This window comes from Helianthus annuus, chromosome 11, assembly GCF_002127325.2.
Source record: "Helianthus annuus cultivar XRQ/B chromosome 11, HanXRQr2.0-SUNRISE, whole genome shotgun sequence".
NCBI lineage: Eukaryota > Viridiplantae > Streptophyta > Magnoliopsida > Asterales > Asteraceae > Helianthus > Helianthus annuus.
The window spans coordinates 52,474,695-52,546,783 of record NC_035443.2 but is presented as its reverse complement, the minus strand read 5'-3'; the positions used below and the strand labels follow the sequence as shown (position 1 = coordinate 52,546,783).

The 72,089-nt window shown below is 38.3% G+C and overlaps 2 protein-coding genes and 3 long non-coding RNA genes across 5 annotated transcripts; 4 read left to right on the top strand and 1 right to left on the bottom strand.

Moving 5' to 3' along the window:
* Positions 1-44,199: 44,199 nt before the first annotated feature.
* Positions 44,200-50,161, top strand: LOC110921356 (BRASSINOSTEROID INSENSITIVE 1-associated receptor kinase 1). Its single transcript, XM_022165670.2, has 11 exons — positions 44,200-44,718; positions 45,077-45,209; positions 45,299-45,370; positions 46,036-46,179; positions 46,298-46,369; positions 46,458-46,529; positions 46,627-46,706; positions 47,394-47,525; positions 47,605-47,946; positions 49,054-49,448; positions 49,538-50,161. The coding sequence occupies exons 1-11, from the start codon at positions 44,625-44,627 to the stop codon at positions 49,853-49,855; spliced, it is 1,854 nt and encodes a 617-aa protein (XP_022021362.1). The 5' UTR covers positions 44,200-44,624; the 3' UTR covers positions 49,856-50,161.
* Positions 50,162-50,908: 747 nt separating this feature from the next.
* LOC110921326 (protein RAE1) lies at positions 50,909-54,678 on the bottom strand. Its single transcript, XM_022165624.2, has 11 exons — positions 54,474-54,678; positions 54,207-54,293; positions 53,631-53,708; positions 53,332-53,525; positions 52,233-52,374; positions 52,043-52,123; positions 51,820-51,948; positions 51,667-51,744; positions 51,442-51,513; positions 51,273-51,353; positions 50,909-51,186 (listed from the first exon to the last, which is right to left on the bottom strand). The coding sequence occupies exons 1-11, from the start codon at positions 54,522-54,524 to the stop codon at positions 51,136-51,138; spliced, it is 1,044 nt and encodes a 347-aa protein (XP_022021316.1). The 5' UTR covers positions 54,525-54,678; the 3' UTR covers positions 50,909-51,135.
* Positions 54,679-56,268: 1,590 nt separating this feature from the next.
* LOC118483737 lies at positions 56,269-56,927 on the top strand. The gene is made up of 3 exons (XR_004871295.1): positions 56,269-56,284; positions 56,569-56,655; positions 56,792-56,927. It is a non-coding gene; the product is annotated as an uncharacterized LOC118483737 (long non-coding RNA).
* Positions 56,928-58,063: 1,136 nt separating this feature from the next.
* On the top strand, positions 58,064-59,372 carry LOC118483735. The gene is made up of 4 exons (XR_004871293.1): positions 58,064-58,411; positions 58,701-58,780; positions 58,890-58,988; positions 59,081-59,372. It is a non-coding gene; the product is annotated as an uncharacterized LOC118483735 (long non-coding RNA).
* Positions 59,373-59,387: 15 nt separating this feature from the next.
* LOC118483736 lies at positions 59,388-60,906 on the top strand. The gene is made up of 3 exons (XR_004871294.1): positions 59,388-59,695; positions 60,450-60,651; positions 60,750-60,906. It is a non-coding gene; the product is annotated as an uncharacterized LOC118483736 (long non-coding RNA).
* Positions 60,907-72,089: the final 11,183 nt, after the last annotated feature.

Sequence of the window (72,089 nt, the reverse complement as noted above, 5' to 3'; positions counted from 1 at the left end):
AGACATCTGTGGTACATCCTTTTCAGCGGCCAAAAGACACGCAAAAGAATCAAAAATGGATAATGGAGAAAGGCCTATTAGAACCTCAAGTGTCTCAGAAGGGAAGATGATAACATTTGATGAGGATGATCGCATTAACATTCAGGATCCTCACCATGATAGTTTAGTTATCACTCTCTTTATCTCTAACCATTTTGTCCGCAGGATCCTTATTGATGGAGGGAGCTCAGTGAACATTATCCAGCTTGATGTCCTGAAGAAGATGGGAATCCCAGAATCAGACATCACACCGAGATCCTCCGTGCTTGTAGGATTCAATGGGGAAACAAAGAAAACTCTGGGGGACATCAAACTCCCAATCTACGTGGAAGGATTACATAATTACCAAAAATTTTGTGTTATTGACTGTTTGTCTTGTTGCAACGTTATCCTTGGCAGGCCTTGGATACATGACATGAAAGCAGTTCCATCTACCTACCATCAATGTGTGAAGCTCCCTAGCCCATGGGGGATAATCAAGATCGACAGTGATCAGCAGGAGGCTAAGGATTGTTATACCTCATCCATGAAGCCAACCTCGAAGCCAAGGGAGCAATAGCAATTACAGTATCCTCCGAGGAATGTCTTGGAGGCAAGGGAACAAGATGTGGACGAAATCCTCTTGGATCCTAGTGATCCTGAATCAAAAATCTATATCGGATCAGGGATCCTTGGCCAGATGAAAGAAGACTTAATATCCTTCCTCAAAAGAAGAAAATCCACCTTTGCTTGGAAACATGAAGACATGACAGGTATATCTAAGGATATTATTACTCACAAACTTGGCATTGACAGGTCTATCAAACCAATCCATCAAAAAAGGAGGAAGTTTGCACCAGAAAGGAATGCCATTATCCAAGAAGAAGTAGAGAGACTACTTCGAGCAGGTATGATCAGAGAGGTAAAGTATCCAAAATGGTTAGCCAATGTGGTTGTTGTCCAAAAGAAAAACGGAAAGTGGAGGGTATGTGTCGATTTCACTGATTTGAATAAGGCATGTCCCAAGGATCCTTTCCCATTACCCCACATTGACTCCATGGTGGATGCAACAGCGGGGCATGAACTGTTAACCTTTATGGATGCATCATCTGGATTCCAACAAATTCAGATGGAACCATCTGACCAAGAGGATACAGCCTTTATGACCCCAACCGGTTTATATTGTTATATTGCCATGCCTTTTGGACTAAGAAATGCAGGTGCAACATATCAAAGGCTGGTAAATATGATGTTCAAAGATCAAATCGGAAAAACTATGGAGGTGTACATAGATGATATGGTGGTCAAGTCAAAGAAAGCTGAGGATCACCTAAGGGACTTGGAAGAAGCATTCGATATCCTTGATAATTACAACATGAAACTTAATCCTTCAAAATGCCATTTTGGTGTTAAGGCAGGAAAGTTCTTAGGATACATGGTAACCCAGAGGGGCATTGAAGCAAGCCCGGAACAAATCAAAGCATTAATAAATATCAAATCTCCTGCCAATGCCAAGGATGTTCAAAGACTGACAGGCAGGATAGCAGCTTTGAACAGGTTCATATCGAAATCCTCAGAAAAATGCAAAGAATTCTACGATATCCTAAGGAAGAATAAGAAGTTTGAATGGACTGAGAAACATGAGAACGCTTTACAAGCCCTTAAAGAATATATGTCCTCAGCACCAGCATTAGCAAAACCGGAAAAAGGAGATGTGTTATCCTTATACCTGGCGGTATCCTCAACCGCTGTAAGTGCAGTCCTTGTCAAGGATCATGAAGGTACACAATATCCTATCTACTATGTAAGTAAAAGTTTGCTTGATGCAGAATCCAGGTACTCACACCTCGAAAAACTTATTCTTACATTAATCATGGCATCCACTAAGTTAAGGCATTATTTTGAAACCCATACTATTGTTGTTAAAACTAATTTCCCAATTAAGAATGTCCTCAGGAAACCGGAGATGTCAGGGAGGATGGCTAAGTGGGCAGTGAAGCTTAGTGCCCATGATATAAGATATGAACCAAGAACAGCCATTAAATCTCAAGCACTAGCTGACTTTGTGGCTGATTTCAGTAGTGATCTACAAAAAGAAGCGGAATTGGAGGTCCAGCAGCTGGATGAGACCAAGGATCCTTGGATACTACACACTGACGGATCCTCAAATATCAAAGGCACAGGGCTAGGGATCCTACTAAAATCGCCACAGGGGGACATAATACCCCACTCCATAGCCTGTGAGTTCCAAGCAACTAACAATGAGGCTGAGTATGAAGCCTTAATTGCTGGCTTACAGATTGCTAAGGATATGGGGGTAAAATATCTCGAAGTATATGTAGACTCATTATTGATCACCAATCACTTTAATGGATCCTATGCTGTTAAAGGTGAAAAACTAACCAAATATTTAGAGATAGTCAAAGAATTGGCACTCTCTTTTGTTTCTTTTAGCTTAACACAGGTACCAAGGGAGGATAACACGGAAGCTGATGCATTGGCCAACCTAGGATCATCCTTAAAAATTCCAGAAGACATAAGTATCCCTATCATCCATATCCTGGCTCCTGCTATTGAAAATCAAGTGGCCATGGAAATAGAAGAGGATATTGCAGTAATCCCTAGTGAAGAAGCTCAATCTTATTCAGGATCATGGATCCCACCAATCATGAAATACTTGCAAAACGGAGAGATTCCAATGGGAGAAAATCCTAGAGCTTTCAGGATCAAGGTATCTCAATTTACAATCTTGAATAATGTGCTATATAAACGATCCCTTGCAGGACCATATTTAAGATGTATTGAGGATCCTGAAATTGAAGAAGTGTTGAGGGACTTCCATGAAGGAGATTGTGGAAACCACCCTGGGGGCAGGGCATTATTCTCAAGGATCCTTAGAACAGGATACTACTGGCCAACCATGAAAAGGGATGCTGTAGAGTATGCTAAGAAGTGTGATCCTTGCCAAAGACATATCAATATCCTCCATCAGCCAGCTGAATTTTTACACCCAATACCATCCTCTTGGCCATTCATGAGATGGGGAATGGATATAGTTGGCAAGCTTCCTAAAGCACCTGGTGGAAAAGTATTTATGCTTGCCATGACTGACTATTTTTCCAAGTGGATAGAAGCTGAAGCTTTTGCTCAAGTCAGAGAAAAAGAAGTTATATCCTTTATCAAAAGAAACATTATAACCAGATTTGGCATTCCCTCTGAAATTGTATGTGATAATGGTTCTCAATTCATTGGAAGCAGAACCACTAACTTTTGTGACAGTTGGGGAATCAAGATGATAACATCAACACCTGTTCACCCACAAGCCAATGGTCAAGCAGAATCATCCAACAAGATCATCATCAACAATCTGAAGAAGAAGCTAGGATCCAAGAAGGGAAAATGGGCAGAGGAGTTACCTTATGTGCTATGGGCTGATAGGACAACTCCCAAGAATGCCACAGGTCAAACACCTTTCTCTTTAGTATTTGGGGCAGAAGCAGTGATCCCAACAGAGATGGTGATCCCAACTGCTAGAACAATTGCTCGTGATCCTGAAGAAAATGCTGCAATCCTAGCTCAGGATTTGGATACTATTGAGGAAATCAGGGATCTAGCTAGAATAAGGATGGCAAGCTACCAACAAAGAATGGCTGGTACCTACAACAAAAATGTCAGGATAAGGAAGTTCCAAGTCGGAGATATGGTGTTGAGAAAAGCATTTCAAAATACTATCAATCCTGCTGACGGGAAGCTAGCACCAAAATGGGAAGGTCCCTACTTGATTGAAGCTGAAGCAGGAAAGGGGGCATACAGGTTGCTAACCATGGAAGGAAACTTGTTACCAAGAGCCTGGAATGCTGTTCACTTAAAGAAATATTTCATGTGAACATGATCCTTCATGCATGTGATCCTTACATTGAAGTATCCTTGAAGGATCCCGGAGATATCAGTGATCCTTACTCTGGTAATATGCTTATCCTAAAACTATTGCATTTTCTTACTTTTTACCTAAGGATAAGGATCATGTATCCTTCATCCTCTACTCACAAACCATTTGAGTTATGATAGTTCAGGTATCTTCAGCAAATCGTCAAAGATCTCCAAAAGCACCACAGATCCTTGGGTCCAACCCCAGTTATCCTTGGGATTATCCCCAGTTTCCGCCAGCAGCGCACGATGACCCTGGTATAGTTCACGTCTTTGGGACCAGTACCCACTTTCGGGGCTGACAACCTCATCGTACTGGCTATATTTAGGATCCTACGTATAATGGTAGACGTACCATACATCCGTTCCTAAGGTTTCTAACGTTTTCACGTTAGCTAAGGTTTTGACATTTTCATGTCACTAAGTTTGGATAGTCGCCAGAAAGGGCCATACTCCAGTTTACATACGATCCTTTGGGCTTGTCCCCAGTTATCCTTTGGGCTTGTCCCCAGTTATCCTTTGGGCTTGTCCCCAGTTATCCTATGGGCTTGTCCCCAGTGATCCTCTGGGATCATTCTCAGTTATCCTTTGGGCATAGCCCCAGTTACTAATTTACTTCTTACATTGTCTTAGTCCCAAGTTGTGCTTCGTTTTTCAGGTTTGTCAAAGGTAAAACACATAAGGATCCTTAATCCTTATTATCCATCAAAATCTTATCCACGATTGTCTCGATTGAAGGTTAGGATCCTGACTTGGATCCTCAGGTATGATCCTTGGCTATTTTAATTATATTCATTATCCTAACCGACCCTTATACTTTGACAACCAAATCTATGATCCTTGAACTAAAATACTTTGAATATTTTCAATATCAGGATATTTGATCTAGGATCATATCCTAAATTTATTAAATATATTTTCAACTCTTGCCACTTTAACAAATATACTACAAAAACAACTAAGAAACAAGAAGATAAGGATAACAACACGAGATAAGCCAGAAAAGTTAAGTTATATTATTAAATAAAAGGATCATTAACCCTTTCGAAAAGTTGTCAAAATTGCCAACCCACATTTCTACCAGCAAAACGTGGCCCGTCCACATGGGTTGGCAAAGGGTGTCCATTGTCTATGCGGTCTTAGCATTATGCAGGAAATTAAAAAGCGGCAGGATCACAAAGGTTTCATCCCCCAAACAGAGGATCCCTCCACCTTTTGCAATCCTACCCATTGTTCAAAGGATCTAGGATCCTTAACCCTAAAAACTATTGTTCGAAGATTACAAACCATAATTGTCTCAAACCATCAACAACCACAAAAACCACTACCAAACCTAAAAAAATTGGGCTCCGGCCTAGTCAACAATATCCATCATCGCCCAATCATGCAGCCTACACCTTTGCTGCTCCATCACCACCTGCTTCTCCGCCCTGATCCTGGTCAGCATCACCACCCTTCAGCATGGGGATGTCCTCAGCCTCATCCTCGTCCTCCAGATCCGCCAGCCTTGCCTTCCAACCTTCAACATCCCACGAGCTCTTGTCAAAGGTGGGATCCTGAGCTTCCTCGGCCATTTGAAGTTGTATCTTGTACATAGTAATTGCCGCGGAAACCTTGGCGTCTTGGGTGATCTCCTGCTTCTCATTATCCATCTCAATCAGCCTTTGAGCAGCCTCGTCTTTGGTAGCCTGGAGCTCCTTCTCAAGATCTGCCATCTTGAGATCCTTTAACACACCCATTTGCTGGAGGTCGGCAATCTGGCTCTCTTGATCCTCAACATGGCCAAGATAGGTCTCGATCTCGGCAAGTTTCTGCAAAAAGGGAAATAAGGTAAGTTCAGAATCAGATGATCCTCAAAGAAACAGGATACACCAACAGGATATTTGGGACGGATAACCAACAGGGGCAGTGATCCTTACCTCATTCACGTAGTCAAGGAATTGCTGACGGAGGAGGGGAAATCCTTGTAGATCTTCAGTAGCCTTCCTCTTCTTCCCTTTGCCTCGGATAGGTGCTTTAGGAGCTGATACTGAAGGACTGGCAACAGGAGCCTTCTTCTTTGAAGACGTGACATTGGCAAGATCACTTATCCCAAATTTGGAGGCGGATTTAGCAGACCTGGCAGACTTTCCAGCACCTACATAATCAAAAAAACAAGATAAGTTCCTTTACTAATTGAACAACTTTACATATAACTCATTTCCTATAAGGATACTTACTTGACATTGTGGCAGATGCAGAGGATATCTCTTGAGAATCTTGGATAGTGATTTGGAAGCTTCTAACTTCAGGATCAAGCTTTTTAAAAGCTAACACTCTCTCTTTTGCAGCGGGGGTTAATTTCAGATGAGCAATGGAAATAGCTGCATAAAAGACAAAGGAAAAAAGACATCAGTGATCCTCATCATATGAGACAGGACTGATAGTGATCCTTCGAGGATCCTCTACCCTACCATGAGTGGCCCATTCCTTGGGCAGATCCTTCCCATCCGGGATGGAATCCCTCTTAACAAAGAAAAACCGACGTTTCCAGTTTGTATCATTCTTGGTAACTTTGAAGATTGGGTGATCCTCCCCAGCTTTCCGTTTCAACAAATACCGGTGAGAACCGAAGGTGGTGAGATCGTAAAACTCAGCTAACTCCGCCATCCCCAGATCAATCCCTTCCTGCTCGATGATCCTCTCGAAGGTATAAAGAACCCTCCAGATCATCGGCATAGCTTGGATGTAAGAGATGCCGGTTAAGGAAAAGAAAGACTGGGTAAAGTCTGGAAAAGGATACGAGTACCCTATAGCAAACGGGGTAGCAGGAAAAGCCACCCAGACATCCGAGACAAAGTCGCTTAAAGCAGTAGGATCAAAGGATTTAAAAACGGCATTCGCCGGAAAGCAATGACGAATTTTGTCTACGTGAGCATCACTAAAGCAACACCTCTCCGTAGGAGAATCCTTGATAATCCCCTGGCTTTTTAAGGGACTATCCTTCCTGGAATCCTTGTGCGGAGAATTCCGGAGCAACATGTTTGGAACAGAAACAAAGTAGAAACGGAAAACAGAGCAAAGAGAGTAGAGAGAAGAAAAAGAGAAGAGGAGAGTACCTGATCGATCTTCGGTGTAGAATATAAAGGGAGTGTATCTCGAATTTAAATACATACTGATCCTCACCCTATCTCCTATTTATAATCATGATCTGCAGGGATTGTCACATCTCTGACGTAATGATCACAACGGCTAGTCCGAGCATAACGGCTAGTTTCTTGGAGTCGCCCGTTAGAGATAAAATCGAAACAAAATATAACTCGTCTATTTACAATTAACTCCTTATATTTTGGGGGCAATTGTTAGGGCTGGACTTTTATTATACGTGATCCTTATAAGTGATCCTAACCAGTGATCCTTGTTCCTTTGGCAGACAGTGATCCTCAGGAGGACTTCAGGATCAGGATCATGGGACATTATAGTGATCCTTATATTAACGGCTACTTCCGCTCAATACAATATTGTTTTGCAGGAACATCTAGCAGGATATGCTCTAGACATCATGATCCAGGGACGCGTCTTCACAAATATGGCAAGAGCTTAATCGAAGAAAGACGTTGCACAGGATATGGAAACTAGGCTTGATTTATGGGCGGCTATTTAGGCTAGATTGTATCTCATTTCTAAAGGGGTAATGAGCTGAATAATAGTTTAGCTACCTAAAATAGGTCACCTACACATGTATAAATACCACTCTTCCTCATTCGGAAGGACACACGACATACAACGCAACTCTCACACACTTAGACACCAAAAGCAATAGTGATCCTTGTACTCAGCTCATTATCATCCAAAGTTGTAATCATATTTTTGTTATATTGAAGTTGGTGATCGGTAGTTGCCATCACCCGAGGTTTTTTATGCCGGAGATCATTCATTGATCAAGGGCTTTTTCCTCGTATAAATCATTGTGTCTTTGCATCTTTATCACAGAAGTGATCCTTTACTTTCATAATTAACCAAGCATCATACCCCGTTTTCATAAAGTTTGGTTACATTATCCTTGTGTGATTTTTGACCAAAACATTGTCTACGTGCAGGAAATTAAAATTGTTTAACAGACAAGAAAAGTAAATTGTTCAAAGGACCACAAACTATCAAACTTAAAAAAGTGGGCTCCGGCCTAAGCATCAACATCCGTCATTGCCCACTTGAATGCCCTCACACAGCGGCATCTTCTCCAACCTTCTCTGACTTCTCCGCACCAGCATCCTGAGCAGCATCCTCACCAGCATCCGTCCCAGCATCCGCTCCAGCATCCTTCTTGTCTCCAGCCTTATCTACCACCTCCGCTGACTTAGAGGACTCACCAGCTTCTGCAGGAAGTGGCACAGCCTTGCCTCCAAGCTCCTTCAACTTCGCCACCCAAGAGTCAACCGGCTAAGCTGGGCACACAAGGCCTATCTCCTTGGCCTCGTAGGCCATCTTGATGCGAGCTTGTAGCAAGGAGACGATGGCAGAGGCTTTGATCCCTTCCCGGAAAGAAACCATGGCCTGTTCGTGATCCATTTCGGTGGTGGCAAGCTTGAGCTCAGCTTCTTGGGTGACCTTCTTCAGCATGCTCTCGTAGTGTCGGGACTTTGCTTCAGCAATGGCACCTTGGTCAGCAACGGTGCTTTCGAGCTGCTTGATCCTGGCTTCATGGAGTGCAGCAGTACCACAGGCGTCATTGTAAAGCTGGAGCAGATGTTGGAGGCCCTGTCAGTTGAAATTCAAATATAAGTTAATATTCGCTAACCAGAATATCCTATCAGGATATTCTATCAGGATATTATGCAGGATGTAGTGCCAGGATATTACCTTGTTGAGGAAGGATGTCATTGGCTCTAAGGAGTCAGAAAAGCTGAGTTCATCAAAGGAGAACCCTTCGGAGCCTGGGGCACTAACTTCAGAGCCCTTCCTCTTTTTTGCTGTGGAAGCACGGGTCCTTGGGTTAGCCTTAGGAGCCGGGAGTGGCTCGGAGCTGGTGGCAGCAGGTGTTTCTTTCTTGACCATGACTGGAGTAGGATAACTGTCTCGTCAAGGTCGAGGAGGATTGGAACTTTGCTGGAATCTGCACACAGGGAGTAAAATTCTTTCCTAAATATTTCAAATAAAAGCATGTATGCAGGATATTGTACAGGATCCTTACCAGACATGTTTACACTGGAAAGAGGGCTTGGAGATGGTGGAGATGGGTTAAAACTTCTTTCAGCTTCGGGAAGGAGTCTGATAGCGTCAATCCTCTTCTGTGATTCAGCAAGGGGAGGTGCAAGCTTCCTAAAATCAGTTGTGTACAAGAAAACAACAAGGTCAGTTCAAGATATGCGGCAGGATATAAGACAGGATCATCCTAAAACCCTAGGTCCTACCCTTTTTCAACCATTTCACCGGATAATCCGCTCCACCAGGGATTGAATCTCTTTTTACAAAAAAGAATTTGGATTTCCATTCCTCTTCATTCCTGGTGGCTCGGAGGATTAATGGGTCACTGGAAGTAGAGTAAAACAAAAATCGACAAGAGCCATGACATCTAAGCCGGTATGCTAAAGGAAGGTCGTGAACAGAAAGATCAGGGATATGGTTATTCTTGATTTGATCAAGAACAGACAGGACCCGCTAAAGCATTGGCATTGTTTGACTAAAAGAAATCTTGGTGAGGTTAAAAAACTCGGTGATAAACTCAGAGAAAGGAAATTGTAACCCTAAGGTAAAGGGAAAAGCATTGTAGCATAGCCATTCATCAGAAACCATATCTGATCGGATTTCCCGATCAAATGGCCGGAACACCGTCCCTTTTGGGAAGATGCCGGAGGTTTTAAGCGCTGACAAGTGTGCACCATCGAAGGTGCATATTTCTTTCTCCGGATCTTGGAGAATATTCTGGTGGATAAACATGGGAGCAGAATCGCCGGAGCTGGATCTTGTCTGCCTTGCCATATTGTCACTGAAATATTGAGTAGAATGAGGGAGGAAGATGGAGTTGAGAGAGAAAATATTTACCTTTTTTCTCTTCAGTGATGGTTAAAAGAAGATGAGCATGAGAAGATATAGGAAGCAATGAGTAAATGTAGACTGAACGGTTACAAGCAGTCACATCATGGGTCTTATCTCTTAATTGCCTCGTTATCCGGAAAAAATATAACCGTTAGTGCCAGGATACTAAACGGTAACATTTTTTGGGGACAATTGTTATGGGTGAAATTCTGAGCCCATATCCTGAGAAATATCTTGAATTATATCTTGCTTATATGATATCTGTTCACATCCGGGATGCTGATTCAGGATATTGGTAACATCCTGAATGGTATCCTCAGGATCACTAACGGATTATGTACAGGTACGTGGGTTAGAAGCTAGCAACGTTCATGAAGACCTTTTCTACTGAAGACTCGGTCCAAGTCGTTCACACGAAGCCGTTGAAGCCGCATTACTCGGTCTACAATGTTCACTATGGAATATTCGGAGCATCCCATGTTTATAGGAATTCTAGTTTGTATTTCGTTACTATAAATAGATGGGTATACCAGATCGAATAGGACATCACATCAACACTCACTACACTTTCACACTTGCTCTCTCGCAACTTTTACTTTCACACAAAGCATTGTAACACTTAGCGATCTGATCAATATCAGGCACTGTATCCTGAAGTTTGAAGCAATAAGAAGAACTACACAGCTGCGATTGTCAGCTCCCGAGGTTTTATGCCGGCAATCTAGATTGATCAAGGGCTTTCCTCGTACATCTCGTGTCAACCCCTTTATTTTTTGCTCATTGTTTGATCGTAGATACAGCTCAATATCCTGAGCCGTATCCTGAACACTGTTTTTCTAAACAACTTAACCAACATATTTTCAACACATTTTTTAGCACACTACCTCACTTAACTAATTTGATCACTTAATTGCTTCGGTAATTTTTGACCAAAACACATACGTTATCTATTTCAAATCACAATCGACACACAACGCAAACACTTTTATACGCTAACGCTCTACATATTATACGTGTTATTCGATGAATGCTTGTATATTATGTTTGCACAGTGATTATTGCCAGACACCTTAGCAACGATAGTACTATAGTTTGGACTTAGCACCTGTCGTGGACAAGGGTTGTTAAGGGTATTACTTCACGTGTCGCAGTGGCGATATGTGTTGCGCATTCTACAACTCGCAGTCATGTCTATGCATATTTCATTGTCGGTAGCTTACATGCTTCACTTTTCAACATGTTACATGCTGGTTATGTGTAAACCGCTTTTCGCTACTATTGTACAATTAAACTTGTATGCTCACCTTTACACTATGTGTATTGACTTTTATTTTAACGTATGTGACAGGTGTTTAGGATGCTTATGCTATGCTTGCTGTTATGGAATCATGTTAGGAGGTCTAGAAATGTCACATTTAATTCTGAGTTGTCGAAACAATTAAATTGTCTTTGAGATACTATGTCTGTATTAACTATTTCATTGAGTATGTTATGGTATGGGACATAACTTTAAATATTTGGTAATATTAGCTGTTATGGATTTCTCCTGGACAATCTGTTTCGCTCAGTGTCGCGCCCCGATGTTTCCGCCATCGGTTGGGGTGTGACAAGCTAAGCACCTTTCAGATTAGAGTTATGGAATACATTATGGATCATACTCAGCTCTATTGGTAGCTTAGATCTATATGCTACTGAATCGACACATCTTGTTATCTCGAATAGTCAATATATCTAGGGCCCAGTTGCCCTTATTATGTCTTTCCAAAGTAAGACTTTTAATAATATACTATTTTTCCAAATTTTAAATTTGAGAGGCTTCCGCCTTTTATCAGTACAACTTCTCTGCTTATCATGGGCAGCCTTGAGTCTATCTCAACTTTATAATATTATTTTTCGGTTGATTCAAGGACAACCTATGGTACAGAAAGTTAGTTTTTACCAACTTTAGCCCAACAGACGGGTGTTCTACACTTTCTTGTGTATTATGCATGCAAGCATGTTTTCCAGAGTTTGGATGGTACGCTCATTCTACCCATCAGTCTTGGCAGTAAGTCGTACTAAAATTTAAGAGTGTACTTTGCTGGAAATTTTCCAGAAATAAGAGTATATTTAGTATCTCAATCTGATACTAAACAAAGGTACTCCATAAGGAGACTCGATGTTATCTTTATATAGCTTAACTTGTCGGAATTATAAGTTTTCCTTGGTTAGCCGATTGAAAATTTGGGTTCATTTCGTTTGAGGCATTACCATCAAAAAATAGGATGGTTCCACAAATGGGGGTGATAAGTGTTTGAATTCATGTCGAACTGTTTTCCCTCCTCGTACACTTGATTTACCTCGTCAGTGGTTTGAACCATATTTACTTGACAATTCTTGGCCCGATGACCAATGTCACCACAATCTTCATAAAAGGCGAATTGCACCGCCCCCACGTCCTTCTTCTTCATTCAGGCCAATTCCCGTTCCAATTTAGCAATCCGATCCTTAGAATATGAGTCAAGATCGGGAATAGATCTTGATATTGGGTGCTTTTTGGCTCGATCGGCCGACTCAACGGCTTTTGAATTTTTGCTCATTCCCAACAAAAAATCCCAGTCGTCGTCTTCATGGTTGTTTGATGCGTGTCAGTGGATATATGTTTTTAGATATATATTTAAGCCCTTTTTACACTTTTAGCCAAGTTTTAAATTTATAAAACACGATATTCACTAACACTAAACACACATATGGGCAAGTGCACCCATCGTGGACGTAGTATAGTGTTGGTAAGATACCGAGGTCGTCCAAGGACACAAGAGCTTTTAATACCGGTTTATCCTCAACGTCTAATCAAATCAAAAAGTTAGAAAAATGTTTTAAACTAATAAAAACTAACTAAATGCTGAAAATAAAAATAAAATAAAAAACAGATAGACAAGATGAATCACTTGGATCCGACACGTGTATTAGTATAACCTTTGATTATTTTCGCACTTTTGCACTTGTTTAAGAGATTATCTTAGTTATTGTAGTAGGCCCCTCTTTTGAAGGCGACGTTACCCTCAACCCAGTAGTTTGAGTCAGCAAGGATACAATCCTAAAGGGTCGGATTATTGAAAGATAATGAATTAAGTTATTAATGCAAATTATGGTAGGCCCCGCTTTTGGCGGTGACGTTACCCTCGGCTAAGTAGTCTGAGTCAGCAGGGATACAGTCCTAAATAGCCGGGTTATAGTATTAATAGTAGTTAACTTATGAGGGGGTCAAAGAGTTTGGATCCCCGCCATCCAATACCTATGGGCATTGAAGGAGATCCTACTAAATTTGACCCAGGTCCCAAGCAGGACCTCTAAACGCTGAACAAGGGCAAGACCCTTACCAAACCGTTCCCTTAACCCCCGACCAGGTAGCCAACATACCTCCATATAGACCGTGGAGATATGAATGGTGAAAATCTTTTATTTTATATAGACAGTAAAATAATGCCAAGACACCACGGACAAACGATAAGGAAAGATCACCTTCAACATAAGTAACTAGTTATTAAAGTCATTAATACAAAACCAAATAAAAAGTGCAAAAGATTAAAAATAAAAAGTATTATACTAAACACTTGTCTTCACCAAGTGATGTAAGAGACTTAGGCAAACATGGCCTTGATTGTCAAGAACTCTTACGATCAATCTTGGATCCCGAGACGACTCACACACTCTACGATGGACAATGGATGATGGTGGTGGATGATGGTGTTATGGTGGTGGTGGGTGGTGGATGAGGTGTGAGAGAGGTGGTGTGCCAAGGGATGAGAGAGAATGAAGCCAAGCTCCTCTATTTATAGGCTGAACAGAAGGCTGGACACGGCCCCGTGTCCGCTGGACACGGCCCCGTGCCCGCCTGACACTCTCTCTCCTCATTAATTGTAATTGCGAATTACAATTAATGCGCCTGCTGTACTTTCACCACGCCCCCGTGCCCGCTGGACACGGCCCCGTGGTGGGCAATGGAAGCTTCTACTGGTTTGTCTTTTCTGCTGCTTCCTGGGCACGCCCCCGTGTTCGCTGGACACGGGGCGTGTTCAGACTCTGTTTTTTCTCTTTTGCCTTGGGAGATGCCGTTGAGGGTCCGGGCAGTCCACTTTTGTTCCTTTTCTTGTATTTTATGGTAGAATTAGCTGTCTTTTTGCTTCTTTTGTGATTTTGAGCTCATTTCATCCTGAAATACAAAAGGAAGACAAAAACACTCTTTTTCCAACATTAGTACTTAAAAAGGGTTAGTTTTATACCTTAATTGATGTGATTTATATGTTGCATTTTACACACATCAAATACCCCCACACTTGAACTTTTGCTTGTCCTCAAGCAAAACTCTTTAAATGTGGCTTACACTCCCAAATGGAATAGGTAGAAGAGAAGTTTTTTAGCTTGTCCTAGAGTGTCGGGAATCCAAGGTTTTTATCGGTTTTATTTTTATTTATTTACAATCCTATTCGTTATGATTTATTTTGAACTTTTCATAAGATAAATTACATATTTGGGCATAGCATGCCTTATTAAAATTCCATTTATATACAAGTTCACATACCTCACGGGAGATCACTCAACACTCGGCCGAAGGTGTATATTTTAGTGAATCACTCGAGAGCGGCACGGAACTTACGTCTTCCATAGGCTTGCCAAGCGATCAATCATCCTCCATTTTAACTTTTTACCTTTGTAAATATCAAGAGGACTTTTTGGGTGAAGGCTTGGGTTTAAAGGTGGGTGGTTGGTTAGTGGTTAGTAAAAAGGGCGAAAATCGTAACAAGCGTCGGTTTTCGTGAAGTACCTTGTTTTTAGTGACTTTTTATTTTGAAGTATTTCTCCAAACAAACTTTTATAGCTTTTGTTTGTTTTTGACTTCATCATATCATATTTTTTTTTTCAATCGTCACATAAAAAGGTGAGTTTACGAAAAAGCGAACTTGTTACTAAAAAAATAAATAAAAAGGTTTTTGGTGGGTAAAAAGGGTTTTGGGGTAATGAAATGAAAGGTTTAGGCTCAAAGGGGCTATCTAGGGGGATTTTGGGTAGGTAAAAAAAATGAAAAATAATGGTTTTGAAAGAAAAAATGGTTAGTCCTAATGCCTCCGTCATTTACTTACTTGGGTTTAAGTTGGTAAGGACCGGGAATGTATCGTCGTGGCAAGTTCTAGATTTGTAAGGATCGAGCGGCTATTCACACAAGAAACGAAAAATGAGCATTTAATCTAAATATGTGTATTTTTATGCTCAATAAAGGCTCAAAACTCACTTTTGTGGGAATGGGTTTTTAATGTGACCAAGCATATAAATCGAATTTTAAACTAGACTTGTTATACCGTTTCATAGTTTTCTTATGTTGGTTCCTTTTTTATCACGACGCTATCGGTTGTAAACTTGTAAAAATATAACCTTTTTAGAACTTGTTATTCCCAACTTAAACTAAGACAAGTAAATAAAAAAATGAAAAAGTTTCTGAAAAAAATTTGGGGTGTTTAGCGGTTCCAATAGAGTTTTGTGTAAGGCTTGTGTTTAGGATTTTGCAAAATTTCAAGGTTTTAGCATCCCCCCCACACTTAAATTACACATTGTCCTCAATGTGTCCAAACATAATGTTTTTGGTTGATTAGAATGTATAAAAGTGTGTTTAAAAACAAAGGTTTGTGTTACTGGCAGTCTGGACACGGCCCCGTGTTCAGCGGACACGGCCCCGTGGTGAACTGCCAGTAACGAAAACTTACAGAAGGTGAACACGGGGGCGTGTCGGGTGAACACGGCCACGTGTCGGGCAAAAAATTGCAGGTCAGTAGCCAAACAACAGATCTGGGAGATGGACACGGGGGCGTGTCGGCTGGACACGTCCCCGTGTGGACAGTCTGTTAGCCCGAAAAATAAGTTTTTCTCCTGGTTTCTCCATCCTGGGGCTGCAAGTGCTAATGTTTAGCACTCTAACCCTTGCATTGCACCTGTTTAATCACTTAATACCAACCAACCAAGCACAAACCATCCTAAATTACCATTGTTAAACATTATCCAAACATAAAGTAAAAACAAAATAAAGATAAAAAAATAGTTAGGGAAAGTAAATTGTTCGACAAATGGCACGCAGGCCATGAATTGTTTGATAGATAAGAAGGGCATTCAAACCTGTGGGCTCATCACCAGCCAGCCCCTTGTTCCTCCAAACCTCCTACTCCATGTCTTCATCACTACCATCACCTCCACCCCCTTGCCTCGCCATGTACTCCCGGATGCTACCGATATCATCTTGTATATCGTTAATGTTGCGTTCGATAGCTCCAACCCGGTGGTGTGTGTTGTTGGCGAGGTTGTAGGTGTTCCTTGAGCACATGAGGTTTTCCTGCAAAAGATCATGTAAACTTTGAAAGTTAGGAAAACCACCTCCTTGAGAGGAGGATTGGCCCGCATCGCCTTGGGGTGGATACTGAAAATGGGGATGTGGTGCATGAAGAACTAGAGCCTCTTGCGGGTTCCATGCATAGCCTTGCGTTCTTTGAAAGCTCACCGTCCCGTCCTCCGCTTCATAAAGCAAGTTCATGGATCGGAAAATGTGATAATCGACCCGTCCCGACCATGGACTCCTTTCGAAGGACCTTGGAATATTCGTGAAGTGCTTGAAGAGACGGTACACCCATCCTCCGAAGAAGATCGGTGTAGGAGCATGAGCAAGGCGGTTTAGGTGCATGTTTCGCAGTAGGAGGTACGAAACATCTAGAGGCTTCTGGTTGTGGATGCAGTGAAGGACAACCAAATCTTTCAACCCAACAACGCCACTACTGTTGTGGCATTGGTTCAGCGAGTACGATAGGAGCCTGTGGATGTATCGGTATAGTGGGTCCCTCAGTTTGGTACTTTTGGTGCTGCTCGGGTTGTAGATTCCTTCACCTATTTGAGCCCATGCGGCTTGGCGTTCAGTTGCATCCAAGTCTCGTAACCCCCCTGTATTCTCTTCTTTCCCCGCTTCCTCTTCACTATACAGCCCAATGATGGCTCCAAACTGTGCCATGGAGGTTCTAAACGTGGTCCCTCCACATCGAAATTCGACCGCGTCATGATCAAACGGTTCGCGCCTCGAGTTGAAAATGAAGGTGCTATAGAACTCCATTGTGCATTGATGTACCGACCGTAGTCGGGTGGTCAACGCGACATGCAGTGGACCCCTCACAATGTTGTTGAAGCGGTCAAGTTGGTTCACCATGGTTAGCAAATCTGTACACGCCCGCCTTGGGTACTCTTCCGTGTAGAACCTCGTACCGTGCCCTAGCATCCAGTTCATTTGCGCTAAACCTTGTGAATTTCGACATCTGAAAAGAATACATAAAAAGTTAGTACGAAACAAGGAAAATCAGAGTGAAACTGCAAACAGTGGGCTGGACACGGCCCCGTGTTCAGCGGACACGGCCCCGTGTCCAGGCGTCTGTAACCCAAAAATTCCATTTTTCGTCCCGGTTTCGAAAACCTGGAAATTTTTAGCCCAATAGTAGCGGTTTCCCCCGAAAATGAAACCCTAAGTGTCATTTTTCCCAAAACAAACCGTTTACCCTTTCAATTTCGTGTTTTTCGGTTCAAGAACAAGGGTTTGGGGTTTTATTTGGAAATCGGACAAATCTATCAACAATACTTGCCTAGTTACTTTCTACTACACTAATCTAAACTACTACTAACAAATTTCATCAAAAATTTTGAGTTTGATCCGGATGAACATGAAGAACCCTAGATTTTTCCCCAATTTTTGATGTTTTAACTACATGCAAGTGACTAATCTAACTACTAATGAAGATAGAATCATACCTTGACGTTGTTAGATTCGGTGGTGACGTAGAAAAACTGCAGAAAATCGCCTCGAACCAGAGAGTTTTCGGCTAAACGGGGCGTGTGGAATGGTGTAACTGATAGGAAAAGAGGGTTTTATCCCGACAGTCGCCTCGACACGGCCCCGTGTCCAGCGGACACGGCCCCGTGCCGGGCAAAGTTTTTGAAATTTTTTTTTATGTGCTCGTGTGCATGCCCCTTATTTCCGAAAAATGGTTAGAAGATTTACCGGTTTTTTAAACGTACACTTACTTGTAACATGTCGGGTATGAGTTTATTCGTTAACCGTTTGAAGTGAGATCTCCTCTTCCTCATCCTCAATGGATCCTCTGTAGAGTTTCAGCCGTTGGCCATTGACTTTAAATGGTGTCCCATTTCGAGTTTTAATTTCTACTGCACCGTGTGGAAAAACATGGGTGACGGAAAAAGGTCCTGACCACCTAGATTTTAACTTACCAGGAAATAATCGAAGTCGTGAATTAAACAATAGAACTTGGTCTCCAACCCGAAATTCATTAGATTTAATATATTTATCATGCAAATTTTTCATTCTTTCCTTATAAATTTCGGAGTTAGAATATGCATAATTCCTAAGCTCGTCTAATTCGTTTATTTGACAAAATCGATTTTTACCGGCATTTTCCAAATCTAAGTTTACGTTTTTTATTGCCCAGTAGGCTTTGTGAGCTATTTCTACTGGCAAGTGACAGCTTTTTCCATAGACGAGTTTATATGGGGTTATGCCTATAGTGGTTTTATAAGCAGTTCGAAAAGCCCATAAAGCGTCGTCTAATTTATCGGCCCATTCTTTTTTATTTATTCCTACGGTTTTTTCAAGTATTCGCTTTAAACCTCGACTAGTCACTTCGGCTTGCCCATTTGTTTGAGGATGATATGTTGTTGAGACCCGGTGATAGACCCCATACCTTGTTAATATTTTTTCGAGTTGATGATTGCAAAAATGGGTACCTCTATCACTTATCAAAGCTTTTGGTGTCCCGAAACGAGAGAACAGCTTTTTCAGAAATTTTACCACCACTCTTCCATCATTTGTTGGAAGAGCCTCGGCCTCTGCCCATTTAGACAAGTAACCGACTGCCACAAGTATATATTTGTTTACCTTTGAAGGTGGGAAAGGTCCCATGAAATCGAGTCCCCACACATCAAAGATTTCACAGACGAGAATGCCATTTTGAGGCATTTCGTTTTTGGAAGAAATATTACCTGATCTTTGGCATGCATCACATGTCTTTACAAGGTTTTGTGCATCCCTGTAAATGTTGGCCAGTAAAATCCTGAATCAAATACCTTCCGTGCGGTACTTGCAGCACCATGATGTCCTTCGTATGGACCTTCATGACAATGATGGAGAATTCTTCGTGCTTCATTACCATAGACACACCTTCGGATGAGCTGGTCGGCACACATTTTGAAAAGATAGGGGTCTTCCCAAAAGTAATGCTTTACATCAGCAAAGAATTTTTTTCTTTGATGATGTGGCCATCCCTTGGTGACTACACCGCTAGCTAAGAAATTAGCGTAGTCGGCATACCATGGTTCTTGTCTACTTTCCATCATTTCCAAGGATTCCGTGGGAAATTTCTCGTTGATTTGCTCGTCTCTGGTTGTCTCCAAAGCTGGGTCTTCTAAGCGTGAGAGATGATCTGCAGCAGTGTTTTCTGCTCCTCTTTTGTCCTTGATTTCAATGTCGAATTCTTGGAGGAGTAGAATCCATCTTATCAAACGGGGTTTTGCGTCTTGCTTCTTGAAGAGGTACCTGATGGCTGCATGGTCTGTATAGACTACTGTTTTAGAAAGAACAAGATAAGAACGAAATTTATCAAAAGCAAATACCACCGCTAGTAATTCTTTTTCTGTAGTTGTATAATTTTCTTGCGCATCATTAAGAGTTTTACTAGCATAATAAATTGGGTGGAAATGTTTTTCTTTTCTTTGTCCCAAGACTGCTCCAACAGCGAAGTCACTTGCATCGCACATGATTTCGAAAGGAAATTTCCAATCTGGCGCTATCATGATAGGTGCATTGACTAGCATTTCCTTGAGGGTTAGAAATGCTTGATTGCATTCCTTGTCAAAGATGAAGGGTACATCTTTTTCAAGTAATTTTGTTAGAGGCCTTGAAATTTTTGAAAAGTCTTTGATAAACCTTCTATAAAATCCGGCATGTCCTAGGAAACTTCTGATTGCTCGCACGGAGGATGGAGGAGGTAATCGAGAAATAGTCTCTATTTTTGCTCGATCAACTTCCATTCCTTCGCTTGAGATTTTGTGACCGAGTACTATTCCCTCTGTTACCATGAAATGGCATTTTTCCCAATTAAGGGCGAGGTTAGTTTCCTCACATCGGGATAGCATTCGTTCAAGATTATCGAGGCATTGGTCATATGAGTCTCCAAAGATGGAAAAGTCATCCATGAAGACTTCCATTGTCTTTTCGATCATATCATGGAAAATGGCGACCATACAACGTTGGAATGTTGCAGGCGCATTACATAGACCGAATGGCATGCGTCGATATGCAAAAGTTCCGTAGGGACATGTGAAAGTTGTTTTCTCTTGGTCTTCTGGTGCTATCGGTATTTGAAAGTAACCTGAGAAACCATCTAAGAAACAATAAAATTTATGACCGGATAATCTTTCTAACATTTGATCAATGAAGGGTAAAGGAAAGTGGTCTTTCCTAGTCGCTTCATTTAATCGCCTATAATCTATACAGACTCTCCATCCTGTGACGGTTCTCATTGGTATTAATTCATTTTTCTCGTTAGTTATTACCGTCATACCTCCTTTCTTTGGGACTACTTGAACGGGACTTACCCACGGGCTATCGGAGATAGGGTAGATTAGTCCGGCGTCGAGTAGTTTGATGACTTCATTCTTAACCACTTCTTGAACATTGGGGTTCACTCTTCGTTGTGGTTGAATTACCGTCTTGTAGTCATCATTCATTAAAATTTTGTGCGTGCACATGGAAGGGCTTATTCCTTTAATATCTACAAGCTTCCAAGCGATCGCGTTTTTGTGTTTTTTAAGTAGGTTAACCAATTTCTCTTTTTCTTTATTACTTAATTTAGATGAAATAATTACGGGTAAACTACCTTCTTTGCCTAGGAAAGCATATTCCAAACCTTTAGGAAGTTCTTTGAGCTCAATGGGTGGGTCTTTAGAAGACACCTTATTTTGTGGCTCGTCTAGATCAAGAACCTTAAAAGTTTGTTCTATGGCTATCTCTTCCTCGACAAAGTGGTCCTCTTCGTTGGTTGTATCGGGTGGTTCAGCTTCATCTTCAATTAGGGGGTCATTGTTGCCAAAAGGATATTTCATTGAGCGCTCAAGATCTATGCTCCTTTTGAATGCCCCTAATTGAAGAGGTAGATTGTTGAATTTCCGGTTTTTTAAAGCTCTATGAGTTTGTACAAAAGGTTTTCCCAAGACTAAGGGGGCGTCATCTAGGATGACGAAGTCGGTTGGGATTACCATTTGATTTGTTTGAACCAAAACATCTTCAACTACACCGATTGATTTCATTACTTTCCGATTGGATAGAAAAATGGGTATTTGAAGTGGAGAAAAATCACTAACACTTAATTTTTCAAAAATGTAGTTAGGCATTATGTTAACACAAAGATCTTTATCGATGGTGATATTGCTAATAAATGAATTTTGAAAGAAACATGGAACCGGTGTAATGTTAATTTCAAAAGGATCTTCTTTTATTAGCGAGGTTTGATCATTAGTTAACTTAACACTTACTAAGTCTTTGATTTTAGCACTAGTGTTTAACTCTTTTAAAAACTTAGCATGAGGGGTTATTAAACAATGATTTTCGAAAGTAGGTGACAAGAGGTTAATTTCTTCAAAATTAGACTCTTCTTGAATTTTATCGTTATCGGACTCACCATTTTCGTTGTTTAACTCATGTGTCGGTTTTTCACTTTCTTGTTCTTCCATTTTTACATTTTCAACTATCTCTACGTTATTATCATTTTTTAGCTCTTCTCTTGCGCGGGATTCCTCTTCCCTTGCGCGAGATTCTTTTATGCAACGTTCGATAGTTTTAATGTGTTCCAATATCCTATTAGTTACTTCGGTGAGATTGAAAGAATTTGGATCCTCAAAGCTTGAATCCGGTTGTTCGATCCTTGGTTCCTCATAGTACTCATATGAAGTAGATGGTTCACACCATTGTTCTTCATTGTAAGTATATGATGGATAAGGGTCGAAACTTTGTTCTTCATAGTACTCATATGAGGTGGGTTGTTCACGCCATGGTTCCTCATAGTAAGAGTATGAAGGTGGTGGCTCATATGTTGAGTCTTCAAAGTATGAGTATGAAGGCTCATACCTTGGTTCCTCAAAATATGAGTATGAGGGAGGAGGTTCATACCTTTGGTCTTCATAGGATGTGTATGAAGTTGATGGCTCGTACCTGGGCTCCTCATAATGGTTGTATGAATTGGATGGTTGATATGAGTTATTATATTGAACCGAGCGTGCGTTACGACAATTAGTGCAATAATTACCCCTATAATCATCCTCATCATAGGTGTAGTTGTAACCTCTTGAGTATTGATCCATAAGAATCACTCAACAGATCACAACTGAGTCTCGGGACCAGAAAACAAAAAATAAAGACGGAAACAGAAGCTGGACACGGCCCCGTGTTGGGTGAACACGGCCCCGTGTTCAGGGTCTGTATCTGGGCGTTTTAATTAAAGTTACTGGTCACGTTGAGCACGGGGGCGTGTTCAGTGAGCACGGCCCCGTGTTCAGACTCTGTATCTGGGTATCTACTCTAAAAATATGCAGCACAGGGGCGTGTTCCGCGGACACGACCCCGTGTTCAGGCTACTGTAAATGCAAAACTAAACTAAAATGCAGAAAAATGCGCGCGTTTTAAAAAGGTTTTGAAAAATAGATTAGGCCGTCGATTTTAAGCTTTCTTAAAATCCTTGTGTCCCCGGCAACGGCGCCAAAAACTTGATGCGTGTCAGTGTATATATGTTTTTAGATATATATTTAAGCCCTTTTTACACTTTTAGCCAAGTTTTAAATTTATAAAACACGATATTCACTAACACTAAACACACATATGGGCAAGTGCACCCATCGTGGACGTAGTATAGTGTTGGTAAGATACCGAGGTCGTCCAAGGACACAAGAGCTTTTAATACCGGTTTATTCTCAACGTCTAATCAAATCAAAAAGTTAGAAAAATGTTTTAAACTAATAAAAACTAACTAAATGCTGAAAATAAAAATAAAATAAAAAACAGATAGACAAGATGAATCACTTGGATCCGACACGTGTATTAGTATAACCTTTGATTATTTTCGCACTTTTGCACTTGTTTAAGAGATTATCTTAGTTATTGTAGTAGGCCCCTCTTTTGAAGGCGACGTTACCCTCAACCCAGTAGTTTGAGTCAGCAAGGATACAATCCTAAAGGGTCGGATTATTGAAAGATAATGAATTAAGTTATTAATGCAAATTATGGTAGGCCCCGCTTTTGGCGGTGACGTTACCCTCGGCTAAGTAGTCTGAGTCAGCAGGGATACAGTCCTAAATAGCCGGGTTATAGTATTAATAGTAGTTAACTTATGAGGGGGTCAAAGAGTTTGGATCCCCGCCATCCAATACCTATGGGCATTGAAGGAGATCCTACTAAATTTGACCCAGGTCCCAAGCAGGACCTCTAAACGCTGAACAAGGGCAAGACCCTTACCAAACCGTTCCCTTAACCCCCGACCAGGTAGCCAACATACCTCCATATAGACCGTGGAGATATGAATGGTGAAAATCTTTTATTTTATATAGACAGTAAAATAATGCCAAGACACCACGGACAAACGATAAGGAAAGATCACCTTCAACATAAGTAACTAGTTATTAAAGTCATTAATACAAAACCAAAAAAAAAGTGCAAAAGATTAAAAATAAAAAGTATTATACTAAACACTTGTCTTCACCAAGTGATGTAAGAGACTTAGGCAAACATGGCCTTGATTGTCAAGAACTCTTACGATCAATCTTGGATCCCGAGACGACTCACACACTCTACGATGGACAATGGATGATGGTGGTGGATGATGGTGTTATGGTGGTGGTGGGTGGTGGATGAGGTGTGAGAGAGGTGGTGTGCCAAGGGATGAGAGAGAATGAAGCCAAGCTCCTCTATTTATAGGCTGAACAGAAGGCTGGACACGGCCCCGTGTCCGCTGGACACGGCCCAGTGCCCGCCTGACACTCTCTCTCCTCATTAATTGTAATTGCGAATTACAATTAATGCGCCTGCTGTACTTTCACCACGCCCCCGTGCCCGCTGGACACGGCCCCGTGGTGGGCAATGGAAGCTTCTACTGGTTTGTCTTTTCTGCTGCTTCCTGGGCACGCCCCCGTGTTCGCTGGACACGGGGCGTGTTCAGACTCTGTTTTTTCTCTTTTGCCTTGGGAGATGCCGTTGAGGGTCCGGGCAGTCCACTTTTGTTCCTTTTCTTGTATTTTATGGTAGAATTAGCTGTCTTTTTGCTTCTTTTGTGATTTTGAGCTCATTTCATCCTGAAATACAAAAGGAAGACAAAAACACTCTTTTTCCAACATTAGTACTTAAAAAGGGTTAGTTTTATGCCTTAATTGATGTGATTTATATGTTGCATTTTACACACATCAATGTTCAACAAGGTACCGTTGCTAGTGGATTGAAGGTATTTCTACTCTTCTATATCCATCCCCTTCACAAAGCATTTCACTAACTCCTACTACTCAATTTGACAGTGAGGACATTTCCGTATCAACTCCATAAAACGAGTGAAGGCTTCATGGAATGGTTCACTTATTAGTTGTCAAAATGACCAAATCTCATCCCTTGTATCATCGGTTTTGGCCATTGAATAGTATTCGTCAAGGGAGAAGTGTTGCATTTCTCCTCATGTACGAATACTACTAGCTGGCAATGTCAAAAATCATTGGCTTTATCTTTCAGTAAAAACTGAAAGAGCCTCAATCTCACCTCACCTTGAGAAAAGTTATGTCCCCCATTCGTACTACACAAGGCTGACAATTAAGCCAAGTGCGTCTACGGTTCATCTTTCGAGAGCCCGTTGAAATGCGGTAAAACGTTGATATAGTTGGGCTTGCAATTGAACGAAGCTCTCCCCACGGGTGGAGGAACGATGGGTGAGTCATTATCGGAAATCACCGGTCTAAACCGACTGTTAACACCCCTAGGTTGTTGCAATTGATTTTGGTGTTGTGGTCGATTCCGTGGTGGACCGTTGACCTCTTGATGCACTGGCAGTCCACGGTTAACCTTTCATTACCCCCGCCCACAAATTGGGACATCCGGTTACGGTTAGCATTGTTGTTGTTGTTGTTACCGTCAAACTGGTTCTTTCCATCGTTTTATTGTGGTTGACGTTATTGCCATAACCGTCATTACGGGCATGACCATACCCCTAATCTTCACCTTCACCCACAAAGTTGGCATTTTTATACCCTACGTCTTCATCTTCAAAATCCCCAACCGTTGTAGAAATTCCCGTTACTATTGTACTCTCCACAACCATCGTCTTCAAAACCCTTGATTCTCCCAATTATCGTAGTTCTCTCCCTCACCCGAGCGGTCGGTGTGCACACTAACCCATTCTGGTGATTGATAACCTGGAACACTATATGGCTTGTTATCGGCAATGTTGTTTCTCAACTCGTCGAGGTTGAGAATTTGGGTTCGTTCGCGGGATTGCCATGATTTTGGTTAGCCTCACGATTAGGATTAACATTTCGGTTATTGGGATTTGGTGGAAGTGGGTTTTGACGTTGATTTTGGGATTGGTTTGAGGACGGTTTTGATTTGGTGAAGTGGGTGCTCGTTGGTTTTGGCGTTGCTTTTGGGTATGGGTTAGATGTGGTGGTTTAGGTGGTCTTTGGTTGTTACTACCCCCCGAATGGTTGTTCGGTAATTTTGGTTTAAAGGGTATTCTTGGTATTGATATTGGTGTTGGTTTTGGTTGTTGGATTGGTTTAGGATTTGGTTATCCATTTGGACGATTCCAAAGGATGGAGTGTGTGGTGGGTTTTGGTTGGGTGAGTTAGGGGCAAGGGTTACCTCTAACCGGTTGGCTAAGTTTCTTCGGACTAAGCGCTCAACCTCTGGTTCGAACGCTAACAGAGAGGTCCTCCCAGAGTTCCTTGTATGCATGCACTACCTGTAACCTACACAAGTAACTGTAACACCCCGAAAATGTAAAACCTTATATTAGAATTATAAGGTATAAAATAAACAAGAGTCAACTAACTAGGAATTTATAATAACTTATAATAAGGTTAAAAAACCAAACTTAATTATAATAACTTATAATAAGAGTTAACTACAAGTCTTGAAATAACTTATAATAAGGTTAAAAAACCAAACTATAAGTTAAACAAAAGTAGAGGGGCCAAATTAATAAAAACTGAAACTTAATTGATCAAATAAGAAATAAATCACAAAACCCACATGTAACAACTGTCACTAAAATCAATAATTAGGACGATAATTAGTCAATAAGAAAACCCTAATTGAGACACCCAAGTAATTCTGCATTAGCCCTAAAATTTTCAGAACAATTGGAATCAGGATCAGGGCCCCTAAAACTCGAGGGGGGCAAACCCTAGTTGGACGTTTATCTAAATAAAACGTTGGGACAATCTGATTTGTTAAATTAGTTGATTCAGCAAGCCTAGTCCCGAGCCTAGGCAGCCTATAATTAGACTGCTTAGCTTACGGACCGTAAGGGATCAGGCATACGGTCCGTAAGGGAGTCCCAAAAATTAGTATAAATAGCAGACATTGGGACATGAACAGAACACTGAAAACGACGCCCAGATTCTCTGTGTACGTCAAATTAGAATCGTTATACTACAATCAAACACACACAATCACGAGGTGATGCCGCAATCAGGGTAATAACTCGATCGCTATTACGATTCAACGTGCGATCGATTATAACTATCCAACGATTGTCGAGTGCTGCTCAAATTGAGCTTGTACTTTGATTATTCGTCGTGATTTCGACTTGAATATTTGAGTGCTGTTCGAATTCGGACTATGCTCTGTTATTCGTTGTGAATCCGATTGAATTATTAAGTATCGCACTTGTTAATCGATGTGAGGGTTTAATCTCGTGAATTGACGTAACTGCTGAATTAGTTACTAACCCGTTTGTGTGTGTGCATTTTATTTAAATTAGGTTAATTACAGGCAAATCAGTAAGGCTTAAACTCTGCTCGTAAAATTTGCAATGTGAGTCATTCTCTTTTTATCAACTGTTTTACAAAACTCCAAGTTATTTTCAAAGTTATAATTACAGGGATTAAGTCTTTGTAATCACCAAGTTACAGCCGGTATGTGGGGTTTTGTATACATTACTTGATAATCTTCAACATTGGGGCAGCCAATGGGTGATATGACCATAATCACAGACACCACTGGACAGATGGGCCAGTGGGTCGAGTGGTAAAGTACCGTGGGTAGTTGGTTTGATAATCAGAAACATTGTAATCGCTCTTAATACTGTAACTTATAACTAATGTGTCGTTTTAGTAAAATGAATGATTCACTCAGTATTTCCCCGCTGACAAAACCTTTTTCAAACATGTTTCAGGTGATATGATGTGAGCAAAGAAAGAGAAGTGTCGTGAAGCACTCCCAGCTTAGAAAAGTGACTCATTATAAATAAATAAAAGAAACATGTTTTGAAAATAAAGATTTCCCGGAGAAATCATATTATTGTAAATTATGGGATTTTATCCCTCAGCTATAAAACGGGCAGTTTGAATTATTAAAAGATCCTGTTTTAAAAAGACTTCCGCTGTCGCCTAAAATTTAAATACCGCAGGATTTCTGTCCCGCGGCTCCTGAAACGGGTCAAACCGGGTCGGGGGCCGTGACAGAAATAAGGTGGTATCAGAGCCACTATTTTAAGCTTACTGATTACAGCTCACTGTTCTAATTGATTTAAGCCTATTGAAAAACAATTAGGAAAAATTTTATTTGTCATTCTGTGAATATATGTGCATTAACTTATTAATTGTTGAAATTACAGTATGGGTAAACAAAAGATTTCTGCTATCTACCGCAAATTAGATAATATACCTAAAGAACAGGGAACCTCTTCCTCCAAATCTCCCACCAAGATAGAGGAAGGAATCTTTGTTCGTAAGGCAAATTATGAAAATCCACTTACACCGGAGAAAAGGAATTTGATTATTAGGAAGGGTCAAGAGAAAAAGAAACCCCAAACCAAGAGAGTGAGGTTTAACCCAGAGATTCAGGAAATTAGCAATAATCCACCAGGGGAAAATAACACAGATGAAAAATGGGCAAATCTGTATCTGCTCGCTACCGTAGCAGAAAATGCAAATCTTTAAACTCTAAATCTAGAAATAAGTACTTCTTAGTAAATAAATAAATAAATCTGAGTGTGTTCTGTTTGCTATTATGTTGTACAAATTGGTGTGCAATAAAAATGTTTATTTGTTAAACTTTGTTCCAAAGTTTTAACTTAACATTTTGTGCATTTTGCATATATGCTACACAGCATGAGTGAGCTATCCGAGGCGTTTCAGAACCTCAACCTCTATCCTGTGCCAATTGAAGTCTCCCACAACTTCACTGGTTACATTGCTGACATAGAGGAACCTCTGGAATTCCAAGCTCCACCGCTGGAAAAAGCAAAACCTAAAAAGAGGAGAAGATATGTATGGTGGCGAAAAGTGCGTAGAAGGAAACCTGCAACTAGGAGACTCCCTAAAATAGAAAATCCTGTAAGTGTGAGCAAGGGAACGGAAATAGAAACCGGAGAAAGTTCCAAACCAGTAGGGACAGAAATAGGGATAGACCTAAAGCAAAAGGGAATAGAGATCGGAGAAAGCTCTAAACAGCCAGAGGAGATCACATTCCAGGACGAAATAGACCGTCTACTAGCCAATTGTGACGTCATAGAGCCTGTCAACAATAATCTCTTCTCTTATCCTGCTACAGCCCAATTCCCAATAAACCTAGAACCAGTTATTCCAGACCCACTAGTACACACACGACCATTAAGCCAAATAGAAGAATGGTGGACCAATGACTGGCAATTCCAGAATATAGTCAATAGTCCCTATAGTTTTCTCCCACAATTTGATCCAGGACCTATCCCTAATCCGCCAATGAGCTATGAAAATTTAGTGGAACTGCATCAGTTTGGTGAAGAACTGATAGGCACTGGGAATAGGATCAGGGAAATTAGGGAGCAGATTTCCTGGAAGTATGACGAAAGGGAACGTCACTGCTGAACTGCCAGTAATCCAAGAATAGTGGGGAGGGTTTGGAAAAGTCTGTTTGTATTATAACTAATACAGTAAAACTAACTCTGTAAAATGGGCAATAAAACAATGTAAGATAAAAGGTGTGTATTGAAGCAGGTATAATATATAAAACAAAACAGAAGTCGAGGCATCGACAATTTTGGTTATATTTGTATGTTGTAATAATCTATGTGTTATCTGTGCTGATTTTGTTACCAATAATTAGATACTAATAAATTACACCTGTACCAATTATCAGATGGAAAACGCTAGTAATGAACCAGTTAATAAAGAGAATCAGTCTGAGCAAAATCAGGAAAACCAATACATGACTAGACAAGATATTGAAAATATCATCACTCAAGGGATAGCCAATGCTATTCCAGAAATCATGGCTGCTGCTAGGAAACCTGTTGAATCACAACAAATCATTCCTAGTAAACGTACTCAGGAAGATAATTTTAGCCATAGTGTAAATGGAGGCGGCAATCATGATAATCATGATAACAATCCGCAACAGGCCCCACTCCCTAAGAAAATGAAAGCTGCAACGCCTGGTTGCACTTACAAAGAATTTCTTGCCTGTAAACCAGCAGAATTTGCAGGTAATGAAGGGGCAACTGCAACACTGCGTTGGTTAGAGAAAACCGAAGCAGTAATTGCAATAAGTAAATGTGCTAAAGAAGATCAAGTGATGTATGCGTCAAACTTGTTCAAAGAAGGGGCGCTAGAATGGTGGAACACAGTGCTACAAGCAAAAGGAAGAAGAGTGGCCTATGCGATGAATTGGGACGAATTTAAGAGTCTTGTCGAAAGAAAATTCTGTCCCGAATACGAAAAGGAACAAATGGCAAACAAGTTCCTGAGTCATCGTATGATAGGCGTAGACTGTCGGGGATATACTTCGACATTCTTCGAATATGCGAGAGTCGTACCTAACCTGGCTTCGCCAGAACCGGTACTCATTTCCCGTTATATTTGGGGATTAATCGGAGAAATCCGTAACATCGTTAAAGCTGCAAGACCACGCACTATTGACGATGCTGTAGAGTTAGCCAACACCTTAACCGATGAACTGGTGCGCACAAGAGAAGAAGATCGAAAGAAGGAATTAGCTCAGAAGATTACCAGGGATTTCGTACGGGTAATAATAACCGCTTTAAAAGAAAAGGAACAGGGCGATCCTCAACCCCGCCATTCTGCAGAAATTGCAAGAGAAAGCATTTTGGAAGATGTTATATAACCTGTAATTTTTGCAAATCAGTAGGACATAGTGAAGATAACTGCAAAAAGAAAGCCATAATCTGCTATAACTGTGGAGAAACTGGACATTACAAAACAGAATGCCCTAAATTGGCTAAAGCCGCAGATAATAAAGGCAAGCAAGCTGAAGGGGCAACTAAGAAGAATGTTCGCGCATTCCAGCTGACCACTCAAGAAGCCGAACTCATTCCAGACGTGATAGCGGGTACGTTCTTAGTACATAACGTCTATGCAAAAGTATTATTTGACTCTGGTGCAAACCAAAGTTTTATTAATACTGCATTCTGCCAAGCTCTTAACCTACCTTTAACTACCCTTAGGCAGATTTTTACAGTCGAAACGGCGGATGGAAATTCTGTCAACATAGACAAAGTACTGCAAGAAGGAAAGATAGAACTGTTGGGCCATAAGTTTTCTGCAAACTTGTTACCTATGAATTTAGCCGGATTTGATGTAGTATTAGGAATGGATTGGTTAGTCGCCAACCATGCTCGAATCCTGTGTGATAAGAATTCCGTAGAAATCCGTAACCCCACAGGAGAAGTAATCTTAATTACAGGAGATAGACCTCGAAAGCCATTAAAATTCATTTCAGTAATGAAATTGGCTAGTTATTCAAGGAAACAAGAAATGGTGTATATGATTTCTGTAATCATTAACACTAAAAGTAAGGAACTCCAGGACATTCCTATAGTTTCAGAATACCCAGATGTTTTTCCAGAAGAATTACCTGGGTTACCACCAGATAGGGAAGTAGAGTTTAGAATTCATCTAATTCCAGGTACTACACCAATAGCTAAGGCACCTTATCGATTAGCACCTACTGAAATGCTAGAATTGAAAAAGCAGTTAGATGAATTACTAAGCAAAGGATTTATACAACCTAGTTCATCCCCTTGGGGTGCACCAGTGTTGTTTGTGAAAAAGAAAGACGGGTCGATGAGAATGTGTATTGATTATAGGGAATTGAATAAGGTTACAATCAAGAATCGATACCCACTACCTAGGATTGATGATCTTTTCGATCAATTACAAGGAGCTAGGTGTTTCTCTAAGATAGACTTAAGATCTGGATATCACCAGCTGAAAGTGCAAGAGGAGGACATACCTAAAACTGCTTTCAGAACTAGGTATGGTCATTATGAGTTTACAGTCATGCCCTTCGGATTAACAAATGCTCCAGCCGTATTTATGGACATGATGAATAGAATCTGTAAACCATACTTGGATAAATTTATAATCGTATTCATTGACGATATACTCATTTATTCCAAAAGTCAGGAAGAACATTGTAAGCACCTGCATGCACTCTTAACCTTGTTAAGAAAGGAAAAGCTTTATGCCAAATTCTCGAAGTGTGAATTCTGACTGCAGGAAGTACAATATTTTAGGTCATATGGTGAATCACGAAGGAATTCACGTAGATCCTGCTAAAATAGAAGCAATTACTAACTGGAAGGTTCCACGAACGGCTATCAAAGTTAGAAGTTTTCTAGGATTAGCTGGATACTATAGACGATTTATTAAAGACTTCTCTAAGATAGCTGTACCTTTGACTAAGCTAACCTGTAAGGCAGTTAAGTTCGAATGGGGAACTAGACAAGAAGAAGCTTTTAAGAATCTAAAGCACAAATTGACGAATGCTCCAATCTTAGATTTACCCGAAGGAACCGAAGATTTTGAAGTATACTGTGATGCTTCAAAATTAGGATATGGATGTGTGTTGATGCAACGCAAAAAGGTAATTGCGTACGCCTCTAGACAGTTGAAAAAGCACAAGGAAAATTATACAACTCATGACCTAGAGTTAGGAGCCATAATTTTTGCCCTTAAAATTTGGAGACATTATCTGTACGGAAGTAAGTTTACTATCTATACAGATCATAAAAGTTTAAGGTATATATCTGGGCAAAAAGAGTTAAACATGAGGCAAAGAAGGTGGATGGAAATCCTAAGTGATTACGACTGTGATATTCAATATCACGAAGGGAAAGCGAACGTAGTAGCAGATGCCTTAAGTCGTAAGTATCATGAAAAGCAAAAACGAGTCCGTGCTCTTAGGTTAAATCTACAATTAGATTTAATGGAACAATTAAAGAAAGTTCAGGGAACAGCAATCAAGGACGATGCCGAAGGAATGAAAGGATACCTAAAGGAACTAGAACAAGGAAAGGATGGAATATGGAGATTCCACAAGAAACGAATTTGGGTACCTAAGCAGGGAGAATTAAGAAATAAAATTCTAGAAGAAGCACATAAATCTAAATATACTGTACATCCAGGAAACAATAAGATGTACCAAGATTTAAGAAATAATTTCTGGTGGATAGGAATGAAAAAGGACATAGCAGAATATGTAACCAAGTGTCTTACTTGTTCACAAGTTAAGGCAGAACACCAAAAACCTTCAGGACTACTACAACAGTTAGAAATGCCGGTATGGAAATGGGAACTCATAACAATGGACTTTGTTACTAAGTTACCCAAAACCAGAAAAGGTAATGATGCTATTTGGGTAATTGTGGATCGATTAACCAAATCAGCTTATTTTCTACCAATGAAGGAAACCTTTAGCATGGAAAGGTTAGCCAAGTTGTATGTAGATGAAGTAGTATCCTTACATGGAGTCCCACTCTCCATTGTATCGGATAGAGATAGTCGTTTCACTTCCCGTTTCTGGACAAGTTTCCAGGAGGCAATGGGAACTCGACTCAATTTAAGTACTGCATATCATCCTCAAACGGACGGACAAAGTGAAAGGACGATACAAACAATGGAAGACATGCTCCGAGCATGTGTAATTGATTTTGGTGGTAATTGGGATAACCATTTACCATTAATTGAATTCTCCTATAACAATAGTTATCATTCGAGCATTGAAGCTGCTCCATTTGAAGCACTGTATGGACGCAAGTGCAGAACTCCCGTGTGTTGGGCAGAAATAGGAGAAAGTCAATTATCAGGACCAGAAATTGTGCAAGAAACTACAGACAAAATAACCCAGATCAAGGAAAGACTGAAGACTGCTAGAGATCGTCAGAAGAGCTATGCAGACAATCGCCGCAAGCCGTTAGAATTCCAAGTCGGAGACAAAGTACTATTAAAAGTATCTCCTTGGAAAGGAGTAGTACGATTTGGTAAGAAAGGAAAAATGAGTCCAAGATACGTTGGACCATTCCCCGTGATCCAACGAATAGGACCAGTAGCTTATCGTTTACAACTACCAGAAGAATTAGCTGGAGTACATGATGTGTTTCATGTATCCAATCTCAAGAAATGTCTATCAGACGAATCCCTGGTAGTAGCTCTTCAAGATACAGAGGTAAATGAAAAGCTGAAATTCGTAGAGAAACCTCCACAAATCGAAGATCGGAAGAACAAGTTTCTCAAACACAAACGACTAGTGCTAGTGAAAGTCAAATGGGAATCCAGGAGAGGACCAGAGTACACTTGGGAACTGGAATCAGAGATGAAGCGAAAGTACCCTCATCTATTTCAGTAAATCTCGAGGACGAGATTTTTTCTTAAGGTGGGGAGGATGTAACAACTGTCACTAAAATCAATAATTAGGACGATAATTAGTCAATAAGAAAACCCTAATTGAGACACCCAAGTAATTCTGCATTAGCCCTAAAATTTTCAGAACAATCGGAATCAGGATCAGGGCCCCTAAAACTCGAGGGGGGCAAACCCTAGTTGGACGTTTATCTAAATAAAACGTTGGGACAATCTGATTTGTTAAATTAGTTGATTCAGCAAGCCTAGTCCCGAGCCTAGGCAGCCCATAATTAGACTGCTTAGCTTACGGACTGTAAGGGATCAGGCATACGGCCCGTAAGGGAGTCCCAAAAATTAGTATAAATAGCAGACATTGGGACATGAACAGAACACTGAAAACGACGCCCAGATTCTCTGTGTACGTCAAATTAGAATCGTTATACTACAATTAAACACACACGATCACGAGGTGCTGCCGCAATCAGGGTAATAACTCGATCGCTATTACGATTCAACGTGCGATCGATTATAACTATCCAACGATTGTCCGAGTGCTACTCAAATTGAGCTTGTACTTTGATTATTCGTCGTGATTTCGACTTGAATATTTGAGTGCTGTTCGAATTCGGACTATGCTCTGTTATTCGTTGTGAATCCGATTAAATTATTAAGTATCGCACTTGTTAATCGATGTGAGGGTTTAATCTCGTGAATTGACGTAACTGCTGAATTAGTTACTAACCCATTTGTGTGTGTGCATTTTATTTAAATTAGGTTAATTACAGGCAAATCAGTAAGGCTTAAACTCTGCTCGTAAAATCTGCAATGTGAGTCATTCTCTTTTTATCAACTGTTTTACAAAACTCCAAGTTATTTTCAAAGTTATAATTACAGGGATTAAGTCTTTGTAATCACCAAGTTACAGCCGGTATATGGGGTTTTGTATACATTACTTGATAATCTTCAACATTGGGGCAGCCAATGGGTGATATGACCATAATCACAGACACCACTGGACAGGTGGGCCAGTGGGTCAAGTGGTAAAGTACCGTGGGTAGTTGGTTTAATAATCAGAAACATTGTAATCGCTCTTAATACTGTAAATTATAACTAATGTGTCGTTTTAGTAAAATGAATGATTCACTCAGTATTTCCCCGCTGACAAAACCTTTTTCAAACATGTTTCAGGTGATATGATGTGAGCAAAGAAAGAGAAGTGCCGTGAAGCACTCCTAGCTTAGAAAAGTGGCTCATTGTAAATAAATAAAAGAAACATGTTTTGAAAATAAAGATTTCCCGGAGAAATCATATTATTGTAAATTATGGGATTTTATCCCTCAGCTATAAAACGGGCAGTTTGAATTATTAAAAGATCCTGTTTTAAAAAGACTTCCGCTGTCGCCTAAAATTTAAATATCGCAGGATTTCTGTCCCGCGGCTCCTGAAACGGGTCAAACCGGGTCGGGGGTCGTGACACCACATATGTGGGTGAGCTGGGATCGATCAGAAGAGGAGGGCGACCAGGGGGTTTCCTTCAAACCCTAAAATTCTCACAAAAATCACAAATTGAAGCCTCTAATCCGCTCTAAAACAAGTCTCGAACATAAATTAGTGATCACCTCGTTGTAGGGATCAAAAGGTATGTAAAATTGTGGTATTTTGTTGCATCTTGAATTCTAGGTCAAATGTGAAAAACGAAAATCTAGCTTGGTTACTTGATGCATGGATGAAATTAGAAGTAATATGAGGTTTAGGAACCACTGTCCTCCAACACCCACCACCGTCCACCACCCACTATCGTCCATCTCCGCCACCACCGTCCACCACCCACCACCACCGTCTACCACCATCACTATCCACCACCACCACCACCCACCACCACCGTCTATACACCACTACCAGTTTATTTAGAAGCCTGTAGAAGTTAAACAACAAACAGTCTTCTTCTTGTAGACTGCATACATTTGGTCCACCTCTTCTGCTATAGAAACAACTTATACATACATACATACACACACACACACACACATACATACATACATACATACATACATACATACATACATACATACATACATACATACATACATACATACATACATACATACATACATACATACATACATACATACATACATACATACATGTATACATACATACATACATGTATGTATGTATACATACATACATACATACATACATACATACATACATACATACATACATACATACATACATACATACATACATGTATGTATACAAATGCACACTTAATAACAAATATAATCATATCCACATACACATATAGATACAAACATGCATATACGTACACATACATACATACATACCCACATACACAAATACATATATACATACATACTCAGATTATACTCATATCCATTTGTCCACATAGTTACGTACATTTAATATTTAAAATAAAAATAATTATATAGGTTGTTTCTTACACATTTGTGACAAATCCTTAAATGTCGTAACAAATGTGTCACAACGTGCAATGGATTTAAGCATTTTGTCATAAATGCGTAGGAAATTGTATTCGTACATGGATTGTTTCCTACGCCTTTGTGACAATTATATTTAAAAATAAGCATTTTGTCATAAAATGTATAGAAATATGTTTATTTTATAATTATTATATACTAGTTTTATTATTATTTAACCTTTTTTAGATTATTTGTGATAGATCTGTGACGTAACTGTCAATTAATTAGGATTTTCTTATTTTTTGTCAGACACTTGTCACAAGTTGTGACGGAATTCCTACGGATGGCTTACGTTATAACTATTTCGTCATAAATGTGTAGGAAACGATATTATTTTCCCTTATTTTTTTTGGCTTATATAAATATTTATTCGATAAAAAATAATAATTAACCTTTTGTAGATTATTTCCTACAAATTTGTGACGCAATTGTCAATTAATTAGGGTTTTCTTATTTTTCGTCATAAATTTGTAGGAAACGATACCATTTTCCCTTATTTTTTTGTTTTGTAGGTTATTTCCGATAAATTTACTACGCAACTGTCAATTATTAGTGTTTTCTTATTTTTCGTCATGGATGCATCGAAAATTTGTAACAAAATCTTGAAATTTTTTTTTTGTAGGAAATTCGTCATAAATGTGTAGTAATCTGTGACGAAAAAAATTGTGTAGGAAATTTCTGTAGGAAATTGTCCCTTTTTCTAGTAGTGGTTTAGTAATCACCATTGTAGGTGTATGATGAGCTTGAAGAAACTTGATGAATACTAGAATTATAACTCTTGTTCTAGCATAATCTGAATTTAAGAAGTAATTTCAGAAATATTGATGTTAATACATGAGTAAAATTTGACTAATTGAAGTGAAATTAGATGATAATTACAAGTCATGAACTTGGTAATGATTATGTGAAAATCTGACCCGCTAGGTGTTTGTTGAAATGCCTAAGTGGGGATTTAAATGTTAAAAATAGAATGAAAACGCAGATTTGATTATTGTTTATAATGATGCGTTAATAATCATGAAAAGAGTTCTAAACAAATTGTAAATTGAATTCTCTAGGCAAAGAGTCCGGATCGTCAAGCGGACAAGCTGGAGGGAATACGCGTGGGAAAGGTGTGCTCTAAAGGTACGAAATTTACTGTTTCGTTACATTATGTTTATTTGTTAGTCTTATGTCGTCATATTGAAACATGATAAACAAGATAAACCAATATGTCACGGAAGTGACTATGTGTCTTAAACAAGTAAAACGGGTCAAAACAAGTGATAGAAATGGATTTTTGAAATGTCTTGAATGGTGCCTTAATTTCGGCATCCAAACGGGTCAAAACGAATTGAGTAGTAAACTTTGAAGTTAGTTACCATCACTTGATAAATGGTTATAAACAAAGCGTAAGCCGTGTAGCGGACACGCTAAATTAAGTTGAGAAATTTAACCCCTAATACGGGAGTTAAAGTTCGGAAACTTAAGCATGTCAAGTAGTATTAGGCAAGTTTGAAACCTTGGAAACAAGCATGTAGATTATTGCGTAAGCAATCCCTCGGGAGGGAAGCAAAATGCCATAGTTGGTATCTAGATATGAGTAATTAGCCTTAGTCATGTGATAAACGTGTTCGAAATTAAACTACGGTGGTGTAGGAAAAGAATCGATAAAAACTGGAAAACAAGAAAGAATGTACAGTAGCTACCGTAAGTTACGGTGGCTACCGTAACTTACGGTAGAAAATAAAAATGTTACGGTGGTTTCCTACTGCCTTACGGCAGACCACTGTTGCCCAGTGGCTACCGTAAGTTACGGTAGCGCCCAGTTATGAATGCTGAATTTTTATATTCTTGGTTACTCGAATTTGTTTTTGAACATAGTTTCGATTATGTTAATTTCCAAGGACTTTAATACTAATGTTTATTTAAATTTTCAGTTTCTAGGTAATTCAAGTATGTGGATATTGATCAAGTAAATGCATCTGAACCAAACACACAATTCAACGCTTCCGCACTTGATATATTTTGTTTTAAGAATATGTAAACACTTGTAGTTCTATCTTGAATGTTTGATTAGTAGGGTTTTAACATGAATATTATGATTAGGTATGGTCTTAAAATCATGAAATTTTTTGTAAACTCTAAATTTTGTACTAAATGCAAGTTTTATATCATTAAACTAGTTATATTAAGCCGGGTCTTACAGTAACACACCCGCGTAACAAAGAAAGCGAATATGACAAAGATAAACAAAGCACTTAAACAGATAATCACGCAAATAATCCAACAATATCCGAACACAAAGCGCACGAACTCCCTGGCAACGGCACCAAAATTTGATCGGGGTATCGCGCCACGGTCAAAGATAATATTTATTTACCCAAATTAACTATGAGTTAGTGGCAGTAAGGGGTCGAACCACAAGGAGTTTGTGGTTTGAGTCGGGAGTTGGTCAATTATTTAGTTAAGACACTTATGAAGCTTGCAAGTTAATCTTTTTCTTTGTTTGTTGATTGGTTTGAAAAGATGGTCTGAATGTACCGACAATTTTTATTAACTACTAAAATTATGGTGCTTAAAAAGATGCAAAAACTTGAAAACTTGATTGAAATCAATAATTTGGAACAAGGTTCACACCCGGTTCGGTAATTGTAAAACCTAGGGTTCCTACACTTTTTAATTAGTTGAATTTAATGATTAACGGATTTAGTGTCACGTGGCTTAGGTGCCAAGAGCTATCAACGTCATAGACAACGGAGCACACTACACTTCGTTACCAAGAACATGTAAATCCTACCTTATGATAAGGCATAATTGCACATATTCGTTTCACAAAGTCAAATTTCATAACACACTCGACAATTCATGAATTCAATACAAAATGCAAGACAACTATCAAAAGATTCAAATACTTAAACAACCTGTCAGAAATCAAATCATAAACATAATGTTGAAACCCTACAAATTCTTACAAAAACCTACACCGAGGTGAAACCCGGGAGATTAGCCGCTCATCGTGGACGGAACACAATCACCAAATGTTGGAAACACGAACGAGTTCATCTTGTTTCTTGAAGCATGACCTTGATGATGGTGGTGGTGGTGGAATTAGGGCTAGGAATGATGATGGTGAGTGATGGATTGGTTGATTGGTGGATGATGATTCTGGTTTGGGTATTGATGTAAGATGATTCTGGTGATAGATGATGATGGAGGGGGGGGGGGGTATTCCACGGTCCTCCCAACCGCTGGAGTGATCACACCTCCACAAGCTAGCTTAGCCTCATAGCTGCCTGGGGCTGAATACCCAACAGAGAGTGAAGAGCTTGGCCGTGGGGATGCGGACACCAAGATTCGAACCCGGGACCTCTAGGGAGAGGGTGGGTGAGGCTGGCCAACTGGGCTATCCCAGAAGGTTGATGATGATGGAGAGGATTGTGGATGGTGATGGATCAAGAAAAGGCTCCAAGAACTCAATAATGATGTTCAAAATCCATAACCCCTTGATAATACCTCAAAAACTCGGTTAAAACACTCACTTGCGAAAATCAGCGCTGCAACAATAGAAGTCGTGTCGCCGACAGGCAAAGCCCGCGTCGGCGACACAATGTGCTTTTTGGCTTTTCCTCTGACACTCTATGCTACTGGATATGCATGTCTCTAACCGACGGGGGGCGTCGGTGATGCGGCTCCCAGCTTGGGTTTTCTGTTTTCGTCATTCCACGTGTCCGGTTGATCCCAATCGCCTCCCGATGCTCTGTAAAGCTCCCAAATGGCTCCTTAAACTCCGTTAGACCTACAAAATACAAATTCTATCAAAGTAGGCCATTTGAAACCAAAATTTATGTAAAAACACAAACCTAATACGGTAAAACAACGGGTTTTTAACCAAGTATCAGGTTACAACTCCATTAGTTGGAACTTTATTGATTCGGTTTTTGAGCAAATGGGGTTTTCTAATTTATGTAGGAGGTGGGTCTATGGCATATTGGATTTGACTAGGTCTTTGGTGTTGGTTAACGAGTCACCGACCTTTGAATGCCAATGTTCAAAGGGATCGTCACGATGATCCTCTATACCCATTTATATTTATTATTGCTATAGAAGCTTTCACTTGTTTTATGAATAGGGCTACGCAAGTTGGGGTCTTTTATGGTCTTGTGACACCGAATAATGGGCCCATTCTATCTCACCTTATGTATGCGGATGACATGCTCATGATTGGAAGTGGTCTAACTCAAATATCTTCAACCTTGCAAGAATTCTTAGAGCCTTTTATCTTGTTCCCAGTTTAAAGATCAATTATAATACGACCACTCTTTTCGGTCTTGGTGTCAAAGAAGAGGGTGTGATGGAATTAGCTTCTAGGATACAATGTAAAGCCCACAACACTCCTTACATTTATCTTGGGTTAGTTGTTGGTGCCAATATGAATCTCTTTAAAAATTGGAGCTCGGTCATTCAAGTGGTGGAAAGAAGACTCTCTATATGGAAGGCATCGAGACTATCTATTGGGGGCGAGTGACCTTACTTAAGTTAGTTTTTGAGAGCCTCTCGGTGTACTTATTTTCTTTATATAAAGCCCTACTTAGGACATTCATAAATTGGATGGCCTTAGAAGAAAATTTTTATGGAGTAGCAAAAAAGACAAAAAAGAATATGAGTTGGGTCACTTGGGATATTGTGGTGTCTCCTAAAAGTCACGGTGGTTTGGGTTTAATTCCACATAGGGACTACAATCTTAGTTTCCTTGCCAAGTGGCAATAGAGGTTTAAAACTCAAAGAAATCATCTTTGGTCTATGGTTATTCTAGCTTTTCATGGAAAGCAGAATCGGGAGACATTTATGCTAGCGAATAAATACGCGAGAGGTGTTTGGAAGCAAATTACAAAAAATGGTAAGACTTTTTAAAACATAATTTGGATCTAGAAGGCTTATATAAAGGGTTATTGAGGAATGGAAACCATATTAGGTTTTGGGAGGATGTTTGGGCTGGAACAAGCTCTCTTGCCTCAACTTTTCTTGCTTGGTACAACCTGGAAGCGAAAAAAGAAGTGAAGGTAGCTGATCCATTGAAGGTCAAGGATGGCATTACTATTCATGAATGAGATTGGGTTCGAAACTTTAACAGACAAATGGAACTAGAGGAGTTTACAAGATGTTGTGATGTCTTGATATAGTTTGTGATTAGCCAAAGGGATGACAAGTGGTAGTGGAAACCTACTTTTGATGGAGGCTAAGGATGGCATTACTATTCATGAATGAGATTGGGTTTGAAAATTTAACACACAAATGAAGTAATGGAGCTAGAGGAGTTTACAAGATGTTGTGATGTCTTGAGATAATTTGTGATTAGCGAAAGGGATGACAAGTAGTAGTGGGAACCTACTTTTGATGGAGGCTTCTCGGTCCAATCTTTAATGATTAGTCCCGGTCAAGTCAATACTTCCGATCTGTTTTAATGAAATAAATGGCTTCCTCTTAAAGTGAATATTTTCGGATGGAGAGCTCTAAAGATTCGAATCTCGACTAGAAATGCTTTTGCTAGATGGAATGTCAATATTGCTTATGATATTTGTCTGCTTTGTATGGAGCATGTGGAGACAGTTGATCATCTTTTCATTGCATGTTTCATAGCTCATGGAGTTTAGTCTTTGGTCACGATATGATACATACGTTCTCATGTTATATTCTTCTCGATCAATGATATTTTTAACTTCCACGTCATGCTTAAAGGCTCGAGAAGTTATATCCGTATTGTTTAATCAGTTATGCTTTTGTCATATTGGGTTGTATAGATGGCCTGAAACGAGGTTATATTTAATGGAGAAGATGTGGCTATCCGGAGTATCATTGAAGTAGTAAAGGTGATGAGGTTCCTTTGGATCAAGAATCACGCTAAGGACCTAGAGTTAGATGAAGAAATATGAAAATATTTTAACTTTGTGTAATTGTTCCTGTTCTTTGTGGTTGTATTGGTTTCTTGTTAGCTCTTTGCTAGTGCTTTGATTTGTTTATAGCTCTTTGCTAGTGTTTACAAAAGAACCAACTTGCTAACACCCTCAAAATCTGCTTCCCTCTCCTCAGTTTTTCTTTCTTCGCGACACACCTCAGTTTGATCCTCTCCCTTCATTTACAAGATGTATCAAACTTAGTATAGACGAGCTAAACCCGTTTACATAAACGATCTAGACCTCCTCCTCTAAATTATTATATCCATAAAAAATTCAGGGGCGGACCTACCCACAATGGTGGGTGGGCAGCCGCACCCCTTGAAAAAAAAAATTAAGTGCTAATTTTCGTCGAAAATCCCAACCACACCCCTTGGAATTTTTTCAACCGCACCCCTTGAAAATTTTCAACCGCCCTCCTTAGAAGAAAAGATTATGAATTTATAAAAAAAATAAACGCTAATTATTATGAATATACAAGTATATAAGACAATTTGTATAATTATTCTTTAACCACTTATTCACTTTACTTAACCCAATCTACAATCTAATTTTATTAACCCAACTACCCAACCCAAAGATTTATCCTTTTTTATTGATTGTTTTTTGTTGTTTTATGTGGTGATTAGGAGAAAATATAAATGTATAAGGGTTTGATCTTTTTATGTTTTTTTAGTTGTTCCAGACTTGTAGTTAATTATTTTGTTGTTTTCTTTTAAGCTTTGTTTGTTTATATGATTACTAATCAACATTTAAAACTAGGGCTTGAATGTTTGAAAATTAAGATTGAAAAATATGGACTATGGTATTGATTGAACATGATTATTTATTTTGTTTAAGTGTTTAGTGTTGTTTTATGAACTTGTGGAGCAATTTATATAAGATAAGAATCATGAGTATAGAAGTTATGGCGCGATTTCTCAAGAGTAAAAGGGTTGGTCCACTTTTTTTCGTCGGATTCTTCTAATTAAAGACCAAGCTATGTCTTAGATAAGTTTTTTTGTAGTTTTATTTAATGATTAGGGTAAATAGAAATAGGTAGGGTTTGAACTTTGATGGTTTTTTGTTGTTACTTTACTTACTTGTGATGGTTTTTATATTGTTTACTATTTTACTTGAAACTTTGTTTGTTCATGTGATAGGAAGTTAGGAAATAGGGTTTGATTGTTTCAAAACTGAAATTGACCCAACCCCACCCAATCTGATCCGACCCACGAAACTTTGTTTGTTTTTGTTTACTTGTTTTACATGACCCGACCCGATCCGACCCGCTATGAACCAAATTTTTTTATATAGCTAGGGGTCTAAAATTTTTAAATTTTTTCCGCACCTCCAAAAAAAAATTCCTTGGTCCATCACTGAAAAAATTTAATTTAAAAATTCTAATGACAATACCTTCAAATATCCACAAAAAAATAAAAAATTCCATTGATAATACCTTCAAATTTCTCTTCACACTTTGTTTACAAGGTCCCTAATTAACAATCACACACACTTAAAAACAAAGTAAACACAACTATTTTATGTAGAAAAGCATGCATTATGTGTCCCTTAATAAAAGATATAGTGCACATTACATGTGTATTTAGTGAAAGTGAAAAAAATGTGTATTGAACTATTGATGTGCTTTCGGTTCCTATTAGGCGGCGGGGTTTGTGGGTCCAACCCCGTGCGTGCGTTTGACCCCGTTATTGCTTCCCCTGTGTGTCCTTTTCTTTTTCTTTAAAAAGATTACATTTTTATTCAATTTCACCCTCAACAAATAATTAATATTAATAATCTTCAACAATATCAAGATATGTTATATACCCAACAGTAAAAGATTAAAATCAAGAAAATAAATCTTGTTTTTTTATTCTTGAGTGAGAAAGATGTTGAATCCCCAACTAATCTTGTTTATACCCTCTTTTCTCTCTCTATATTCTTTTACATACAACCAGTTGTCTTTGAGGAGAGAGAAAGCACAGAAAAAGAGAACCTTTGACTAAATTCACGACGACTTCCCTCATCCCCAATCCTTCTCTCTCTTTGATTAGAGCAAAACCCTCAATTTTCTGCTTTAGATTTTCTCAATTTCAAGTGTTTCTTCAAGTGGGTTTTCTTTATTTCATGGCTGATTAGTGTTTCTTGAAGTGGGTTTTCTTTATTATCTGTTTTTTACCTCTGTTTACACCTAGGGTTTGCTGTTTAGGGTTCTGGGTGTTTTGAATTTCTTGATCTGACCCATTATTTGATGAGAAATCTGGGCTTTTAGGTTTAAAGACCCGGACCCGGTTTTGAGAAAATGGATCGGGTTGTTTCTTTGGTTTCAGGTTCTGTTCTTGTGTGGTTCTTATTGGTGTTGAATAACTTGTCAAAAGTTCATGGGAATGCTGAAGGTATTTTCTTTTTTTTTGTTTTCTGTTTCTGTTCTTGAATCTGTTTAATTTTGACTTTTGATATGTTGACTTTGATTGATGATATGTTTGTTTAACCAGATTTAGTAATTAATGAAATTGCCTTTTGGGATTTTGTTGGTTTGATTTGAATGATTATATACACAACTATAGTAGTTTTGGTTCTAATAATAGGTAGTGGACCTAATGAGTATGTTGTTGAAATTGTTTCTAATTTTGATATTTGACCCTAATGTGTAAATGGATCATATATTGATATTTATCTTGTTTTGGGATTAAAGTTTGCTAATTTATGATGTTTTTGAGATGGGTTTGTGATTAAATTCGATGTGTTTAACAGGTGATGCATTGAATGCTTTAAAAACTCAGTTAGGTGACCCGAATAATGTTCTTCAAAGTTGGGATGCGACGTTGGTGAATCCGTGTACATGGTTTCATGTTACTTGCAACAACGAGAACAGTGTTACTCGAGTGTAAACTTATTTTTCTTGTTTTGATGATATTCAATTCGTTTGAGATGAATCGTAAATTATGTTTTCTTGTTTTGGGGTGCTATACACAGTGATCTTGGAAACGCAAACTTGTCGGGTCAACTGGTTCCACAGCTTGGTCAACTCACTAATTTACAGTATTTGTAAGTCGCCTTTGTTGGTTTTTGTTTCTTGGAGACTGTATCGGGTTTTATGATCATGTAATCGGTTTTATATAATTTGTTTCATTCTAACTGCAATGAAAAAAAAAATTATGTTGTTAACCTTCAAAGGGGTGGCGTGGTGGTAAGCGTCTGCTATTTATATTTAACAAACCATCTCTTAATCTTTCACAAAATAAGGTCATTTTTTTAATCATTATATCTACTAATTTTTAAATAAATGAAATTTTCCAAACGCTTGAAACCATAGTTATTAAAGGCGCGAGGCGCACTCAGGGCGATTTGTTGGGCCCGGGGCTTTATTTGCGCCTATTAACTATGCTTGAAACATCCGATTATTACAAACTTGAAACAACAAAAGCACATCCAAACCTTATTCCGACCGTTCAATATAACGTAACAATTTTCAAAACACACATCCAAACACCCTTACGAAGAACATGGATGACACTATAAATCTATAATATCAAGATTCGGTTTTACCAAAAACCCTTTTGTGCACGATAAAAGCTTGCGTTGTCAAGCTTGAGAAATGTAAAATATATGTTAAATGCTAGTGGTAAAACACATTTCACTTAGAATTATGATTATTTCTTTCATTTTTGTTTCATAACTACTCATAAGGTGTTTTTCGAATTACTTTACAGGGAACTTTACAGTAATAATATAACTGGAAAAATTCCTAACGAGCTTGGGAACTTAACTAACTTAGTGAGTTTGGATCTTTATCTCAATCGGTTAGACGGTGTGATTCCCGAAACATTGGGCAAGCTACAGAAGCTTCGTTTCCTGTATGAATTCTTATACTTCAGTTTTTGTTTAAAAAATATTGGTATTTTAGTCGGCTAGTATTATATTGTGGTTGTTTGGGAATCGCGGTGTCATCTTCTAATGTTTTTGCAAGGGCAGTCGTCTCAACAACAACACATTGACGGGAACTATTCCGCTTCCATTAACTACTATAAACTCATTGCAAGTTCTGTGAGTATTTCTTTTTCTTTATTTTCGTTCATTGATAATACTATATGATAACACTAATTTGATTATGTCATTTATGTTTGTGTCATAGTGATCTTTCAAACAACAATTTGAGTGGGGATGTCCCGATTAACGGTTCCTTTTCTCTTTTCACACCTATCAGGTATGTTTAAAGCCGGTTTTTGTTTTTAAATTCTTGCAAAATGTGACACCTTATGTTAACGATGAACCTTTTTATTTTTATTTTTTCCTTTTTACAGTTTTGCTGGTAATCCTAACCTGCGAGCTCCCCCGGTTCAACCGCAAGCTCCGTCACCACCGAATTCCCAGTCTTCTTCCGGTATGTTTAATTTTATTTTTGCCAGCCGTTTAAATGCACCTAGGTTTGGGCTAGTAATGGGCGCGTATATTTTGTGCGGGTTGAAATGGGTCGGTTTGGGTTGACAATGAACACCTTTTGTCAAATATATCTCGAGAACGCAAAATATTGTGAGAACCGTGAGAACGAATGAAAAAACCAATCAAAATCACTTTTTTTAATACAAACCTCAATACCTCATTATATTATATTATAATTAAAAATACAACATTAAAATAAGAATTTACTCTTTAAATAAATCAACTCTTCTCTCAGAATCACTTTAATAATTTTTTTACACATGTAAATAAAACCAATTTACACGTAAATTTTTTTTATTTACGAATCCATGTAAATTTAAATGTCTAAATTTAATTTCTAATACTGTATTGGAATAACAATGGTAAGTGTAAATAAATTTGAATTTGAATTATTTCTTACCAAGTTCTCGCTGTTTTTTCATTCGCACAGTTCTCGCAATATTTAGCGTTCTTAAGATAATCCTCCCCTATATGTATAAATAAATATTTTGCGAGGCAAATGTGATTACAAAACCTATATAATTACAAAAAATGGATTCGTACATTTTTTCAAGTTTTTATTCTTTTTTGCAAAGGAGTTATAGTATGTTCTAATTGTGTATGTAATTTTGTTGACATGTTATTTCAGTCGGCAACAGTGCCACGGGGGCCATCGCCGGAGGAGTCGCTGCTGGTGCCGCACTTCTGTTTGCGGGTCCCGCAATTGCACTTGCTTGGTGGCGACGCCGAAAACCACAGGATCATTTCTTTGATGTACCGGGTTAGTAAAACAACACAATTTACAAATTATTTATAAGCTTTCATATGCTGATTTACTGTCAATTATTATATAACTGCAGCCGAAGAAGATCCGGAAGTTCATTTAGGGCAATTGAAGAGGTTTTCTCTACGTGAACTACAAGTTGCAACCGATAATTTCAGTAACAGACACATTCTCGGGCGAGGTGGATTCGGTAAAGTTTATAAAGGACGTTTAGCGGATGGAACTTTAGTAGCTGTGAAACGGTTAAAAGAGGAAAGAACTCAAGGTGGAGAACTACAGTTCCAAACGGAAGTTGAGATGATTAGTATGGCGGTCCACCGGAATCTACTTCGTTTGAAAGGATTTTGCATGACACCCACCGAACGGTTGCTCGTTTATCCATATATGGCCAATGGTAGTGTTGCGTCATGCTTAAGAGGTACGGTGTTTGTACGTTCTCCTGTCGTTTAAATTAGGGGTGAGCAAACCTTAACCATTAACTGAAATTAACCGATAACCGAACCGCCACCGAACCGATATTAACCGACGGTTATGGATAATGCTATTTGATTAACCGATAAGTTGGTTATGGATATTGTTAAAGGTGTATCATAACCGAACGTTAACCGAACCTAAATCAATTAAGACATACTTTTAAAATATATCTATATTTAAATAGAGTTAAATGCCATTTTAGTCCCTATGGTTTGGGCCATTTTGCCAGTTTAGTCCAAATAGTTTCAAACGTTGCCATTTTTGTCCACATGGTTAACTCCATCCATTTTTTCTGTTGACTAGAAGAGCAATTCGGTCATTTTATATGTAATTTTGTTAACCAGAAGGGCAATTCGGCCATATAAAATGACTGAATTGCTCTTCTAGTTAACAGAAAAAATGGATGGAGTTAACCCAGTGGACTAAAATGGCAACATTTGAAACTAGTTGGACTAAATTGGCAACGTTTCAAACCTTTGGACTAAACTGGCAAAATGGCCCAAACCACAGGGACTAAAATGGCATTTAACTCTACAAAATATACATGTTCAAGGAATCAAACTTTATACACATAAAAAAACATATACGAAAGCTTTTTATGTTATATAATTAGTCTTAAAAATTGTGTAAAATTTGACTCATTTTGTGCATGTTTTTTTTGTCTTTTTTTATTTATAAAAACGATTGTAACTGAAATGATATAAGTCTGATATGTTCATTTAGTTTAAATTTTAGTTCAAACTTAGATCGGTTACTTAACCGAAACCGAACCATAACCGAGTCTCATGACCGATTAACCGAACCGAAGTTCGGTTATGGTTAAGGAAATTCCATAACTGAAGCTAGCGTTTACGGATATGGTAAAAACTGAACCGAATCACCATTTGCACACCCCTAGTTTAAAAAACAATTAACGAGGTCTTTCATTAACTCAAATTCTTGAAATGTGTGCCATATTTTTTAAAGAAGAGATACAGTTGGACTTAGATGCTCAAACCTATTGACTTTCTGAATTCAAAATTTTCATAAACTATTTAAATAATTACTGCAGAGAGACCCGAAAATCAGGAACCGCTTGATTGGCCAATACGGAAGCGAATTGCACTCGGGTCTGCAAGAGGTCTTGCGTATCTACACGATCATTGTGACCCGAAGATCATTCACCGTGATGTGAAAGCCGCAAATATATTATTAGATGAAGAATTTGAAGCGGTTGTTGGAGATTTCGGGTTGGCTAAACTTATGGATTACAAAGATACTCATGTTACAACGGCTGTTCGTGGTACAATCGGACACATAGCACCCGAGTATTTATCAACCGGGAAATCTTCGGAGAAAACCGACGTTTTTGGGTACGGCGTTATGCTTCTCGAGCTCATTACTGGACAACGGGCTTTTGATCTTGCTCGCCTTGCTAATGATGATGATGTCATGTTGCTCGATTGGGTAATGACTTATTATGATCTGTTGTCGATTTTTTCGAATTTTTAATTTTTATATAAAATCATCGTTGTGAGTGTTGCAACTTTACGCAGGTGAAAGGGCTTTTGAGGGAAAAGAAATTGGAGACACTGGTGGATGCTGATTTGAAAGGTAATTATATAGATGCTGAGGTGGAACAATTGATCCAGGTGGCGCTTTTGTGCACGCAAGGAACGCCATTGGAGCGGCCGAAAATGTCGGAAGTTGTGAGAATGCTTGAAGGTGATGGGTTGGCTGAAAGATGGGAAGAATGGCAGAAAGAAGAGATGTTTAGGCAAGAGTTCAATACTACTCATAATCCAAATACTGATTGGATTATTCAAGATTCGACATATAATCTTCGTCCTGATGAATTGTCGGGCCCCAGATGATCGTGTTTGAAACGGAAACGGGTTTCGGTTTTTGGTTTTTCGTGTATTTTTATGGGAACTGATATTTATCATCATTGTGCATATGAAAATACTTTTGCTTCTTTGTTCTCTCACCCAAGACTGTTGGGGTGAGTTGTGTAGAGTTTGGTCTTTGTTGGGTAATTTGTGCTTATAGATTGGCTGGCAGGTGGGAGTATGAGAAGTCGAGTCGGAAAGTAACTTTAAGTGTTGTCGAAATGCCTATGTATTTCGGTTCGTTATGTAGTAAACCAGATGGACAAAATAAATACATTTTGTTGCTATGTAGGACTTGTTTGTTGATCATTGTTTTGATTATGCCTAACTTAAGGTTTACAAGCCAAGTTTGTGCCGAGCCAGACAATTCACGCATAAGGTAGAAACTCTAGAGGCTGATTCGGTTCGGCTTGATCTAACAAGTTAAAATTTGAGTTCAAACTCAACCTGGTTATGAAAATTCAATACAAAAGTTGAAATCAAAGTATAAGCTTGTTAGCGTTGAGTCAACCTGACTCTTAAATTCTGACCCATATTAGTTCACTCATTTTAGTTTTACCCATTGTTATGGAAACCGGTTCAAACTGGCCGGTATTCCCAGTTGAACCGACCACCAGAGACGTCACCAGTACGATAGAGCCCGGTCTAATTAGGGTATCAGTTTAGTTTTCGAAGCGCTGGAAAATCCATGCATATTGATGAACTTGTTTATACCAATGTTCAGATTAAGCTTTAAATAGCGATAGATAGTAAATTTCATCTTTTAAACCATTATTAACTTGATACGTTCAACACTCCAATGCCATAACCTATTGTAGACTTTTTTTTTCTAAAAAGCTATGTTGGAAAATTGAATTTTGGTTATGTAATTATGTATCTTTGGATTATTTTTTGGAGTTGCCTTTTTTTTATGGAATTATAGGGTAGTAGGCTAGTCACCCGGTTGAACAGCCTGGAACAACCGGTTGAACCGTTTCTGAGCCCAGTTAACCAACTTATTCACAACCTCCACTCAACAGCAAACTACCTAAAACACAATTCGAGCAGCAACCTTGAACTAATGGTAATTCCCACAGTTTTACATTGACAAGCATAGAAAGACTACCAACCATTCAATAGAAAAAAAGTCAACATCTCTAAGAAAGAAAAGTCAAACATCACTCTCAAACCAATTGGTCTACTAAATCACTGATGAAAGAGAAAAGGATGACACAAATTAATATCTTCTCATGTACAAGAACGTATACGCATGAAACACCAAGTCTTCACTTCCTTCCACTGGTTCCGATCCGAGGTTTGCCTTTAACCTCAGATTCCTGCCACAGTGACATCCAAATAACAACTTTCCGTTAATCTCGACATATAAAATATGATTACGTTTATAAAATAAAATCTTAAATACCTGAGGCAAGTGCAAGTAGATACAAGTCTTTGCTGTTGCTGGATTATGATTTTCTGCACCCTTGCTCCAATCATAGCACACCTTAACATAACAATGGTCATTCACAAAATTAATAATTAAATCACTTATCATAATTTTATAGGGTGTCGTTACAGAAATTATTACGTACCGCGTAAGCATATATGGAGCCATCGTTGTTGAAGCTGCTGCAAGGTATGGGTTGATTGCATCTTGACATTGCCTGTACAACATCAATAAACAGCATATCTCAAAAAGGTGACGACAATATTTTGAAAAATACATATTTGGGTAATTTAAGGTAATTGTGTAAATCACAATTACTCCCATAACTAATATCTAAACGGGTTCAAAAGTTATTTGACTATAATCAAACCTTAAGTCTTTGTTTGCTATCTTTGTCCCAGAAGTTAAAAGCACCATCAGATCCAGCAGTTGCAAATGTGTGATGGACCTGAAAACAGAAACCAAATGTTAACAACTCATCCAAACAAATTTACCAATAGCAGTAAAAAATGAATTATCTTACGGGATGAAAGTTGAGAGAATTGACTGAGTATATATCATTTCCTTCTCTGTGACATTTAAAAGTGAAGTTTTTACTTTGTTGTTGATCATCAAGATGATGCACACCGACTCTCCCTTCGATCGATCCAACCTAACAACCAAACTTAATTATTAGAAAAAATATTCACTTTAAGAACAATGAGTTTAAAATAACATAGCACGACAATTTGATAGCAGGAACATACCAAAAAACCTTGCTGATCTGGAAACGCAGCAACACACCTAGTTTGGTACTTGAGTGGAGAAGTGATTCTCTTAAATTCAGTCTGTTGTGATTCATGTAGAGTCGATATCAAATTTATTCTTTTTAATGGCATTTAAATAGAATAGAACATGCAATCTCGTAACTCGACCCATGTTTGATATTAACTGTACCTGGGGATTTTGCAGATTGAATACTATAAGATTTCTATCTGCAGTACCAACGACCATCAGGGGATGTCTGACTGTAAGCGCATAACAGCGTTCAGGAAGTTGCTGAGTGTGAACTGGATTTGCTTGCCTCAGGTCCCAGTATCTGAACAAGAGTGCATGATTATAAATTAACTTAAAAAAATAACAAAAATCATATACGGATTTGATTGTTGTGTTTAAACAGTTTGATGAAGCCAAATTTACCCTATTAGAGGTGGCCGTTTTTAACTCGGTTACATGAAAATAGATTGATTTGAGTTATCGTTTAATAGCAGAAGTCAAAATTTAGAAACTGAGATAAAGATGAAAGTCTCACAAAAGTGTTATTCGATTGTTTCCAACAACCTAAATCGATTTAAATAAAAAGATAGGTTATCAACTTACTATTTTTTAGTAACATAGTTTTTGCAATAGTATTTAATCCTTAAGTTATTTGTTAAAAAAAAACAAAAAACAAAAAAAAAAATTAATAAGACCCTGGACAAACACAAGTCACTGGGGGCAAATCATCCTGACTCAATCCACTTTGACCCGTGTTAAAAAAAAACGCATATTTTGACCTATTACCAACCCGGACCACCCCACCCATTTTGACACCTCGATATATAAAGCAAGGTCACAACATGCAACATTTAAAAGAAAAGTAGTTCTAGTCATTAATTATCAAGATTACGCTGCATAAGTTGAAGAGTGTAGGGGATATCGAATATGCTGAGATATGTTACCAAACTTGGAACCACAAAATTCATAACAGAAGCAAGCAGCTTTGAGGGTAATTACTACATAGATGCTAACTCGAGAGTCTTATTAAATATTTTGTACATAAAAGATAGTGTAGTAAAAAATTAAATGCAAAACGTCATGTGTCAAAACTAAAGCACAAGTCACAGATCATAAACTATAGAGGCATCAATAAATTCATCAACAACGACATGACAAAAATTTCACGTTTTCAACTAAACATAGAATGAATACGTGAAGTTGCGAAAACCCTTTACCAGTTGAAAGATAAACACATAGAAAGATCAACAAATTAGAAGTTAATCACTTAATAGCATACCTTAGAGTCTTATCCCAACTTCCTGAAACCAAAAGGTTCATCTCTGGAATCCAAGCCACTTCCTTGACAGGAGCATCATGCATAGCAACAGTTACCGGCTGGCCACCCGACAGTAACGGCCACATCTTCACTTGTTTGTCACAGCCACCAGAGAAAACTGTCGTTCCATCATCCTTCCAAGCCGAACACAAAACCTACAAGTGATATTCCAAAATCAGAATTGCTTAAACAATAATCATCAAAACACAATACAAACATTAGAAACACATAATTCAAAAAACACATATCATTAACATTACCGGTTGGTCATGCGCAATCGAAGCCTTCCCCACAGAGCCAACAGTAGTTCCACTTTTAGTTATCTCCCAACATCTCACCTGCAATTGTTCCATCAAATTATAAATATCTCACTTAGAACCATTATAATCCCCAAAATTCAAGTGTAATCAAAAGTGACTGGGTTTAAAAAAGTGCAACCCTCATCGCTTCAGCCTACACAAGGCTCACGTTTTACAAAAAAAAGCGCACCGCAGGCGCTTTTTTTTTTGCCAAAAATTTGACCCTGAGGTGCATGTATTTCCCAATTTCTGTGCAGCAGGTTGTTGTACGGCATGCTTTGAAGGTTGTGCATGCATGTAATTTCAATTTCGAAACATATATAAAGCTTATTCGTGTCTAAATATTAGGTAAATGATGCTAGAAACCTATATATATAAAAAAATATATAATTATCCACGCGTCGGTTTAGACCTTGTCGCTTTTGTGTGTTTCTCGCTTTTTGAAACCAAGATCAAAACATCAAGCAAAACATAGCAACAGAACAGATGATCCATACATTCAATCAGTTATATCAATTGCTTCAACATCACACACACCTGATTATCCCATGAGGTAGCAACAAGATAATTCGCCTTCGGGCTGAACGACAGGCTAGACACACTATCTGAAGGAGGTGATACAACCTACACACAACACAATCAACAGATACAACATATAACACTTGAAATTCAGATCACACTTAACATATATGGTAAAAACACATCATTAACAACCAGAATGTGCATCAAATAAGGAACAAATCAATCAACATAAGAAGAAATTAATCAAACAAACAAACGATGAGTTATTGATTAATAATTTACCTCGGTTGACTTGTTTGGATTGGAATTAGAAGCTATGCCAAATGCAGACATTGAAGATGAAATTGAAGTGCTGTGAAAGGAACTGTACGGAAACCCTAAGTCGCCGGAGAACGGAGACGAATAATGAAGAATATGTGTTTGTTTGAATACCAGAAGGATCGAGATACCATATATATATGTGGAGTTTGAGATGCAAAAAGCGTTGGAGTGACGCTAGACGTTTTCATGGAGTCGGGTCGGTGACTCATAACCGAAAATCGAGTGGGGAAAATATTCGGGTAGCGGGTCAGGCTATTTTGGGTTATATCCAATATTCGGGTGGGGAAAATCGAGTAAACAAAGTGACTCATAACCGAAAGTGAATTGAAACTGAATTAACCAAAAATTAATTAATCGGTTTTTTTTTATACTCTTGGTTAACCAAAATTAATCAAGTTGAATCAAACCGAATCATTTATATTTTTATATAATTGTGGCTTTTGTACCTCCATTTTATTATGTTTTTATACATTTATTTCATTCATTTCTAAGTAAAAATATTTAGTCTATTTTGGTTTTGGTTATTAACTAAATGAACCGTACCAAACCGAAAACTAACTCAATAAACCAAACTGATTAACCAAAAATCGTTTGGTTAATAAACTACATGAATAGAACCGTACACACCATTACAATCCAGACCTTTTATTAGTTTTAGTTTTATAAGAAAAGTGATAATTTAATATCAACCAATTAATTTATGGAAAACGTCACAGACTTGTAACCAACTATCAAGTTTGCTTATTAGATCCATTAAGTCATCCAAACTTTTTGTGTCTGTCTAAAATAACTAAACTATAATTTACTGTTCTAATACTAAGTAATTACCAGGTTATCCTTTTTTCTCTTATTTTTTATTTTCTTTTAATGCTTACGTTTATATTTGGTGGATTTTATTAAATCAAAATCTATTTTATCATATTTGTTTATAACAAGCCTCGATTGTATCATTTGCATGACGAATCCTATTCTTACATTCCACATATGGGCATCGCTATTTCAAACACTCTTTCGTGCGATACTTTCAAGAGTTAAAAGTATTGACGGTGTATATCTTTTAACCATAGATAGTGATAAAAATGACCAATAAAACTTCCAACATTGTAAACAAAGAAAGTTCTACAAATTTAAAAAATTTTGTTTACGATGTTTTTTTTTTCATTTCACAATGTATCATTTATTTAGCCCCGTAGAGAGAGTATTGGTTAATTATATATATATATATATATATATATATATATATATATATATATATATGGAACCCATTAAGTCTAACTACCTTTCAAATGAATCTCTACCATTGGATCTTGCTAAAATCAAATCCTGACCATTTAAACTCAATTTTTCAACTGCTATTGTGGCAGTTCCAGGCAGTTCTGGGCAGTTCTGTACGCTCCCCTAATTTTCCGGCCCATCTTTCCCACTAAACACTGTTGCTACAAAACTGGGACGTGGGCAGAATGCAGTTGACGACCTCTCTTATATAATATAAACCCTTGCAATCAAATATCCACCTCCATACATCCTTCTGTTTGTTTGCAGTACAATTCGCCTGTAACCTCCGTATACAACCAACAGTTATCGCCCAATATCTGATTGATAATCAAGAAATATGGTGATGTCGAGGGCGAGCTCTTGCTTTGCATACCCTTATCGTTTCTTCACCGTTGTTGCTTATGCGGGATTTGGTGCTCCCCCAATTCGTCATCCAAAGGGTCACCTCCAAATTCTCAATTGAAGTCGCTTAGTTACGCTACGCCCTTTGTGAGCAGGTTTAATACTCATTCCCTTTAAATTGCTTAATTAGGTCTGGGTTTGAAATTGTGCTTGCGATTTGTTTCAGACAGTTGGGATTTTTGTTATTTTGGGTTATAAGAACGAGATCAAAGTGTGGTTTATATTGTTTTCGTTTCACCATTTGATGTGAAATGGTAGATCAAGTGTACAATTGTGCTTGCATTAGTTATTATCTCTAATCTTTATGTTACAAACCCATCTTATGGGAATTGGTTTTTTCGATGCCTTTATTTACTTGCCAATTTGTCTGAAACCTTAGCTCCATCATCAGAAAGGAAGTTCAAGAAGATGAAGACCTTCAATTATCAATGGCAGTTGCTCTACTCTTCTTCTCCTTCCTTCTCAGGTATTTCTCATTACCCCAATTAATGTAATTTAGTTTTGCAGTTCTTTCATGCCAACATTTTGATTCATGAGATTTTGATAAAATGCTATAAAATTGATGCCCAGGGTTAATATTTTTTCAATTCTTTGAAAATTAGGGTTTATCCTGCTATAATATAAACGAGATTGATTCATTTTGGCCTACATTATCGTCTTGAGTCTCTTGACTTTAATCGTCTTTATCACTGTCGGACTGGATTCTGATAACCAGTAGTCATTGTCGAAGAACAAGGGTACCAATTGAGGCCGACTTTGTATCACCTATGCCAAGAGTATTAACGTTCACCACACATGTCTCACCAGTTGATGTCGGCGCCATCTTGTGTTTGTTTGTAACTAGCAATTAACCGTTTCTTCAAGAGCTTGCCAAGCACGGGGTATATTTCTTCCATTTCTTTTTGTCACTCATATTTTATTTCTTTTCTTATGGATATCCAAGAATGAACACTATGTAGTTGTATGAAACACATAATTTATATTTCACCATGTCTCCTGTAGGGCTATCAATTACTTGTAACTAACTGAGCGAATTATTTGTATGTCTTCGGAAACGTTTGGGAAAATCACAAACCAGGTTCTAGCAAATGATTGAGTGCAGTTTGTGTATTTGTTCTACAATCTGATTACAAAAAACTATCCAATACCATGGCCATCAGTTCTTAAATTTTCATAATTCTAATGTTGTTGATATTAAAGTATATTGATATATTCTCACATTTCTGGTGCAGGCCTGCCATTGAGATTGCTAATGAATTGAATTCTCTATACTTACTTGCTAACTATATTGAGGTTAATTTTTTCGGTTGTTACTTTGCCTATTATTTTGTAGATATATGTTGAGTTCAACATTTATATTTAGGATTTGTAGTCTCTGCATTTAAAATAGAGATGTAATGTTCCTCTGCTGTTGATGAATCATGTAAGTACACAAAATGAGCCAACCATGGTCAGGTATCTTTCATGTGAAGTTAAATTTATATTCTCTGAAGCTTGTATTGCACTAAAAACATTACACATTTATCTTTATTTTGTTGCAGGCGCTAATTGATTATATTAAAAGTGACTTTGACATCAATGTTCACTGAGAACATTACACACGCTGAACGGGTTCGGGTCAGTTTCAGGTTGAACCCGCGAACCCGTTTAGGTTAACGGGTCGGGTTCGGGTCAACCTGGTTGGGTTAGCGGGTTGACCCGTTTAACACATTTATATTATATTATATTTTTTTTACAATATGTTTTGTGTCATAAATTAAATGGGGTATGTTTTATTCCATAATTATTACTTAAAAAGAGAAATTAATATAAGATTTTGTAATTTAAATATAACTGTGTTACATACATTTGTGTTTTTTTAATTAAAATTTAATTTTAATATAGTTATTTCAGAAAATAAAATAAAAAATAAAAAAATTCGGGTTAAACAGGTTGTGTTCGGGACTTCGGGTCAACCCGTGAAATTTCGGGGTCGTGTTCGGGGTCATATGAATGATACGATTTTTGGGTTCGGGTTCGTGTAAAATTTTCGGGTTCGGGTCGGGTTAAACCCGCTAACCGGCGAACCCGACCCGTTTCGCACCCCTAATTGAAGGTTTGAACCATTCCTTATTAATATTCTTTTAGCCCAATCTTCTGAGGCTCTCAAATTGGCAATATGGACAGGCATGCGGGCTGAGTGACAGCTCCAATCAAGCCCGGGTCAAAACATATCATACTAGGTCAGATTGGGTTGACACAACCTATTTTTGTCTTGACTTCTTAATAATTAACTTGCTGAATCTGAGTAAAGAGGTTATACTATTTCAAATAATAGTCAAAGCTTTTGAATAAAATGATTTTGAAAAATTAACATATTAAAAATACACTTTGGCCGACTTTCGAACTGCTGAACCATTTTTTTCTATATGACCCGTTAATGACAAAGTAAATCTGAGTTATCTTTTTCTAAGTAACCGGAAGAAATTGCTACCCTTTCCTCAAATATATCTTCACTCTTATTTTTGGCAGGCAGTTCATTCAGGTGCATATATTGAGTCTGCAATAACAAAATGCATGGGCGATAAATCATCTTCGGGTTTTTATCCTCAGTAATGTCAATTCTTTCTTTAATTCCATTATTTCTATTCAACTCACTAAGTTCTATACAGGAACTCCTTCAATGTATTCTGTAATAATATATGTGCAAAATGTGGACAGATAGAAGCGTCCGTTGACAATGATATTGTTCTTTGTGATGATTTGTGTGAAGTTGATACCGTCAATTTTGTTTGGATCTACCTCTATTGAAAGCGCAAGGTAGTATATCAATGTTGACCCATTCACCTTTTAATGGGTTGATTTAGCTTTTTGTCTAACGTGTCAAATGTGTCTATATTATTGTGGTTCAGATTTTACTTTTGAATCCAGATGATCTTGGTTATATGAACAATGAAGTAGCATCAACATAAGATAAGGGCTTGATATGCCTGGAGATAAACAAGAGTTACCAGATTCGCATATGACCCCATAACTGCAAAGAGAAATGTTGAGAGACTAGAGTACAAAACACTGTATGAGGTGAGTTTTCACCTTTATAAAGTTTGGTTGAGTTGGGTTGGGTTGTATTTGATCTTAATCGGTCCAATTTAAAAGATTAAAACTAGCTCAAACGTATTGAGTAAAAGAAAAGCTCAAATAGGCTGAAAGTGGCATCAGAAATGGGAAATCGAGAGACACAGTGGCAGATCTAGGGGGTTCCTAGGTTCCCAGGAACCCCCTCGGTTTGGAAAAAAAGTAGTGGAAACCTTGGATGATTTAGGATAAATTAGTGAGAATCTACCAAAAGGATACCCCTGGAAAATCCGCCACTAGGGAGGCAACAACAACATGGGGTTGAGACGGTTTTTCAATCACAATCAAGCTTCTTCGAGTTCTATTACCGGAGGGAAACGTGAAAAACCCGACAATGGATGGGAATTATTCCCTATGAACTACAAGCATCAACAACCACCATGGCAATAGAGGTTTGTCTATTCATATTGATATGGCTTCCTGTTTATCAGAATTATTCATGTAGATTAGGATAAACTTTTAGTTGGTAGAATTCGAATAAAAAACTTCTGAGTGTGGGGTGGCAAAAAGGGGCAACAGGTGTGATCTTATTCATGAGTTTAATTGGGAAGAGAAAGTAGTTTTTTACAGTGATTTATATATTAATTCCCTTCTTTTAGAACTTTCTTCTCATAGAGTTGTAACTAAATAATTTCTTCACCATATGTAATATCAAAGAAATTTAGAGAAAGACCGCATAAAATGGGGTTGGGTGTTATAAATGTATTTTTATAACATTACCTAACCATGTTTATCCTCAAGTCTGGGGCCGTATTCGACTCTAGATAGGTTTGCGGATCCAAGACCTTGAGAAACTTAAAAGTCACGTTGGGGTTGGGATTGGTCCAGGTCACCTGTTTGATAAACTGGGTTGATGAACTCTTGAAACCGACCAAACTAACTTAAAGAAATTCGGCGTGTTAACAGGTCTATTAAATGATTACACTAAATTGTACCAATCTTTTATAGTGAACTTATGTTAATGAGTTGTACTTTGAGCACGAATAAAACGGTTTTTATTTAGAATGCAATTCAATATAGTGATGAAATTATGGTATTAAAGCATCCGACCAGCGGGCGGGTGTATCATCTGTCTCTCTATTTTACTTCTTTGTTTTTATAGGTTTGTTCATGTTGTCTCTCTATTTTACTTCTTTGTTTTTATAGGTTCGTTCATGTTGTTACTATACAATACATCAACGTAACCCGTCCACCGGACGGGTATTCAAGCCTGCAAAACTTATGCAAAAAAGGAAATATATGAGTTAGCAACTAATGCATCAACTTATCAAGAATTATTGATGATGCTTTGTCCTTAAGCTGATATTTAGAGAGGTTACTTAATATGAAAGAAGAGGCCTTCTTTGTGGTATGTAATATTCGTCGTGATTAATAATATTCGTTGCTTGTAGTTAACTATTTTTGAAACTAATTGTTTCCCATATGATGTGGTCTTGCATTTAACAGTTGGGGAAACATAAAGATACGGTTCAATTGTGGGGCGAAATCTAGATTCATTCGAAAAGAAGTTTGCAACTGACTCAAAGTTTTGGAGGTGGAACCTGATGTAAAAATCTTACTTTCCCCTGGATAGGCTTGAGATAGCTCTTAACTTCATTGAGAACATGAGCACTTGAGATCTACCCCAAACAAATAATGCACATTATTTTATTTTTATAGTTCTTTTAAAGACTATCAGTTGACTTTATCAAAAAAAGAACTTCTTTGTAGTCAAGTATCATGCGTGTTAGTCTTTTTTAATCAATCCATCTTTATGCCCCTTGTCTACCATACATGACTATTACTTAACCTTTTCATTTTAAGGAGTGCGTAACCATTTCACGTTTCAATGGTTCACCAGTTACTTTTTTCATTTTGTTGTGGTTTTTTAGTGTAATCTGTCAAGTATGTACTCATAAGTTTAATGTGTGATACTGTTATGTTAAACAAATACTGATTTCTATTAATTGAAGATATTAGTTATTTACCATAGTAAAAATGAAAAAAAAAACATGCAATTAGGCTTGACATCATACGTGCAGATGATGAAAGCTCTACAAAAGCTTGTGCCTAATACTTATAAGGTCAGAATTTAAAATAAGTGTTTTAGTATCCAATGATCCACTTAAAAGCTCAATGTAATCTGAAACTTGCTTTTTTTCTTTAGACTTATTATTATACACGTGTAAACTCATTTGATGACTTCATATTATAATTAATCTACATAAATTTGGCAGAGAATCTACAAAATGGAGGAAGGTGGTGTATATGGTTATCCAAACAAGAATTATTGAGGAGTAGAAATAATGCTGTCTTCAAAGGAATCCAGCCTAATATAGGAAGCATAAAGGAAGAAATACGAGTTTTGGGGTATCTTTGGTGTAAAAATCGGTCTAAAGCCGTTGTTGGTCTTACATGGGAAAATTGGTGTAATTTTTTATTAAAATTTACAAGCAAATAATCTTTTCGTTTAGAATTCAAAGGAAAAAAATGTGTTCATGGATTCATTCACGTTTTTACTATGTAATAAATCAACGTAACCCGTCCACCGGACGGGTATTAAACTAGTTATACTTTAGTTTTTACTACATTTTTCAATTTGTTACTAATATATTTTCTTTCATATATGTTGTTTACAATAGGTTTAATCTTATTGGATGGTATGATATGTTTTTTAATTTGTCAACAACGAATGCAAGATTATTGGTTACGAAACTCCAAAGAGCAGAAATATTAGATCAATAGGTTTTCTATTGGTATTTCGAACTACGAAAACGTAATTTCATCATTTATTTATCTTTTCGTTTTATTTATATCAATAGTACGTTTGTTGTTTTATTTACTCTATGAATAGTTTCATAGTAATTTTTTCGGAGAATTTCGTTATGATCATTGCAAATGTATAATGTTCATCAAATCTATACCTCGAAAATATATTATTTTGTTCAATCCGCGAAGTTCGCGGGTATTAGCACTAGTTAAATATATAATGTTCAACTTTTTTGAGAAGTCACAAAACTAACTTCTCCTTTTCAACTTCTCAACACACAACAACTCATTTTTAACTTGTTATCCAAATACTATAAAACAACTTATTATAAGTCAATAAATTAAAGTTGTTCCAAAATAAGCTAACCTAAACACCCATTAAAATATAACTCTTTAGGATAAAAAAGTAATTTCCACACGATATTAACACGCAGTATGAAGACGATATTATGACACATGATATTAAGACGATACAATATATTGGGTTATAAAGTGAAAACTTGAAATGTAGTACGCAATGTCTTAAGACAATACGATATATTAGTTATAAAGTGAAAACTTGAGATGTAGTACGCAATGTATTAAGACAATACGATATATTAGTTATAAAGTGAAATTTGAAATTTAGTTCTCCATTATTTTAACTTAAAGACCGAATGGTTGTTTAATCTTCTAACAACCGACACCATCATCTTTTTTTTTTTCATTTTGAACTTTATTTAAATTTTATTATTGTAGTGAAATTGACCACTCCGCCGCATCGTGCAAGTTCCTTCTAGTGTATTATGAGGCTGGAGGGTGTGGGAGGCGCCATCCCTCCACCTCAGCCATCTATAACGCCACCCCTCCGCCATCATCCATACCATCAAATTCAAAGGGGGGCGCCATGGTTGAAGCGCTATCATGGTAACAAGGCAGATGAATGTGTTCAGGTGGGGCCTACAACATGCCATCCAATCAAAAATTTTTTTTAATTTTGTTTAAAAGGGGGCTCCATCCCACACCGTGCAAGTTAAAGGGGGGCGTTATAAAGCCCCCTGGCTGACGTGGATCCTACGTGTCGCTGACGTGTCTTGATAAAGCCCCTAGGGGCTCCATCCCACACCCTCCAGCCTGAAGGGGCTTCGCTGAGGAAAAAGTGTTTTCACCTGACGTCTACAACGTCCCGTGCTATGGTTGCACACCACTTCTTCCAACAACGCCCCCTCTTTCCTTTTCTCCTCACCCACCCCTGTGATTTGAGCCAAGCCCCTGCCCCACACCACAACTGCGCCTAGGTCTTCACACCCCTAATGTGGGTTACGTGTTAACAAAATAAAAGAACAAGAAAAATAAAATTAAATGATACATCATTTTAAATATACTAGCGGTAAGACCCGTGTGCAAACACGGGTCGTTTCTTATAAAACCATGCATAAGATATATTGACAGAACATATAGATATGTGTATAGATATTGTACCAAAACGTTTTATCTATTATAGCTAAAAGACAACTATAAGTAAATATAAAAGATATCTAACAAAGTTAATAAAAGATGTCTAACAAACTTAATAAAATTCATCAGTTACATATGATTATTTCTATTCTCTTATTCATAAAAGAGAGTATCCACCCATTGACAATATAAATTGTTATAAACATAAGTACATATGAAAGATGTCTAACAAACTTAATAAAATTCGAATACAATTTAACTTTAACAAACATTAACTAAGAACATACGATCACCTGCCTAAACAACACACATCAACCCTCACTCAATAATTTGTTACCCAGCAACATGTCCTTTGCTACATGTTGTGATCTGGTTAAATATGCTACTGCAAACAATGTAACAGCTGTTGATCCAACAATCTCCCTATACAACAGATGATACGAAAACCCTTCTTTATTACCGATTTTTATTTCTCATAAACATCTCCCTGATTTGTCCTTTGAATTGTAGTTCAAAGTCCAGGGAGAACATGTCTTCTTCATCATCCCTCTCAAGTTGAAGGTCCAACAAATATTGGAGATCGTATGCATTCAGATTATATGCACTATCCATTTTAATCTCTTCAACACTACCATCTGATCTGATCAAAGTCAATACTTGGGTTTTTGAGCATGACTTCCACTTTACTATTTTTGGATCAATTGGTTTTCTTGGGCAAAGAATTATTGAAGATAAGTTTGGTGATTGTGGTCTGCTAACTAAATTTGCAATTGATTCAGACAAATCAGATGATGAGAGAAGGTTTTTTGGAATACTGATTTTTGGAGACAGAGCAGCAGTTGTAGGATAGACTGACTTTTGAAGAACATTTGAATGTTCAGCTCTAACTTCTTCCAGTTTTTTGTAGGTCTCAACTATCTTCAGTTTAGACCATCTGGCAATGGATCTAACTGGACCATAATCAGCAGCTACAAGCTCTGCTCTCATTCTTTTAAACTTCAATATCTCATCTGAATCCACTGTTTTGACTTTCTTCCAATTAGGTTGAGTTGGCTTTACCACAGGATCATTGTTCATTTTTGTGATTCTATCGATATGAGTTTTTCTCTTACGTGTGGAGATGATTTCTGGTGAAGGAGAATGTTTTGGTAGTGAAGATGAATGTATGGGAAATCTTTGTGACATTGGAGATGGTTGGATTGGGGTTGGTGTAGTGAAAATGATCATGGTAGATGTTTGAGAAACTTCTACTGAAACAACTGATGTCTTAGCAGCTGTTTGGTAAACATCTGCTGATAATATTGTGTTCCCAACATCTATTGACAAAATGGGTGATGATGGTGTGGAAGGTATTTTATCCTTCTTTTGTAGTGGTTTTTTTGGAGAAGTTTGGGATTTAGGTTGAGTAGGCGATACAATTTCTGTAGGATTAGCTTTTGAATCTGGTGGCAACTTTCTCAATGAATCTTTCTCCCCCCTTTTTGGCATCATTATCATCATCATCATCTTTCTCAAAGATTGATATAGAGGTGGAGCCAGTAAGTTCCAACAGATGTTCCTTAATGTTCTTAATGTCTGCTTGTGTGTCTTTATACCTGGCATCAACCAAATTTCTGATAAATTCCAAACTGAAATTGCAGTTACTTTCAGCCAAATTCCTTTAAGCTTGAAGGATGGGTTGCATAGAATTCCAAAGCTCATTGGCAATTTCCTGTTTGGTAGGTTGACTTTTAAAAAGCTCTATCATCTGCTTAATCAATTCTTTCATTTCAGCAACATCTGTTTCAATGCTAGACACTCTAACCGTCAAATCCTTATAAGTAAATTCATCACCTACTTTAATAGGATTATCTGAATTGCCACCTGTAGTGGTTATATTTGTTTTGATAATAGGATGAGTCTCCATATCATCAGAAACAGATGCCCCTTTTTCTTCGTTCTGGGACTTCCCAGTGAAGCAGAGATTACAGTTGTAACCTCATCAGTAGTTGCCTTCAAAGGACTCTTAGTGATGTAACCATTGTCCAACTGATCACCAATGGGTTCAACAGTTGTAGTGGCTGATCCACTTAAACTACCACCAAGAGTTTCGTAATACTCAACGGGGATAACCTCCTCAACTATTTGTAGGATAGGAGATTGAATTGGTTCAGACACAATCATTTGTTTCGATCTACTCTCAGTAATGTGTGCATTAGAGGAACTGTTTTCTTTCTGAAATTCAATTGCTTCAAACAGAGGTAATATTGTTAATGGAACTTGAGCCGAGGGTTGTGGTGTAGAAAGAGTGATTGCCCTAGGAGGGGGACTTTTAAATATACTTTCATATGAAAGGTCTACTTCATGTTGTGGTGTCCCTGTACTTACAACATGATCCTTTTGTGACGATACATGAGGAGTTTGGATGGGTTGAGATCTTTCAATAACTGTGAAGAAGTAGCAGCAGTGGTTTCAATTGACATTTGTGTTGTCACTGCATTAACCTCTGGGATCTCATCTTCCAGAGGAACCTTTTTATTTTGTTTAGTTTTGATGGACTTTTTGGTTGTGACAGCTTTCTTTTTGCGTTTTCCTGGTGTGTGTTTCACAACACCGGTTGTGGTGTCATGATCACCAGGAGCAGTTCGCTCAACAACAGAAGTTTGAGCAACTGATGCAGACGCATCTAAAACAGGCTCATCTCCCTTTGTTTCAGTTGTTGAAACTTTTGACTCTTTATCCATAAGTTTAGTAAAAGTTTTACTTGTAAAAATATTTATTTGAAAAGCTACACCTTGTTCAAAATCTGTTGGTGACACTTGTTTTCGTAGGTAGAAGCTTAGAAGTCTTGGATACAACAGAAAAGCATTACTACGAACACCTTTTTTCAATTTTTCACATTTTTCACATTATTCAACAAATCAGAAAACAATGCTTGTGATAAATTGTAATCAGATTTTGTTAAAATAGCATAACCCAAATACTGAATGTTCAAAGGTATCTCATTAAATGCGGTGGTCTTGGCTGAGAGACAAATTAAAAGAGTATGAAACAAAAATTTCATTGGCGGAGGGAAGTTTCGTTTGTAGATAGTAACTTCCTTTAATTGTGCATCATACCCTCTGATGTGTGTAAAATGCAACATATAAAACACATCAATTAAGGCATAAAACTAACCCTTTTTAAGTACTAATGTTGGAAAAAGAGTGTTTTTGTCTTCCTTTTGTATTTTCAGGATGAAATGAGCTCAAAATCACAAAAGAAGCAAAAAGACCCCTAATTCTACCATAAATACAAGAAAAGGAACAAAAGTGGACTGCCCGGACCCTCAACGGCACCTCCCAAGACAAAGAGAAGAAAACAGAGTCTGAACACGCCCCGTGTCCAGCGAACACGGGGGCGTGCCCAGGAAGCAGCAGATAAGACAAACCAGTAGAAGCTTCTATTGCTGGGCACGGGGCCGTGTCCAGCGAGCACGGGGGCGTGTTGAAAGTACAGCAGGCGCATTAATTGTAATTCGCAATTACAATTAATGAAGAGAGAGAGTGTCAGACGGGCACGGGGCCGTGTCCAGCGGACACGGGGCCGTGTCCAGCGTTCTGTCCAGCCTATAAATAGAGGAGCTTGGTTTCATTCTCTCTCATCCCTTGGCACACCACCTCTCTCACACCTCATCCACCACCCACCACCACCATAACACCATCATCCACCACCATCATCCATTGTCCATCGTAGAGTGTGTGAGTCGTCTCGGGATCCAAGATTGATCGTAAGAGTTCTTGACAATCAAGGCCATGTTTGCCTAAGTCTCTTACATCACTTGGTGAAGACAAGTGTTTAGTATAATACTTTTTATTTTTAATCTTTTGCACTTTTTATTTGGTTTTGTATTAATGACTTTAATAACCAGTTACTTATGTTGAAGGTGATCTTTCCTTATCGTTTGTCCGTGGTGTCTTGGCATTATTTTACTGTCTATATAAAATAAAAGATTTTCACCATTCATATCTCCACGGTCTATATGGAGGTATGTTGGCTACCTGGTCGGGGGTTAAGGGAACGGTTTGGTAAGGGTCTTGCCCTTATTCAGCGTTTAGAGGTCCTGCTTGGGACCTGGGTCAAATTTAGTAGGATCTCCTTCAATGCCCATAGGTATTGGATGGCGGGGATCCAAACTCTTTGACCCCCTCATAAGTTAACTACTATTAATACTATAACCCGGCTATTTAGGACTGTATCCCTGCTGACTCAGACTACTTAGCCGAGGGTAACGTCACCGCCAAAAGCGGGGCCTACCATAATTTGCATTAATAACTTAATTCATTATCTTTCAATAATCCGACCCTTTAGGATTGTATCCTTGCTGACTCAAACTACTGGGTTGAGGGTAACGTCGCCTTCAAAAGAGGGGCCTACTACAATAACTAAGATAATCTCTTAAACAAGTGCAAAAGTGCGAAAATAATCAAAGGTTATACTAATACACGTGTCGGATCCAAGTGATTCATCTTGTCTATCTGTTTTTATTTTATTTTATTTTTCAGCATTTAGTTAGTTTTTATTTTTCTTAGTTTAAAACATTTTTCTAACTTTTTGATTTGGTTAGACGTTGAGGATAAACCAGTATTAAAAGCTCTTGTGTCCTTGGACGACCTCGGTATCTTACCAACACTATACTACGTCCACGATGGGTGCACTTGCCCATATGTGTGTTTAGTGTTAGTGAATATCGTGTTTTATAAATTTAAAACTTGGTTAAAAGTGTAAAAAGGGCTTAATTATATATTAAAAACATATACACACTGACACGCATCAAGTTTTTGGCGCCGTTGCCGGGGACACAAGGATTTTAAGAAAGCTTAAAATCGACGGCCTAATCAGTTTTTCAAAACCTTTTCAAAACGCGCGCATTTTTCTGCATTTTAGTTTAGTTTTGCATTTACAGTAGCCTGAACACGGGGCCGTGCTCGCTGAACACGCCCCCGTGCTGCATATTTTAGAGTAGATACCCAGATACAGAGTCTGAACACGGGGCCGTGCTCGCTGAACACGCCCCCGTGCTCAACGTGACCAGTAAATTTAATTAAAACGCCCAGATACAGTCCCTGAACACGGGGCCATGTTCACTCAACACGGGGCCGTGTCCAGCTTCTGTTTCCGTCTTATTTTTGTTTTCTGGTCCCGAGACTCAGTTGTGATCTGTTGAGTGATTCTTATGGATCAATACTCAAGAGATTACAACTACACCTATGATGAGGATGATTATAGAGGTAATTATTGCACTAATTGTCGTAATGCACGCTCGGTTCAATATAGTACTTCATATCAACCATCCAATTCATACAACCATTATGAGGAGCCCAGGTACGAGCCATCAACTTCATACACATCCTATGAAGACCCAAGGTATGAACCTCCTCCCTCATACTCATATTTTGACGAACCAAGGTATGAGCCTTCATACTCATACTTTGAGGACTCAAGATATGAGCCACCACCTTCATACTCTTATTATGAGGAACCATGGCGTGAACAACCCACCTCATATGAGTACTATGAAGAACAAAGTTTCGACCCTTATCCATCATACACTTACAATGAAGAACAATGGTGTGAACCATCTACTTCATATGAGTACTATGAGGAACCAAGGATCGAACAACCGGATTCAAGCTTTGAGGATCCAAATTCTTTCAATCTCACCGAAGTAACTAATAGGATATTAGAACACATTAAAACTATCGAACGTTGCATAAAAGAATCTCGCGCAAGGGAAGAGGAATCCCGCGCAAGAGAAGAGTTAAAAAATGATAATAACGTAGAGATAGTTGAAAGTGTAAAAATGGAAGAACAAGAAAGTGAAAAACAGACACATGAGTTAAACAACGAAAATGGTGAGTCCGATAATGTTAAAATTCAAGAAGAGTCTAATTTTGAGGAAATTATTCTCTTGTCACCTACTTTCGAAAATCATTGTTTAATAACCCCTCATGCCAAGTTTTTAAAAGAGTTAAACACTAATGCTAAAATCAATGACTTAGTAAGTGTTAAGTTAACTAATGATCAAACCTCGCTAATAAAAGAAGATCCTTTTGAAATTAACATTACACCGGTTCCATGTTTCTTTCAAAATTCGTTTATTAGCAATATCACTATTGATAAAGATCTTTGTGTTAACATAATGCCTAACTACATTTTTGAAAAGTTAAGTATTAGTGATTTTACTCCACTTCAAATACCCATTTTTCTATCCGACCGAAAAGTAATGAAATCAATCGGTGTAGTTGAAGATGTTTTGGTTCAAACAAATCAAATGGTAATCCCAACCGACTTCGTCATCTTAGATGATGCCCCCTAGTCTTGGGAAAACCTTTTGTACAAACTCACAAAGCCTTGAAAAACCGGAAATTCAACAATCTACCTCTTCAATTAGGGGCATTCAAAAGGAGCATAGATCTTGAGCGCTCAATGAAATATCCTTTTGGCAATAATGACCCCCTAATTGAAGATGAAGCTGAGCCACCCGATACAACCAACGAAGAAGACCACTTTGTCGATGAAGAGGTAGCCATAGAACAAACTTTTAAAGTTCTTGATCTAGATGAGCCACAAAATAAGGTGTCTCCTAAAGACCCACCCATTGAGCTCAAAGAACTCCCTAAAGGTTTGGAATATGCTTTTCTAGGCAAAGATGGTAGTTTACCTGTAATTATTTCGTCTAAATTAACTAGCATAGAAAAAGAAAAATTAGTTAACCTACTTAAAAAACACAAAAATGCGATCGCTTGGAAGCTTGTAGATATTAAAGGAATAAGTCCTTCCATGTGCACGCACAAAATTCTAATGAATGATGACTACAAAACGGTGATTCAACCACAACGAAGAGTGAACCCCAATGTTCAAGAAGTGGTTAAAAATGAAGTCATCAAACTACTCGACGCCGGACTAATCTACCCTATCTCCGATAGCCCGTGGGTAAGTCCCGTCCAAGTAGTCCCAAAGAAAGGAGGTATGACGGTAATAACTAACGAGAAAAATGAATTAATACCCACGAGAACCGTCACAGGATGGAGAGTCTGTATAGATTATAGGAGATTAAATGAAGCAACAAGGAAAGACCACTTTCCTTTACCCTTCATTGATCAAATGTTAGAAAGATTATCCGGTCATCAATTTTATTGTTTCTTAGATGGTTTTTCAGGTTACTTCCAAATACCGATAGCACCAGAAGACCAAGAGAAAACAACTTTCACATGCCCCTACGGAACTTTTGCATATCGACGCATGCCATTCGGTCTATGTAATGCACCTGCAACATTCCAACGTTGTATGGTCGCCATTTTCCATGATATGATTGAAAAAACCATGGAAGTCTTCATGGATGACTTTTCCATCTTTGGAGACTCATATGATCAATGCCTCGATAATCTTGAACGAATGCTATCCCGATGTGAGGAAACTAACCTCGCCCTTAACTGGGAAAAATGCCATTTCATGGTAACAGAGGGAATAGTACTCGGGCATAAAATCTCAAGCGAAGGAATGGAAGTTGATCGAGCAAAAATAGAGACTATTTCTCGATTACCTCCTCCATCCTCCGTGCGAGCCATCAGAAGTTTCCTAGGGCATGCCGGATTCTATAGAAGGTTTATCAAGGACTTTTCGAAAATTTCAAGACCTCTAACAAAATTGCTTGAAAAAGATGCACCCTTCATCTTTGACAAGGAATGCAATCAAGCATTTCTAACCCTCAAGGAAATGCTAGTCAATGCACCTATCATGATAGCGCCAGATTGGAAATTTCCTTTCGAAATCATGTGCGATGCAAGCGACTTTGCTGTTGGAGCAGTCTTGGGACAAAGAAAAGAAAAACATTTCCACCCAATTTATTATGCTAGTAAAACTCTAAATGATGCACAAGAAAATTATACAACTACGGAGAAAGAGTTACTAGCGGTGGTATTTGCTTTTGATAAATTTCGTTCTTATCTTGTTCTTTCTAAAACAATAGTTTATACAGACCATGCAGCCATCAGGTACCTCTTCAAGAAGCAAGACGCAAAACCCCGTTTGATAAGGTGGATTCTACTCCTCCAAGAATTCGACATTGAAATCAAGGACAAAAGAGGAGCAGAAAACACTGCTGCGGATCATCTCTCGCGCTTAGAAGACCCAGCTTTGGAGACAACCAGGGACGAGCAAATCAACGAAAAATTTCCCACAGAGTCCCTGGAAATGATGGAAAGCAGACAAGAACCATGGTATGCCGACTACGCTAATTTCTTAGCCAGCGGTATAGTCACCAAAGGATGGCCACATCATCAAAGAAAAAAATTCTTTGCTGATGTAAAGCATTACTTTTGGGAAGACCCCTATCTTTTCAAAATGTGTGCCGACCAACTCATCCGAAGGTGTGTCCATGGTAATGAAGCACGAAGAATACTCCGTCATTGTCATGAAGGTCCATACGGAGGACATCATGGTGCCACAAGTACCGCAAGAAAGGTATTTGATTCGGGATTTTACTGGCCAACCATTTACAAGGATGCACAAAACCTTGTAAAGACATGTGATGCCTGCCAAAGATCAGGTAATATTTCTTCCAAAAATGAAATGCCTCAA

Excerpts from the sequence above, each read along its gene's own strand:
- LOC110921326 (XM_022165624.2), bottom strand. The coding sequence starts at position 54,524 with ATGTCTGCATTTGGCATAGCTTCTAATTCCAATCCAAACAAGTCAACC. Across the intron at positions 54,294-54,473 it reads ATCCAAACAAGTCAACCGAG|GTTGTATCACCTCCTTCAGA; the intron begins GTAAATTATTAA and ends TGTTGTGTGTAG. Across the intron at positions 51,514-51,666 it reads ATAGCAAACAAAGACTTAAG|GCAATGTCAAGATGCAATCA; the intron begins GTTTGATTATAG and ends GATGTTGTACAG.
- LOC110921356 (XM_022165670.2), top strand. The coding sequence starts at position 44,625 with ATGGATCGGGTTGTTTCTTTGGTTTCAGGTTCTGTTCTTGTGTGGTTC. Across the intron at positions 45,371-46,035 it reads CTCACTAATTTACAGTATTT|GGAACTTTACAGTAATAATA; the intron begins GTAAGTCGCCTT and ends ATTACTTTACAG. Across the intron at positions 46,180-46,297 it reads CTACAGAAGCTTCGTTTCCT|TCGTCTCAACAACAACACAT; the intron begins GTATGAATTCTT and ends TTGCAAGGGCAG.